The 71795-nt window shown below is 39.1% G+C and overlaps 5 protein-coding genes and 3 long non-coding RNA genes across 13 annotated transcripts in view; 2 read left to right on the forward strand and 6 right to left on the reverse strand.

Moving 5' to 3' along the window:
• The window catches only part of LOC121987858, a 3115-nt gene extending 174 nt beyond the window's left edge, over positions 1-2941 (reverse strand). Inside the window, exons 1-3 of one of the 2 annotated variants that reach the window (XR_006113741.1) lie at positions 1999-2941; positions 1706-1917; positions 1309-1329 (exon numbers count right to left, since the gene is read on the reverse strand). This is a non-coding gene — a long non-coding RNA (uncharacterized LOC121987858). Of the gene's footprint in view, positions 1-1308; positions 1330-1705; positions 1918-1998 lie in introns of those variants that run through there. The other variant, XR_006113742.1, reaches the window with a different exon arrangement.
• Positions 2942-7265: 4324 nt separating this feature from the next.
• Positions 7266-9821, reverse strand: LOC121987859. 2 transcript variants are annotated; one of them, XR_006113744.1, is made up of 3 exons: positions 9255-9821; positions 8962-9173; positions 7266-7327 (listed from the first exon to the last, which is right to left on the reverse strand). It is a non-coding gene; the product is annotated as an uncharacterized LOC121987859 (long non-coding RNA). The 2 variants fall into 2 exon arrangements; XR_006113743.1 differs by lacking the exon at positions 7266-7327 and adding an exon at positions 8520-8585 and having other exon boundaries at positions 9255-9819.
• Positions 9822-27224: 17403 nt separating this feature from the next.
• LOC121987041 (LOB domain-containing protein 7-like) lies at positions 27225-28493 on the forward strand. The gene is made up of 2 exons (XM_042540951.1): positions 27225-28162; positions 28388-28493. Exons 1-2 carry the CDS (start codon positions 27225-27227, stop codon positions 28491-28493), a joined length of 1044 nt encoding a protein of 347 aa, XP_042396885.1.
• Positions 28494-29224: 731 nt separating this feature from the next.
• LOC121985951 lies at positions 29225-29680 on the reverse strand. Its single transcript, XM_042539693.1, has one exon. It carries the CDS (start codon positions 29677-29679, stop codon positions 29488-29490), a length of 192 nt encoding a protein of 63 aa, XP_042395627.1. The 5' UTR covers position 29680; the 3' UTR covers positions 29225-29487.
• A 7235-nt stretch (positions 29681-36915) lies between these two features.
• On the reverse strand, positions 36916-41500 carry LOC121985949 (heterogeneous nuclear ribonucleoprotein Q-like). Of its 4 annotated transcripts, none has more exons than XM_042539689.1 (10): positions 41371-41500; positions 40088-40235; positions 39389-39781; positions 39193-39309; positions 38556-38696; positions 38214-38387; positions 37925-38129; positions 37620-37780; positions 37397-37482; positions 36916-37223 (listed from the first exon to the last, which is right to left on the reverse strand). In XM_042539689.1, the coding sequence occupies exons 2-10, from the start codon at positions 40097-40099 to the stop codon at positions 37109-37111; spliced, it is 1404 nt and encodes a 467-aa protein (XP_042395623.1). In that variant the 5' UTR covers positions 40100-40235; positions 41371-41500; the 3' UTR covers positions 36916-37108. The 4 variants fall into 4 exon arrangements, with proteins under 4 accessions (XP_042395623.1, XP_042395625.1, XP_042395626.1 ...); XM_042539691.1 differs by having other exon boundaries at positions 39389-39803; XM_042539692.1 differs by lacking the exon at positions 40088-40235.
• A 273-nt stretch (positions 41501-41773) lies between these two features.
• Positions 41774-43580, reverse strand: LOC121985948 (cytokinin dehydrogenase 7-like). Its single transcript, XM_042539688.1, has 2 exons — positions 42825-43580; positions 41774-42724 (listed from the first exon to the last, which is right to left on the reverse strand). Exons 1-2 carry the CDS (start codon positions 43578-43580, stop codon positions 41867-41869), a joined length of 1614 nt encoding a protein of 537 aa, XP_042395622.1. The 3' UTR covers positions 41774-41866.
• Positions 43581-60412: 16832 nt separating this feature from the next.
• LOC121985952 (transcription factor MTB1-like) lies at positions 60413-62732 on the reverse strand. Its single transcript, XM_042539694.1, has one exon. It carries the CDS (start codon positions 62413-62415, stop codon positions 60616-60618), a length of 1800 nt encoding a protein of 599 aa, XP_042395628.1. The 5' UTR covers positions 62416-62732; the 3' UTR covers positions 60413-60615.
• A 5612-nt stretch (positions 62733-68344) lies between these two features.
• LOC121987860 lies at positions 68345-68919 on the forward strand. The gene is made up of 3 exons (XR_006113745.1): positions 68345-68491; positions 68590-68708; positions 68798-68919. It is a non-coding gene; the product is annotated as an uncharacterized LOC121987860 (long non-coding RNA).
• Positions 68920-71795: the final 2876 nt, after the last annotated feature.

A 71795-nucleotide genomic window follows, 5' to 3' on the forward strand; every position in this document is an offset into this window, starting at 1 on the left:
GTACAGTTCTCTAACCATACAACCTACGGTATAGTCTCCTAACAGAATAACAGATATGCATAGCCGAAATAAACTGTAGTAACCAGCAATAGGCATAAAGTATAGTCTATAGCAAGAATAACAAGAAAATGCATAACTGTAATAAACTGTACTCACCTGCGAGGCTTGTGCAACTGACTGTAAACATACACAGATAAAGATAGTCAGAGCAAAAGCATATAACCTGTATGCATGTCAATCATATGCAATCACCAAAATGCATCAATCATAAATAATGCAATCTGTGCATATGATGCAAATGACATGTCCTGGTCACCCCTACTGCCAGTCAGCCGCCTCACACACAATGGTGAGACCGAGTGGGTAGGGTGATGACAACTCTGCACTCACTACCCCGATGAGTGACCGAGTGGACGGGATCGGAGTACACCTATCCTCCCGCCTCAAACATAGTGAGGGAGCGAACGCCTCATCTCCCAGACGCAATGACGGGAGGGACCCCTGTGCTACCACGCCCCGCCACGCTACCCATGAGCGTCCTAGCGGAGCACCACCGGGCAATCTACCCTACACACCACGAGTCGTGCCACTACCCATGCAGGAACACGTTGTGTGTGGGTCCATGTAGCCGACGAGCTCAATAATAATGGAGTCGTCAATCGCCAAGCATGCAATCATGCAATATGGTGCATGCGGTTATGTCATACCTGAACATAGCCTCCTCCATATATATGTGTGCCCAAAAGGTAAACGCATATATATAACCATGGTATAAAACAACATAAATCCAAAGACATCACGTATAACAATGATATGAGTATCATGAATCCAAGAGCATGTATCACACATGTACCGCATCTAATCAGTAGAGTAGAGCACTATAGATATACATCTCTATGAACATATACACATGGCAAGCGGTAAAGGTATCCAATCCTAAAGTAAAGCAACTAGCAAATGAAGCATGGTTCTGTGGCTGAAAGGTCCAGGGGTCGATCCCCGGGGTGTCACTGCCTGGGGTTAACGTCTCCGCTATGCACTTTCCACCTGTGTACCTGCATTTACCTCCCTCCATATCCGTGGGACCGGCTCTAGGGGGGCCGCTGATGTGGCGGTTCCACATTTTTTTTTTTTTTTTTTATGTGATAGGTATCAACTAGCTAAGACCAAGAGGGAGAATAATCTACTATCTACCACTAGTAAATATATATAAGCTACACATATCATAAGACATTATCAAAAGATAAGTCAGAGGGTACCCGCCTCAAATAGAAGGTACAAATCACGCAATCCAAAGTCGACGTCGAAACGCCGTCTCGAATCAGAGTCCTGTGTCAAACCAACAATATATATAGATTTTATTTAGCTAAATCAAATGAATAGCTAAATAAAACCCCTAGAACTAAATTAGGGCAAAAACCCTAATCCATACAATCTCAACCTACGTAATTAAATCTAATGGTTAATTAGGATTAGTTACCTAATCTCTAATCACCAATTAGATTAGGAATCCAATGGTTGACTAGGGTTAATTACCCTAACCCTAACCATTCCATTAGATTAATTCTACACACAATCAACAACTAATTACAACATGTATCACCATCTAGATTAATCAAATCTAACCATGATCTACATCTAAAATCAAAAACCTACATACACTAATCAATCACTCTAATCATGTATCAACATCACTACACCTTACCTCAATCCCAGCTATTGTTGATGTTGGAACTAGGAGGCTGCTGGTTGGTGTGCTGCCGGAACCAAGAAAGGATTAAAGAACACCACAACACAACAAAACTTCACAGCTACGCTTGTTGATCCACAACACTCAATTCCCGATCATAGAATACAACACCTGTTGGAATTCTCTTCCCACTTCAACCGATATCTCAAACACAGCAAGAAGCTGATCTGGAAATTATAGCAAGTAATTAGATCAAGCCATGGGGATCACGGATCCAAACACCAACCTAATTAACAACCTAAACTTACCTCAAAAGGTTGTCTCCAGAAGAAATCACCCAATCGGAAGATCATCACTGATCAATTACAAACATAGACTCTGCCCGACAACTCAAGAACAAACTCACTGATCCCCTCCGATCCGTGACCTAATTCAGCCGCCAAGAAGAGAAGGTGCGTCGGTGACCTAGGGCTGTGATAAGCTCGTAGGTGATCGGGATCGGTGGCGTCGCCGGCAACATCGGGAGGAGAAAGAGATCGATGCTCTCACCTAAGACTGGAGAAGGTCATCCACGATCGGATCTGTACCAGCGTCTGCTCCCCTAGGTCGACGGCAAAGTCGGGATGGTGAAGCTTCGGCAGCGATCGAAGGCGAGCGGAAAGAAAGGATCGGGCGGGAGAAGGGACTTTGGCTGGATCTGAGCGTACTGGTCGATGCCGGCAGAAGGAGATCACCGGAGCTCTGGCTTGCTTCGTCCGCGAGAGAGAGGAGGAAGAGAGGGGAGATCGGGATCGCATCGGGGCAGAGAGGGAGAAGGGTCGGGATCGGCAGTGGTTTGGAGGAAACGGCGATTTGGGGCGGAAATAAAAGAAAAAGAATTATATAATAAAAACATTTCCTCCCTTAAACGGGTATCCCAAACTGGGTTTATCCGAACCCGTCGATCGATCTCCTCAAAACCGTCCATACGAGCTCCGAAAAATTCCCAGAAAATTTCTAAAAATTCCGGAAAAATTTTATAAGGCTATTTCTGAAATAACCCTATTTATTTAAATTTTCCGAGATCTCACATCCTCCCCTACTAATAAAAATTTGGTCCCCAAATTTCGCTATAACCAACAGCCAACACTATAACATAACCAAACAATATAAATGCTGAAAGAAACTCTAACCCACATACCTCAAGTAAAGAGATGAGGGTATCGAGCTCAGATCGTATCCTCCAACTCCCAAGTAGCCTCCTCGTCAGAATGATACTATCATCCGACTTTAACCAGCCGGACAGTCTTGTTCCGTAGCTGACGCTCTCTGTGGTCCAGAATCCGTACCGGAACCTCCTCGTAAGTGACATCAGGCTGAATAGGAACAGATATATCTGACAGAACATGTGGCGGATCGGATACGTATCTCCTCAGCATAGATACATGGAATACATCGTGAATGCCAGCTAGAGATGGTGGTATCGCCAGACGGTAAGCTACTGCTCCAATCCTCTCCAAGATCTGGAATGGTCCAATATATCGGGGAGCTAGCTTACCTCGGAGACTAAATCTCTTCACCCCTTTCGTGGGTGAAACTCTAAGAAATACATGATCACCAATGGAGAACTCCAGGGGTCTCCGTCTCTGATCAGCATAACTCTTCTGACGGTCCTGAGCCTCTGACATCCTCTGTCTGATAGTACGAACTAACTCTGCATCCTGCTGGGCCCTCTGAGGTCTTAGCAGATGTGCCTCCCCAACCTCCTCCCATAGGGTGGGTGTCCGACAAGGTCTACCATACAACGTCTCAAATGGTGCCATCTGGATAGCCGAATGATAGCTGTTGTTGTACGCGAACTCTACCAATGGCAGATGGTCCTCCCAACTGCCTCCGAAATCCATAACGCAAGACCTCAGCAAGTCCTACAAAGTCTGAATGGTCCGCTCTAACTGTCCATCTGTCTGCGGATGGAATGCCGTACTGAAACGAAGCTGTGTGCCCAAGGCCTGCTGCAGACTCTGTCAGAATCGGGACGTGAACCGTGGGTCTCTATCTGATATGATGCTCAAAGGAACACCATGTAATCTAATAATCTCACGACAGTATAACTCTGCTAATCGATCCAGAGAATCAGTCTTCCGGATCGCTAAAAAGTGTACGGATTTGGTTAATCGATCAACGATTAACCAAATCGAATCATGGCCTCGTCGAGTCCTAGGCAGTCCTACCACAAAATCCATAGTAATATGCTCCCACTTCCACTCTGGAATAGGGATCCTCTGAAGTAAACCAACAGGTCTCTGGTGCTCAGCCTTCACCTGCTGACAGACAAGACATCTAGCTACAAAATCTACGATGTCTTTCTTCATGTCATTCCACCAATAGGAACGTCTCAAATCGCGATACATACGAGTCCCACCTGGGTGGATAGCAAATCTAGAACGATGAGCCTCCTGAAGTAACTCCTCCATGACCGGGTGAGACAGAGGCACACACAATCTGCCTCGGAAATAAACAATCCCCTCATCATCTCGTGTAAACTCGGTCTGCTGTCCGGAAGCTATCTGGCTCAGAATGCCATCTCCGGCCTGGGCCTCTCGAATCCTCATCCCGATCGACGATCGAGCAACCATGGTAACAAGAATACCTGCTCTGTCCATCCCTGCTCCTAAATCGGAGAATCCTCGAATCAAGTCCGTGACTAAAACTCGACAAGCTAAAGTCCCTCTCGACTTCCTGCTAAGCATCAAGAACCACATTAGCTTTACCCGATGGTAGCTAATAGTACAATCATAATCCTTTAGAACTCCATCCATCTCCTCCGTCGGAGATTGAGTTCCTTCGTAGAAAATATATTTGAGACTCTTATGATCGGTAAGAATCTCAAAAGTAATACCATAAAGATGATGTCGCCAAATCTTCAAAGCAAAGATAATAGCGGCTAGCTCTAATCATGCTCGGTAGTTCTTCTCATGCTCCTTCAACCGACGAGAAGCATAGGAGACTACCCTACCGTGCTCAAAACAAAGCCCAAGCCCTGAAGAGATGCGTCAGTATAAAGTATGAATCCGTCACCAGAAGGTAAAACCAAGACCGGTGCTGATACTAATCTCCGCTTCGAAAGCTGGTCTCGCAAGCCTCGACCACGTGAACTTCACGCCTTTCCGGTCGACGTGTCAACCAGATAGCAATCGAGAAACCCTCAACGAATCGGTAATATCCAACAAGCCCAAGAAACTGCGAATCTCTTGGGTCGACTTGGTGCTCCCACCGGTGATAACCTCGATCTTCCGAGGATCTATGAAATACCTCTGCTAGAAACCACATGTCCTAGAAAACCAACCGAGGGAAGCCAAAATGCACACTTGCTGCATACAGATGATGTCGTCGAAGAGTCTCCAAGACTATGCGAAGGTGCTGCGCATGTTCCTCCTCGGAACGCGAATAGATCAATATGTTATCGATAAACACAATAACAAACTGATCTAGGTACTCTAGAAAGATACGGTTCATCAGATCCCTAAATACTGCAGGAGCATTGGTAAGCCCAAATGGCATTACCAAAAACTCATAATGTCCGTATCTGGTGCGAAATGCTGTCTTCTGAATATCAGAATCTCTAACTCTCAGCTGATGATGTCCAGACCGCAGATCAATCTTAGAATACACTGATGTATCTCTGAGCTGATCAAATAAATCCTCAATCCGTGGCAAGGGGTACTTATTTCTGATAGTCACTGCATTCAGCTGCCTGTAATCGATGCACAACCTCAGAGTACCATCCTTCTTCTTGACGAATAGTACTGGAGAACACTAAGGCAGAATACCGTGGGGTTCTCCACAAGGACACCAGAATGCTCCTGACCGTGCATGCCATATGCAGCTGCTGCAAGAGGAGCTGTCCTCTGCTGACAATGCAAAGATTGGGCTCTCGGCCCTCCTCGCTGAGTCCCGGACTGGCCAAACTTTCCTCCCGGAACAGAAATCCCAGAAGCTACATGCTAAGCCTGCAGCGAACAGTCTCGGCCCACGTGCCTAGGCAGTTTACAATAATAGCAAACTGACTGTCCCAGGGTGAATGCAGAGATGATGTGATCTCAGGACCCACATCGGGTGCAGTGAGAATCATCGGTGGACAGTTTCCGGTTCTGCTGAGAAGACCGGGAACGTCCTGATGAAGATCATCCTGACTTCTGGGGTCGGCCAGATGACCCAGAAATACCCTGACCCGTCTGAGTACTACTCTGCTGCTATCTCGTAAGTAGTAAGTAACCAGCTCAGCCTTCTCCCACTCGGAGCAGCCATGTAAAAGAATGTCCGCTCCATAGACTCTATCCAAGATTGAGCCACGCTCGGATCAGTCTCCACGCGAAATAGCGTAAATCGATCTTTTCACCGACGTCGCTAAGGCTGGGATCCATGCTCGTGCAACAACCATATTCGTAGATATCGCTGCGGTACTGGGCAGAATCACTGGAGTTGATCTTATGGGTGGTACTGATGGATAGGTTGGAAGAGGTACCACTAGTGCTGCCACATAAACAGGGTAGGAACCACTAGTGGAACTATAGAGTAGGCATAAGTAGGGACGACTAAAGGTACGATGGGCGATACCGGGTACGATGTAACCGGTACTGCTGGTGCAGGTACCGAGTATGTAGTAACCAACACAGATGTCTGTGGTGGTACCGAGTACGCAGTAGGCACGGCTAGAGAAGGTGCCGAGTACCCTGTAGGTACTACTGGCGGTACAGAGCCAGTTAGGTACCTCTGAAGTCGGAACCGTCAGGATCTGACAGTCTAACGTGGTCACAATACCCTGATGAGTCTATCCCTGACGGACAGGCTCAACCCTAACAGAACTCTCTGGAGACTCTGTCTCTAGAGAATCGATCGCCCTCATACATGTGCGACCACGTTTAAGTACTGAAACACGTATCATATATGTAAAAAAAAAATGTTATCCAGATATCACTACAGGTATAAAAACTATAAAATTACCTGATTTACCTATTGCCGTCTTGAAATGTCCTGTCGCTGCATAGCCCCCAAATAGATCCAATAAAACCTCGTCAAAATGCCTCGGAATTCCGAAACGAGAAAATCGACGGAAATCCTTACAATCCGAAAATATACAGATACACTCACAAACTCCGGAACGCAAAATCCGAATCGGAGCCTAGCTCTGATACCAAATAAATTGTCACGCCCCAGGTAGTCCCTGTCCGAAGAAATTTCGACAACATCTCCCCTGTACGGCGGACAATATGAATCTCAGTATACATATATCAATACCTCGGCCACACTCGGCCGGAACAATACAATGCAAATAAGAAACAAACCACGCAGTTTATATCAATATTCCACACCGCTCAACATATAATCAATCCACGCAGTTTAATAAGGAAGAACGATATAAAACCAACAAAGATATACGTACACATCCTACTCCACTACAACGAAGAAAACAATCCACGAAGTAGTGTGAAAATCTGCAGCGGAAAACAAAAGCAGCAAACCCAAAGGTTCGACATAAAGTCCACAATACAAACCCACAATACAAGTATATAAGATGTAAAAGCAAAATATAATCCGACAAAGAAAATCCTCGCGATAATGGGGCTAGTGACTGGAATATCTCCCGACGGCCTCAACCTGAAAAATAGTAACAACGGGGTGAGTTCAAGAACCAGGTAAACCAATAGACACGTACAGAATATATATCCACCAGTAATAGCCTAAGGTACGGTCTCCTAAACCATGGGATCAAGAGTACAGTTCTCTAACCATACAACCTACGGTATAGTCTCCTAACGGAATAACAGATATGCATAGCCGAAATAAACAGTAGTAACCAAGAATAATAAAGTACAGTCTATAGCAAGAATAACAAGAAATGCATAATCGTAATAAATCAGACTCACTGCGAGGCTTGGTAATCGATCAGAAACATACATGATAAAGATAGTCGAGCAAAAGATATAACTAGCGAGACAATCATATGCAATCACCAAATGCATCAATCATAAATAATGCAACCTGTGCATATGATGCAAATGACACCCCTACTGCCATGCTCAGCCGCCTCACACACAATGGTGAGACCGAGGGGGTAGGGCTGTGACAACCGGCACTCTGCATCACTACCCCGATGAGTGACCGAGTGGACGGATCTTTCGTCGGAGTACACCTATCCTCCCGCCTCAAACATAGTGAGGAGCGAACGCCTCATCTCCGACGCAATGACGGGAGGGACCCCTGTGCTACCACGCCCCGTCACGCTACCCACGAGCGCCCCAATGAGCACCACGGCACCCACCCTACACACCCCGAGTGCCGTGCCACTACCCATGCAGTGAACACGCTGTGTGTAGGTCTAGTAGCCGACGAGCTCAACAATAATGGAGTCGTCAATCGCCCAGCATGCAATCATGCAATATGGTGCATGCGGCTACAGTATGTCATACCTGAACATAGCCTCCTCCATATATATGTGTGCCCAAAAGGTAAACGCATATATATAACCATGGTATAAAACAACATAAATCCAAAGACATCACGTATAACAATGATATGAGTATCATGAATCCAAGAGCATGTATCACACATGTACCGCATCTAATCAGTAGAGTAGAGCACTATAGATATACATCTCTATGAACATATACACATGGCAAGCGGTAAAGGTATCCAATCCTAAAGTAAAGCAACTAGCAGATGAAGCATGTGATAGGTATCAACTAGCTAAGACCAAGAGGGAGAATAATCTACTATCTACCACTAGTAAATATATATAAGCTACACATATCATAAGACATTATCAAAAGATAAGTCAGAGGGTACCCGCCTCAAATAGAAGGTACAAATCACGCAATCCAAAGTCGACGTCGAGACGCCGTCTCGAATCAGAGTCCTGTGTCAAACCAACAATATATATAGATTTTATTTAGCTAAATCAAATGAATAGCTAAATAAAACCCCTAGAACTAAATTAGGGCAAAAACCCTAATCCATACAATCTCAACCTACGTAATTAAATCTAATGGTTAATTAGGATTAGTTACCTAATCTCTAATCACCAATTAGATTAGGAATCCAATGGTTGACTAGGGTTAATTACCCTAACCCTAACCATTCCATTAGATTAATTCTACACACAATCAACAACTAATTACAACATGTATCACCATCTAGATTAATCAAATCTAACCATGATCTACATCTAAAATCAAAAACCTACATACACTAATCAATCACTCTAATCATGTATCAACATCACTACACCTTACCTCAATCCCAGCTATTGTTGATGTTGGAACTAGGAGGCTGCTGGTTGGTGTGCTGCCGGAACCAAGAAAGGATTAAAGAACACCACAACACAACAAAACTTCACAGCTACGCTTGTTGATCCACAACACTCAATTCCCGATCATAGAATACAACACCTGTTGGAATTCTCTTCCCACTTCAACCGATATCTCAAACACAGCAAGAAGCTGATCTGGAAATTATAGCAAGTAATTAGATCAAGCCATGGGGATCACGGATCCAAACACCAACCTAATTAACAACCTAAACTTACCTCAAAAGGTTGTCTCCAGAAGAAATCACCCAATCGGAAGATCATCACTGATCAATTACAAACATAGACTCTGCCCGACAACTCAAGAACAAACTCACTGATCCCCTCCGATCCGTGACCTAATTCAGCCGCCAAGAAGAGAAGGTGCGTCGGTGACCTAGGGCTGTGATAAGCTCGTAGGTGATCGGGATCGGTGGCGTCGCCGGCAACATCGGGAGGAGAAAGAGATCGATGCTCTCACCTAAGACTGGAGAAGGTCATCCACGATCGGATCTGTACCAGCGTCTGCTCCCCTAGGTCGACGGCAAAGTCGGGATGGTGAAGCTTCGGCAGCGATCGAAGGCGAGCGGAAAGAAAGGATCGGGCGGGAGAAGGGACTTTGGCTGAATCTGAGCGTACTGGTCGATGCCGGCAGAAGGAGATCACCGGAGCTCTGGCTTGCTTCGTCCGCGAGAGAGAGGAGGAAGAGAGGGGAGATCGGGATCGCATCGGGGCAGAGAGGGAGAAGGGTCGGGATCGGCAGTGGTTTGGAGGAAACGGCGATTTGGGGCGGAAATAAAAGAAAAAGAATTATATAATAAAAACATTTCCTCCCTTAAACAGGTATCCCAAACAGGCTTTATCCGAACCCGTCGATTGATCTCCTCAAAACCGTCCATACGAGCTCCGAAAAATTCCCAGAAAATTTCTAAAAATTCCGGAAAAATTTTATAAGGCTATTTCTGAAATAACCCTATTTATTTAAATTTTCCGAGATCTCACAATTAGGACTACCTGCATAGATAGATCGTTCTTTCTAAGGTCATGTCCCTCCGCTTTAGAGGTTATAGGCCACTATAACTTAAGGAACCTTGTCGAATGTACCAGTCCAATAAACATAAGTCTGTGTGCCGAATTTTGCAATAACCTAGTGAAAGTAGACGATCTCACCTATACCACTAGGGCAGCAGGCACTGATATCACATTTTCCCCTACGACTATTAGAGTTGCGTCCATCTACTTGTTCTTTTTTGTGCTATCCTCCGAGGGATCTACCATTCGGAGATCCCTACACACATATTACTCTCGATACGATTTATTCGTATTTTTTTGGAGGAGAGAGAGATCCCACTGTGACACAGTTTAGGTCAGTAGAACTTCGGGTCCAGGACTACGCTCTTTATAGGGTTGTAGTCCTTTGCATTTTACCACTGACTACTCGGGACATCGCTGTGATGCATCCATTCCATTCGTTCTTACTCTATGCCCTGATTCATAGGTTAGACATTGACATCAGCTTACATATCTTCTCCACCATTATCTACTCAGCTGGATTCGTGACTGATAGACGAGTCCATATGCCATTTGGTCACATTCTGACAGCCTATATGTCCTCGTTGCGCATTGATGTCACTAGAGGAGACATTGCCCATATGACCGAGTTCGATGTTATAGCAGCTCGGAACTTCTCCCAAGCCGGTATCCAGATAGATAGAGATGACGGGACTATGTCTTGGCGGAGGGGGGCACAACACCAGCCCGATCCAGCTGTGGACGAGTTCATGCTCGCACTATTTCCGGAGGAAGCCGCACCGGCTCCACCACCTCCCCCACCGAGCACCACGACAGCTGCCTATCCGACCGTTTGACCGGACTAGAGAGCTATGGCGAGTCTCCAGCAGGAGAACTCGATTTTCATCGAGACATTCGACGAGAGGTAGCCGAGTTACGAGCTGCCGAAGACATTGAGCTGATGGCGCTTCTCCGATCCGTCTGGACCACCCCTTCATCATCTCAGTAGATCTAGTTATGACTCACTTCTATAGCTACACTACCTGTAAAATATTTTGGATCTATCTAGTGATATTTCAGACTTACATTGATTATGTTCTATCTTGATAGACTAGGATCTTTCAAAAATACTTTCAAAATGGTTTTATCAAATTATAGGTTAAACTTGTTTGTTTTCAAAACTTTTCATTTTTAGATTTTCAAAAACAGTTTTGGCCTTAGACTAGTTTTGAATCCCTTGAAAGCATGTACACATAGGACTAGTTTTTGAGCATCTCACCAACACCTTAGGTTTACCTTGCTTGTGTTTGACAAACATAGAAAGGGGTGAGATGCATAGGCCAACTGTCTAGACTTAAGATGCTTATTTCAATGCATCAGCATAAGTCTGGACGTTAAATACAACTCAGACATTAATCAGATTAAGTTCATCAGTCAAGTCAAACACTGACTGCTTATAATCAACTTAATCTGACTAACCAAGTGAAAGCTACTATCTTCTGATAGTTAGTTAGTACATAATTGGTTAGACAGCTGTTTAATTTTAAATGTCAAGTTCAGGGGGAGAAATTATTCAAAATTTTATGTGTTTGACAAATGTTTTAAAAAAAAAAAAACTATCTTATGTTTGAACATCAATCTAAATTTAAATTTAACTAAGTGTTTGAAAAACTTGAAAGTTTAATCCCACCTAATTTTCAAACCTGATTTAAAAAGTTGACGATTGAAAATTAAACTTACCAAATCTAATTACCAAATTTCAGATTAACTTAAAAATTATTTTGGCAAATTTAATCTTACTCGTTTAACTTTTGCTTTGTTTTGAAAGATTGAAGTTAAAAAAATTTCCTTTTAAAAGTAAATGTTACTCAAACCTGAAAAGAAAAATTTACCTTTTGAAAAGTTGGAAAACCTAATTTAAAAATTTGTCACGCTTGAGAAGTTAAAACTTTAAATTTATACTTTTCAAAATTCAACTTGTCTCCCCCAAGTCAACTTGATTTTTTCCTTGGATTTAAAAATTGTTTTCTTAAACCAAACTCAGATTTTTTTCAAGATTAGCTGTGATTATTTTTTACAGAAACTTTACACTATGATTGTTTACCCTTGTTTTTTGATGAATGCCAAAGGGGGAGGGTTAGGTGGTTAAGTTAGATAAACCAAATTGAAAACACTGAAACTAACTGTAAAACCAATGTACCTGGCTTTTTCGTTCTTTCACTAACTTAACCAAGTTGTCATTCTATCAAAAAGGGGGAGATTGTTGGTGCGGGTAGCACTAACGGTCTAACCTAGGTTTTGATGAATGACAAAATAGGTTAAGTTAGTTTTGTTGTTATCTGACACTTTGATCAAGTGTGCAGGAGAAGTCCAGACAGGTCGACGGGCTGACCGGATGTCTGGCACGAAGTTCAGCTAGGTCAACGGGCTGACCGGATAGCTGGCGAGAAGTCCAAGCGGGTCGACGGGCTGACCAGACGCTTGGCGAGAAGTCCAGCTAGGTCGATGGGCTGACCGGATAGCTGGCGAGAAGTCCAAGCGGGTCGACGGGCTGACCGGACGCTTGGCGAGAAGTCCAGACGGGTCGACGGGCTGACCAGACGTCTGGCAGGTAAGTGAGGTAAGTCACTGGAGGGGAGTGACTGCGAGGACGCGTTCCCGGGAAGGGAACATTAGGCGTTGATCCGGCTTAGATCCATTTCGGATGTCTAAGTCGAGATCGTGACTAGATTCCGGTCTCGGAAAGACGGAATCTAAGTCATACTCTTTGCTATTACTTTGTTGAACTTTAATTGTGCTAACAATCTGTTTTACAGGATATATATTTGCCTCCGGACTAACGTTTCTCGTGCAGGACGGACTCTGCGGGAAAACAGGGTCCGGGCGCCCGGGAGGCAAACTTTATCCTGATTGCGCATCGCCACGTGGAGCATCTCGGTTTGAGCAGCTACGTCACATTCCAGGCGCCCGGAAGGAATCCAGGCGCCCGGAGCAACATATAAAAGAAGTCCCAGGCAGGAGCTTCAGAATCAATCAATCTGAGAACTCTTCTACTGCTGGTCTTGCTGCTCGACGTTCAGTGCGACGCCAACTAAGCTCCGACAAAGCGCTCCTTCGGTTATTTAATTTCCTTGTCGGTATTGCTTTATTTTCACTAGCAGTTCCTGTGTTCATTTTTGTAACTATATTCGAATTGTTAGTGATTGCCCAACTGTAATACCCCGGTTCTAAGATTATGGTTAAGTATGGCCTAAAAGGTTAGATGGTACTATCCATATCACCAAGGTGCACCTTCCTTTTCGGAAGCCCAAAGTCAAAGAACTCCAAAGTTAAGCGTGCTTGGCTTGGAGAAATCTGAGGATGGGTGACCTCCTGGGAAGTTTTCCAGGGTGCGTGCGAGTGAGGACAAAACACGCTGAAAGGACCTCCGGTGGTCTGTGGAGCTAGTCGTCAACTCGATGGGCAATTCAGGTAGCGTTCCCGGTTCGGTTCGGGTGGGGTCCGCCCGAGCCGGGGCGTTACAGATGGTATCAGAGCCGCCTTGCGACCGTGAGTGCGCCTGTGGCAGGAGCACCCAGGGCATCACCTAGCAAGGGAAATTCTGGGATTTGTCTGTGGTGTGATTTGTGGTTACACAACGAGGACGTTGTATCTTTAAGTGGGGGTGATTGTAATACCCCGGTTCTAAGATTATGGTTAAGTATGGCCTAAAAGGTTAGATGGTACTATCCATATCACCAAGGTGCACCTTCCTTTTCGGAAGCCCAAAGTCAAAGAACTCCAAAGTTAAGCGTGCTTGGCTTGGAGAAATCTGAGGATGGGTGACCTCTTGGGAAGTTTTCCAGGGTGCGTGCGAGTGAGGACAAAACACGCTGAAAAGACCTCCGGTGGTCTGTGGAGCTAGTCGTCAACTCGATGGGCAATTCAGGTAGCGTTCCCGGTTCGGTTCGGGTGGGGCCCGCCCGAGCCGGGGCGTTACACCAACGAAAGTGGTCAAGGACCACGGGCCTTCGAGTAGGAGTCGTCACAGGCTTCGAACGAAGTAAAAAACATCTGTGTCTATTTTACTTTTCCGCTGCGTTTATACTCTAAATTTTCGAATCGATATTCACCCCACCCCCCTCTATCGACTCTAACGGTCCTACACTTTAGACTAAGCAAGATTTAGGAACCCAATATAGGTTCCAACCTACTGGATTAACTAAATATTTCTTAGGTACATATTTTCTTGAAATATTCCTAATTTGTCCCTGGTGATATCTATATTACCAATTTAAATTTTCTAAAATTAGATGAGCATGCATGGTTTTTCAAATTATCTACTTGAATTTTCAGATCTTTATTTTCTAATTTCAATTTCTCATTTTCTAATTTTTATTTGTCTAATTCTTCTAAGAGACAGGACTTAGCTAAAATTACTTTTAAATTTTTATTTTCATTTTCTAATTTGCAGCAATCTTTTGTTAAAAGTTTAATGAACTTAAACATTTTGTCGGGAGGAAGAGATAGTACCTGACTTACTTTGTTGATCTTGTTGTCCGTTTCTCCCCCTGAACTGCTGCTTGCTTCCAACGTGGCTTCCCCTTCATTAATGCTCTCAATGCTCATTTCGGAAGAGCTTGACTCGCAGTCGTCGTCTTGATGACTTGCCATTAGAGCAAGTCCGAAGAATGCCTCGACTTCCGACTCCGACGACGTATCGTCCCACGTTGCCTTTAGGGTCTTTCGCTTTTGGATAGACTTCTTACCCTTCTCCTTGTCTTTGTTCTTCAGCTTGGGGCAGTTGTCCTTGACGTGCCCTTCTTCGTCGCAGTAGTAGCAGCGGATCGTCCTTTTTTTCTTCCCCTGCAGATGGTTAGTAGATCTAGATTTACAAAGTTTCTTGAATCTTCTTACCATCATTACCATTTCCTCGTCGTCGAGAGAAGATTCCGACTCTAGTTCGTCTCTCGAAGCTTTGAGGGTGATGTTGTTCTTGGGCTCCTTCATTCATGCACATCTTGACTCATGCACTTCAAAAGTTAAGAAAAATTATTCTAACGAAATCTTTTCTAAATCTTTAGAAATGTAAAAGGCATCTATTAATGATACCCATTTGGTATTTCTAGGAAAGGAATTCAAAGCGTACCTTAGCGAATCTCGGTTACTTACCTTTTCTTCGAGATTCGAGAGTCCGTTGATGATTGCCTTGATTCTCGAGTGCAGGTGCGCAACCGTCTCATCTTCCCCAAGTCGCAGGCTGGTGAGCTGATTGCGAAGTAGATCTCTTCTGGCGAGCTTGGCTTCGGACATCCCTTCGTGCAGCTCGAGGAACTTCTCCCAAAGTTCCTTTGCCGAGTCGTAGCTCCCGATCCTGTTGACTTCTTGAGGCGGAAGAACACTTAGCAGATGGTATTCTGCTTTGCCGTTCGCCACGAAGTCGGCCTGCTCCTTTTTCGTCCAATTATTTTTCTCCTTACCTTTCGGTGCTGTAAAACCAAATTCCATTGTAAGCATTAATTCAAAATCGGTGGTAAAGAATACATGCATCATCTTTTTCCAAGTGGCGAAATCCCCTTCGAATTTCGGTGGGTGGATGCTTGGTCTGGCCATCTCGTTGCTTCGTTCGGTGGTTAGTCCTCCTAAAGCGCCTCGGCTCTTATACCACTTGTAGGACCGTTGGGTCGGCTAGAAGAGGGGGGGGTTGAATAGCCCTGTAAAAATAAAACACAACCCTTCCTGACTTTTCAAACTAACACTTGCATATAAAATAGAAAAGCAATAAATTAAAATAGAAAAAGACAAGGCACCAGATGTTTACTTGGTTACAACCGAGGAGGTTGTTAATCCAAGGAAAATGATCGCACTACTATCTCCTTCAGACGGAGAAGCCTCTTTTACAGCAATGTAGGCATAAAAAGAAAGAAGCTAATCTAAACAGTGGAAGCGCACAAGCGTTGTTACAATTTCTGAACTGATTGAAAAGCTTCTGAACCAAGGCTATATTTATAGCCTTGGTCGGGGCGCCTGGAAGGGTTCCGGATGCCTTGGGGGGATAAAATTTTATCCCTCAACGTTCAAATCGCGTTTGATGTGATTTGGTCAACAAACCAGGTTTGGGCGCCTGAAAGGGTTCCGGGCGCCCTGGGCTGCTTCGGGCGCCTGGAATGGTTCCGGGCGCCCTGGAGCCTAAAGTCAACCGATGTTGACTTTTCATCCGGGGGCCACTTCTCCGGTTCAGTTCGCCTCGGTCCGGGTCTTCAACTCCGGATTCGCTTGCTTGGGTGATCTCTCCGGTCTTCTCGACAGGCTTCCCTCCGGCTTCTCGTCCCTCGGAATCGCCGCGTGTTTCCTTCTCATCCACCGACGTACTCATCCGCAGTCTTCATCCCTCGGACGCACCGCGTGTCGTCCTTTTCGCTAGCTGCGTCTCTTACTCCTCGAGCAATCTTCCGCTCCGGCTTTCGTCCCTCGGAACCACCGCACGCTTCCTTCTCGTCCGCCGGTGTACTCTTCCGCAGCACCTCGTCCCTTGGACGCACCGCGTGTCGTCCTTCTCGCTAGCTACGTCTTCCACTCGAGTACCTGTGCTCCTAAGCTCCTACACACTTAGACACAAGGTTAGAAACACACAGGATCTAACTTAACTTGTTGATCACACCAAAACAACCTTGGGGTTCCAACAATATCTCCACAATTGTATGATATTGTCCATTTTGGGCCTAAGCCCTCATTGTTTTGCTCTTGGGCTATACCCAAAAGGCCTCAAGCTAATGGAGATATCTTTCTCTTTATAAACTCATGATCTTTCCCATGTGTTTTCAATGTGGGACTATGTTTGCAACCTTGCAACACCAACAATGCCCCCCCTCAAACAAAGGACCACAGGCTTCCCATGTCCGATCATCGACCCACCAGGTCTTCCTGTCCCTCGGTCCACCCGACCTACTAGGACTTCCTTGCCTAGCCGCAACTAGGACTTCCTGCCTGGTGTCTGGTCCTCTTAATCTGAACATAGGAGTCCTCACTTTCTTTGTTCGAGATCAATATTATACCCACATGGCTCAATCAGACCATAGCTCTTGTGCACAGTCGGCGGTTAAACCTTCTGGCAGTCCGGGCTCTAATACCAATTGTTGGATCAAAAAGAATTTAGATATCTCCACAATTGCATGATATTATCCACTTTGGGCCTAAGCCCTCATGGTTTTACTTTTGAGCTCTACCCAAAAGGCCTCAAGCCAATGGAGATATCTTTCTCTTTATAAACCCATGATTTTTCCCATGTGTTTTCAATGTGGGACTATGTTTGCAACCTTGCAACGCCTACACATGCAAATCTTTGCTATTATGGCTGAGCACACGGGCATACCTTTTAATTAAACTTCATTAATGTCATCCGGTGACTGAGCACCACGTGTCCCACTTTCTGTTGCCACATGTTTGACGTGACAGGCGGATATCCGCTGGTGATGTGATAGGCGCCTTTTCGAATTCAACGGTCGAATCTCCTCCTAGTTTTTTGCAACCCTGGATCGGAAGGCTCAGGTTGATCGACCACGAGGTTTATAAACCAGCGTGCGTCGCCATCTTCTTCACTTCACGTGCCTTCGTCTTCAAGCTTCCCGATGACACTTCGCTGTTGCTTCTTCTCCGATGATCCTTTCTATAAGTCTCTTCATCTTTTCGCTCGAATCTTTTCGTTGTTTTTCGTCGTCCCGCTCGTTTTCGATGGCAAGCTCCTCATAACCCCCTGCCTCCGTCCCTGGGCTCTGGTACACTTCCATCGAGTCCAAGTTCGATGGGGGCAACGCCAAGATTTCGATGGTACACTTCCATAGCTAAAAAGAATCTTTTTGAAAAAATATTTAGCTCCTTTTACTAAAAAAAATTTTTACTCAAGAGATTTCTTTAAAAGGTATTTTAGTTATACTTTTAAAAAGATACTTAGTTTTATAAAAAAAATACTTGACTTATCCCAAAAAAAACACTTTTTGAAGCTACCTAATTTTATTAAAAAAACTTAAGTTTTTACCAAACTTAGCCTTTAAAAATTTGACTTGAGATTTAAAAAAATACTTAGCTTTTGTAAATACTAAAAATATTCAACCCCCTTTTTCTCTCCCCCTTGATTAATGCTTAAAAAATTTTAAGTAAATTATTTAAGTCTGAGGGTCCTAGAGTCCAAGCATAAAAAATAAGATTAAAAATATATTTAAAATAATCATTTTTTTTATTTTTCATCTTATCCTTTCTAAGTTTTCAAAAATGTTAAGCTTATGACTTTGAGTGAGATGGAGTTAAGTTAAATTTGAAGTTGAGAATATTATATCTAAATTTGAAAATATTTAATTTTAAGGAAAAATATTTAGGTTTGAATTTTAAAATATTCAAATTTGAATAATTAAATTTAAATAAAAAAAAATTAATGAAGCTTTAAAAATACTTAAGTTTTGAAATTAATTAAGGTTTGAAAATAATTAAGTTTTAAAATTAATTAAGATTTTGAGAATTTGTTAAAATTTTAAAATTAATCAAGATTTTTAAATTAAGTAAGTTTTTAAAATTAATTAAAAATTAATTGAGATTTTTGGAAATAATTAAGTTTCTAAATTTAATTAAGTTTTAAAAATAATTTTATTTTTGAAATTAATTAATAATTTTTTTTTTTGAATTTTAATTAAGTTTTTGAAAATAATTATGTTTTTGAATTTAATTAAGTTTTGAAAAATAATTAATAATTATGTTTTTGAATTTAATCAAGTTTTTGAAAATAATTAAATTTAATTTGAATTTGATTTAGATTTAATTAAGTTTTGTTTGACTTTTGACTAATTTTTATTTTTAATCTAAATTCATCTCATTTTTTTTTTTATAGAGGGACAATTAGGGAACTTTATATGATTTATGAGATGGTTAATTTATTTTTGATTTAAAGTGAAATCTAAGGATTGATTTACATTTGAGTTAAACGTAGGTTTAACAGTTAGTCGATTAAATATCTATTTCGATGATTGGCTTTCAAGCTGTGACGAGGCCTTCTTGGGTATTGGAGCAACAACCACTTCTAGACAAAATATTTTAAGGAAATTAGATATTTAATTTTGTTTATGAAAATTCTATGTCTAACTAGTCAAGTGTCAATCAAACGTAAGTCCTTATTTACTCTAATCTAAGCATAAATAAAGAAAGCGATAAATCAAGTATTGCGTAATTCTATTTAATAATAAAAATAGTTTTTTTATTGGTTCCCCCTGGATCATAGTCTCAATAAGATCTATCAAGGTAGCGAATTTGATTCTTGGGGATCCAATATTGATTAAGTCCAACTTGATTAGTCAAGTTAAACTTTGAGACTCATGCTTGGACTATTTTTTTATTTGATCGATTCACTAAGGATAAGTACGTTCTGAATCTTTGTTCAGCCTTATATCCAAGTCTAGATCGATTATATACAACCCTTTACTTTCCAAGAATCATATTAAGGTTCTTGGAACCTAAAGTGATCCGTTCCAATGAGTCATTGAATTCTTTGACTTGAATTTTTAAATTAGAATTCTCTTCCTCAAGTTGTTGGACTTGAGTTGAGGTTCCATCTTGAACTTGTTTAGTCAAAGAACTCAAGTTAGTCTCCTCCTTAAGGACTGTTATCTTATTTTGGAGCGACTTGACTCAGATATTGGATTTGTCCAACTTTCTTAATAAGTATGAAATTAAATTTTGTAATATATCTACTTGAGGAGAACTTACAGTATTGTTTGGCTCTTTGGAAATGGATATGGATCCATGGCTTCGTTCAGACTCGACTTCTGATTCAACTCTGATTCTGGACTTAGACTCGGTTTCGACAACGTAAGCTTGTACTAGTAGAGCAAGGAAGCCCGCTTGCTTGTGCTCTTTGTTGGAGTCTTCCGAGGATTCAAATCACGTTACTTTCAAAGTCTTCCTTCTTCTTTGCTTCTGATTTAGACATTCCGGCTTGTAGTGACCCTTCTGGTTACACCCATAGTAGGTTACTTTTGACTTAGGCTTCGTTGTATGATTTGGACCTGGCTGCTTACTCTTGCATTGGATCATGTTTCTCTTCTTAAGCATTCTCTGAACTTGATTGACTAACTCGATGGTGATCTTGTCTTCGTCTTCAGAATTTGATCCATCTTTAGATTCAGATTCAGGTTGCATTTGGACTTCACCTTCTTGTTTGGGAGTTTTCCTGCAAGTAATGCAATACCTTTCTTGATTGGAGTAACATTAGTTTGTTCATGCAATTCAAACTCAAAAAATAATTCATCTAGCCTAATAATCGAAAGATCCTTGGATACTTTATAAACATCTACCATGGATACCCACAAAGTATTCCTCGAGAAAGCATTTAATGCGTACCTTATAACGTCGCGATTCTCCACCTTTTGTCCGATCACGTAGAGTCCTTTGAGCAAGTCTTGGATCCGAGTGTGTAATTAGCTCACCGATTCACCATCTTATATTTTAATATTATATAACTTATTTAAAATAAGGTTGCATTTACTTATTTTTGTATCGGCCTCGTTCAATTCTATCAATTTCTCCCATAAATCCTTTACACTTGAGAATGGACGACCAACTTGGTTCAGTTTTTTTTTTTAGTTAGGCCGCATTGGATAGTATATGTCACTTTTGCATCCGCCTCAATTTTCCTCTTTGTTGGTGTGCCCCACTTGTCACAAGGGATAAATACTCCATTTTTTATAAGAAATGTGAATCCGGTTAGGATTATGATCCACATTTCCACTTGCGTCTTCAAGTGGTATTCCATATGGCCTTCCAGTAATTGAAGTCCTCATTGGAGAAAAGGGGCGAGCGTACGGTACTATAGCTTTCTTAATTGGTCATTTAATAATCTCTCACAACAAAAATGAAAAGCAAAGAGTACAAAGACTTGGTCTTGGATTAGTAGTGTGGAAGTAGAAAAGGTGAAAAAAGCGGCTCGAGTGATGTTGCACCAATTTCGAGAAAATTCAACGAATCAACAAATTTGTCAGGAGAGGTTATTAGACCAATTCTGACTTATAGTAAAAATTTTAAAATAAAAAAAGTCCCTGCTCTGATACAAATTGTAGGATCGTTGTGCTAGAGGGGGGTGAATAGCGTTCGTGGCTTTTCACTTTTTTGGAAAATAGTCAAAGTAAAACACAGCGAAAAGAAATAAAGAAAAACAATCGCTAATACTGTTTGTTTTTCAACTCCTACTCTAAGGCCTATACTCGTTGAGTATTTACTTTAGGCAATCTACTAATTGTTCGTAAATTACAAGTACACAAGACAATTACAAGAGAATTATAATCTAAGTGCTCTATTAAGAAAGATTATACCGACAACTTAGAATTCAGAGAATAGCGCTTTCGGTCGTCGGAGTTCTGTTACGGAGTAATAGGATTGTGATCTTTAAAGCAGCACACAAGTGAAGGATCGTAAAATTGAGTTGTTGTCTTCAAAGCTTCTCGAACTCGTCTTCTATAGACTGTTGAAGGCGCCTTCAACAGCATGGAAGGCTCCTCTAACTGTAAAATTTATCCGCAAACTCTCGGACTCGATAACTCTGCATTTCGTGAAGTTCATCCACCTGAAGGAACCTTCAACTAGGGTATTCGAGGTGCCTTCAGAACCATAGAAGACGCCTCGGGCACTGTTAACCTAAAGCTCTTTTGTGCATTTCACTTCTTACAAGACATGTTAGTCTAAATATCAAATATACCCTGTAAAACAAAGTTACCATAATAAAATAATATGGAAATAAATTGATAGTCTCCGAACTGTCCAGTTCTGACTTTTAGATTTTTCAGAAATCTTAGGTTGAATCGATGTCTATTGTTCTCCCTCAATGGGGAATACGTTCTCGCCTACTCCTCTCAGGAGAAATTACTTTTTTACCAAATTGGTCCTCCAGACCGTTTAGACTTTTGCTCAGCGCTCAAGATTTCAGGACTTTCCGCTGGATGTCCGAACCCTGACCCATCCAGTCTTCTACCTGGTGTTCGTGACTCTCAGGATTTTCACCTACCGTTCTCGACCCTAGGATTTCGCTCGACGTCCTCAACCTGCTAAGACTTTGCCCAATCTCCCAAATCAAGACTTTGTTGCCTAACCGCAGCTAGAACTTTCCACCTATCTAGTATTCACTAGGACTTTCACTTTACCTAAGATCACTTAGGATTGTCCTACACACTCAGTTTAACTTGTTAGAACAACAAAAACCTTAACTTTGAACCCTTTGTCATAATCAAAACTTAAATTCGATTATCCGATGCTTCCTGCACTAACAAACTACTCACCCCTTGTCAGCCATCTGGTTAATCTTAACCTAACTAGACTTCTCACTTAACTCGGTCAACCTTGACAAAACTCTCCATTAAATATATTTGTCGAACATTAAAACACTAGAGGTCGATTGCACCAATAAAACTTATATCAAAACTATGGTTCAACAATTTAGGGTACTTACAATCCTTTGTTTTTAGTGTGAATCAACATAGAATAAGTTAGAAACAAAATAAATAAAGTACAATAAATGTTTAAAAATAAAAAGTAACAAATATTAAAAACAGCCCCTAGAGTTATGCATTCATGTATTCTTTCCCTCGAACTTAATATATCTCTCATTCTGAACACATCAACAATATGGGGTTAATTTTTTTTTTCTTTTAAAAGTTGTTTCAATATCAGAAAAAAAATATGACTAATTTACCTGATATTTACTGCACTGTTTTCTAACATAAAAAATTTCAGTAAAAATTCATTCAAAATAATTTTCTATGTATCATATACTGAATCAAACTTAAAAAAAGTATAGAAAATTTTCTATTTGTCCAAACAATTTGGAATTTTTTCTAACTAGGAGAAATCAGTAATACATTTTTTAGAAAAATAAATTTGTCAAAAATTCATTTTCAAAAAAAAATCATAAATATAATTTTGATTAGAAAATATTTAAAATTTTAAAATTTTACTTAACCACAGAATATATGTTATTGTTTCACATAAAAATTTTGAACAGAAGATATACTAATCAATTTTTTATCTTTGTTTTTTATTTTACCACAAGCAATTTTAATAATTGACATTTAAAAAAAAACAATAGATAAAAAAAAATTCTAACATTTCAAAATTGATTTTAGTATCCAAACTAAATTTTTACCTACTAGATTTACCATGTATTTGGAAGGAATAAAAAATCTTGGTATTCTTTTAATTTGGCCCCTATGATTTTTTAAATTTCAATTTAGTCCTCCATAATCTAAATTTTGTTGGCAAAATGTATTGGTAATAAATTCAAATATGAACTCAGAGACTTTTTTCTAAGACTAATTTATGTGTTTTTACCCGTTCCCTTTGTTTTGTATTTTCATCCTTGAGTTTTTCAAATTCTTCTTTAGGACAAGAATTTTCTAAAGTATTTTCTAGTTCAAAATTTTCTTTCTTTAAGTCAATATATTTGTTCCTAAGTTTACATAAGTATCTAGAAAATATTATAATAGTTTCATCCATTTTATCGGTGGATAGATTTCGTACGTCACTCACCATGTTTGATTCATCACTTGAGGCTTTCCCTACAATGTTGCTTTCTCTAGATGAGTTGTACCCTTCATCTTCATGGATTGCCATGAAAGCAAGTCTAGCCCTTTGCTCCGTTTCTTACTCTTCGGAGGAAGATGTGTCGCTCCATGTTACCTTTAGGTTCTTATGTTTAGAATCTTTAGGTCTTCTGTCCTTCTCTTTTTTCTTGTTCTTCAGCTTAGGATAGTTATCCTTGATATGTCATTTCTCATCACGGTTATAGCTATCTTATCTTCCACTTTTGCTTCTTCCTTAATAGCTTTAATGTTGGTCCTTTGTCAAAATGGTTAGCCTTATTTTTTTTTCCATTTTTCTTACCAAATATGCTTCTTTGTTTTCATCGATTGATGTATCCGAGTCCAATTTGCTTTTCTTGGCTTGTAAAGCTATGTTTTGATTTGACTTTTCTAGTTCATTTAGGCTTGCACATCTCGATTCGTGTAATTCCATAGTTGAGAAAAATTCTTCTAAGTTACTTGAAGATTCATTGAAATATAGGAGTCTATTATAGACATCCACTCATGAATTCTTGGAATTGCATTAAGTGCATATTTGAGCATGTCTCAGTTTGTTATTATTTCTATGAGATTGCTAAGGCGGGTGAGGATCTCTTTCAACTTGGAATGTAATTGCACAACCTTTTCACTCTTTTTCAGTCAAAGGTTGCTGAGTTGATTTCTGAGTAGATCTCGTCTCGCCAGTTTTACCTTCGAGGTGCCTTCATGGAGTTCCAAAAACTTTTTTCAAAGATCTTTGGCATAGTTGTAGGAGCCAATTCGGTTGAGTTCCTGCGCTACTAGTAACTTAGCAAGTGAAAATGAGCCTTTCTGTTGACCATGAACTCCTCTCGCTGCTTTTTGGTCCATTATGGTTCCTCTATTTCTTCTCCGTCTTTGTTCTTGGGCACTTCGAAATCAAATTTAATACATAACATAATATCAAAATATGTTTTGAAGAATACCTCCATTTTTCTTTTCCGTGCAATGAATTCCCCCTCAAATTTTGGTGGGTGTCATTGCTTGATCTCCTTTTGTTGTTGCATAGTCAGTGGTTAGTACTTCTGGCGGTCCAAACTCTGATATCAATTGAAGGTGAAACAACATCGATTTTGATTAATAGAGGGGAGAGGTGAATAATAACCTGCAAATAAAATGATCTATTTCTCTTGCTAACGAACTAGCAAAGATACACACTTAGTTAATATAAATATAACATAAACTTAAAAAGAAGAGACCGAATTTACTTGATTTGCAACCAGGAGATTTCTAGTCCATGACTATGACAAGCTCTACTAAAATCTCCTTCTTCAAACACAAGTTGGGGGTGAAGAAACCCCTTACAACAATTAAGTACAAAATTAATTAAATTAAAAAACTGAAAGCAAGTAAATAAATGAGTGTGTTATCCAATCCTCTATTTATAGCCTTCGTCTTCGATCTAACCATTTGTTGACGCGATACTTTATGAGTGTCTGGATTCATTGACCTCTATCCACTCTTGCAACGATCTGCTGACGGCTCTGGATGACTCCTATATATCTTTCCAGGCGACTGAATATGCTAATGTGGATGCTGTCTTGATCCATTTCGGTGATATCTCCTGCTGACATGACTATGCCATATAGACACCTGAAAATGTTCCAGATGCCTGGACTTGATCATTTTCTTCTCAGTTGCCTGAGGATTGTCTGGTTGCTTGGAATTAAGCTCATTCCAACTCAATTTCGTTCTTTTTCACGAGCAATCTTCCTTTCAGTTTCTCGTCCCTCTGATGTGTCTTGTGTGTCATTCTCACTCCACTAGCGTGCTATTCCACAACTTCTCATCTATTGGATGCACTAAATCCATTGACTCCTTCCAGTGCCATTCTTCAAGACCACTTGCGTCTTTTGCCGTCTTGAATGCTTGTGTGTTTCCTTAAGTCTTTGCATATTTAGGCACACAAGTTAAATCAACAAAATCTAACTTAATCTTATTGAACTCACGTCAAAACTCTGGCTCAACCACTTGGGGCATTTATAGTTTCCAACTAAATTTCGAAACATAGTTGGATTAATTGGTTTCCCTTCACTAGCTTTCTCAACTTTGATCCTATAACACGGGTTGAAACAAGATTTGCATTCTCTATTTTTTTTTCTTTTTTTTTGCATAACTCTCTTGAGTGATAAATTTTTTTATATTTGGATCTTGGAACTTTAATTCCAAGAAAATGGTGTAAATCTCTAAAATCAGTTATCTTAAATTCATTCTTCATTAAAAGCTTAAAATCATCTAGCATCTTCAAATTATCTAGTATCTTCAAATCATTAGATCATCAATATAAAGGGTTACAAATATGAAGCCTCCTTATGGATTGGACTTGGAGTAGAGTGTGCTCCAATGAGTATTTTAGAAAATCATTCTTTTCAAAGTAAGAACTGATGCAGTTGTACCAAGCTCTTGACGATTGCTTTAGCTTATACAAAGTTTTTTTTTTCAACTGGTAGGTTTTATCTTCTTCTTTCTTTTTAATAAAATCAGAAGGTCGAGATAAACTTCTTCTTGAAGCACACTATTTAAGATTGTTGATTTGGCATTTATTTGAAAAATCTTCTAATTGTTTTGAGTTGCAAGACATCATTAATTGAGCAATATCAAGTCTTGACATGGGAGTAAATACCTTTGTAAAATCTCTTCTTTTTTGCTTGTATCCTTTTTCTACAAACCTTGCTTTATACTTGTTAATGGAGCAATAAGCATTCATTTTTATCTTGTATATCTATTTAACACCCATGAGTTTTTTTATGTACAGGAAAATTAGCGAGCACCCAAGTTCCATTTTTTTCAATGCCTATTGTATCATATTTTATGGCTCTTTTTCATACTCATTCCTTATTTGCATGAAATTGGTTCTTTAATTTTCCTAAAAGAAAGCAAATTAAGAATGCAAAATCATCATTCAATAGACTCAGTTGAATTTAAAAGCTCTTGCACATTTCACATTTTATTTGGAGGATGACTTGGTGAAGAACTTAATGAATTTTTCTTCTTCTTATTCTTATTCACTAAGAGAAAAGGAATGTGTATCTCTACTGCTTTTCCTTTTGGATCTTTGAAGAAACTTGCATCTTCATCAAAATGAACCTCACAATTTATCATAATCTTTTAGCCCAGATTCAAACTTTAATCTATGATTGACCACTTGAAAGTAGTTGAAGAGAGTGTTTATAAAACATGATAAATTGGATAATATTTAATCTGGGATGACTAATACAAGTAAATTTAAAGGCGTGAGGGAAGAGTATTTATATTTATAGCGTTGAAAGAGGGAGGGAGAGAGAAATGGCGTTTGTTAGTAGTTAGTTTTGTGATCCGTCCACGTTAGTTTCGCCGGGCTGAAGAATCGCTCGTCGGAGCTCCCCTGAGCTGTCTCGTCCTCCTCCATCCATCCAGTGAATTAATTAGGCCTTTGTTCCTTCCCCCACCTTCTTAGCCTACACCCCTGCCGCCCGGCCCGATCGCTGCATGCCGAGAATAACATCCAACTACGACAACCTCCACCTCCTCCTCCTCCTCCTCCTCCGCCTCCGGTCGATCTCCCTGCCAATTGCTCCATCATCGACGCCCCACCCTTAATTATATGACCATTATGAGCCCTTCCATTTCCACGTCCAACACCAGCAGCACCAAGTCCTCCTCCACCACCATCCCCACCATCAATCCCTCTGCCTCCTCTTCCTCCTCCTCCTCTGGCCAGAGCGGTACGGCCAACTCTGCCTGCGCCGCTTGCCGCCACCAGCGCCGCCGCTGCAAGCCCGACTGCACCCTCGCCCCCTACTTCCCCGCCAACGACCAGCACAAGTTCCTCAACGCCCACCGCCTCTTCGGCGTCAGCAACATCATCAAGATCATCGCCAACCTCGACCCCCTCCAGCGCAACGAGGCCATGCGCACCATCATCTTCCAGTCCGACATGCGCGCCCAGGACCCCGTCGGCGGCTGCTACCAACTCATCCAGGACCTCGATAACCAGATCAAGCACCACGTCGCCGAGCTCCAACTCGTCCACCGCCATCTCTCCATCTGCCGCGCTCAGGCCGCCGCCGCCGCAGCAGCAGCAGCGGCCCAGGCTTCCGATCTCGACGTCGTCGGGCCCGGCTCGTTGCTCCCAGTCTCCGGCGCCGCCCAAGACGTCGTCCTCGACCCCGACACGGCCGTCAACATCTACGAAGCCAATCTCTACTCTGCTTCCATGAACAACAACCTGAGCCAACAGCAGCACGAGCAGCAACAATTCTACAACAATAACTACTTCTGTTTCGACAACATCAACGGCAACAATCACAATAACGGCAATTGCATCGACGTCCACAGTGACGCCTGTGATCATAATCTGCTGAGCACTCTTCAACAGCAGCAACAACATCACCAATGCGTGGTCGGAGATGACGAAGAAGTGAAGCCATTGGTGGACATGTTCGAGGTCAGAACGTTGATTTCGGCGGACGACGACAGAGATTCATCTGGGAACAATGTTGCTTCCACTTCCAGTGATCAGGTCAATGGCTCTGATCTCCATGGACTCAGGCACGTACACAATCTAGCTTTTAGTCATATATATATAATATTGCCTTTAACAAAAATTGTTAGATGGATGACAATTTCAATTTATCAAATAAGTTTTTTTTTTTTTTTGAGATTGTGGTATGAATAATAGCCATAAAAGATTGCAAGTAGATTTTTGTTTTCATTATATTTGTGATCATATTGGTACTGACTGAAAACATCTATATTTGGTGCTCACTTTTCAAGCTTGGAGCTAAAAGAGGAGGTGTTAAATCAAGTGGCACAGGAGCATGATCTGAAGGGTGCTGCATCTTTGTTTACCCTAACGAACTTTAGTTCTTCGGTCCTATGATCAGTTCTCTTTATTCGTCTCAAGTTTTTCATAACAAAGAAGACAAGAGAGCTTGAAGGTGCCATATGCAAGTCTTTGCAAGTTATTTACAAGATTGGATCGATCTTGAATTTGAATTCCTTCTTCACATATGGCAATTCAGTCCAATATATATATCAAAAATGAGAATGTGTTTTTATGTTCTCGAGGGAGATCTAGAAATAATTAATTAAACTTGTTCAAATGAGAGGACATGGAAGGGTTCTTTTTGTATGCAATAATTAGTCAAGTGGGTTATTTATGTCGTCTCACTTCATGGTTAATTAGAGATATCTTTTTATTAGCATTTTATGTTGACGTAGTCATTGTTAATTATCAATTAATTGGTGCGGAAATCCATTTTATTTTGATGGCATGAGAGATTGATAATACATATGTATATCATAAATGAGTCAAATTTATACTATATAAAATTTTCTTCAATATAACCATAAATCTAAAAAATTGACCACTTGGATAAACTTTTCTATGACCCTTTCTTCCTTCCTTCATATCTGTGAGACCGATTTAGGAGGATGATGTGATGATTCCATATTTTTTTCTATGACCATTTCTTGATTTACCTCGACACCGGTAGAAAATGCTTTTGTACTTAAAATAGGATGAATTATTAGAAAAACAATAACATAAATTCAATCAACTAAAAGGAAAAAAAACTATATAATTGACTGAAAATATAATCAATGAAAGGCTGACAGAAAAATTCCATGCAGAACTTGATTCTACACAACATTTTTGATGGTACATATCAGAATGCAGCCACAAAACGGTGATTCTTTTAAATGGTTGGATCGTGATCTAATAATCAAAATTTTCATGTGCAAACCCAAAACAAGTTGGAAAGCAACACAGGGCCAGTAATGACCATCCACTTTGCTAGTAGGTTTCTTGGCATGAGTACATTACTCTTAAGTCATATTCTCTTTATTCTGAAAGGCAAGGAATGGGGAAGTTGCTACTTTGGTTTGGGTGCTTCACTTTCTTGTTTGGCTCCTGAGACTGCTGCTGTTGCGGCAGCGGATACAGCAGCTGCAGCGGCACCTACTTTTAAGCCACCAGCGGCCTTCATGGCGGTTCCAACTTTTGCAAAAACAGCAATTCCACCTGCTAGGAGTGCTCTCAAAGCAACTGTTGGTTTCAGTTCCATACCTACGATGATTGTCACCAAAAAAAAAAAAATGAAACTAACAGGAAAGGAAAACCATTTGTGCAAGTTTTTTTCCGATAGTTGAAACAATTCTATAGGATAAAGTTACAACTATTGGATACAAGTATTACAACAACAACCAAATCTTATCCCACTAAATGGGATCGACTATATGGATCCTTCTACGTCATTAAATTATACCCCCTAATATATCATTATTTATATTTAAATAAATTTTATCTTATTTTATCAATGCTAAGTTGTTAACCAAGTCTTTTTTTTATCTTCCTCTTCCTCATTGATATGGACATTTATCATAGTTTCACATCGCAAGTATTTATTAGTCGTTTAAGTACATGTCCATACCATCTTAAAAAAAGTAAAACAACTATTGGATACAACACAAAGAAAATGTTTCACAAAGAATAGACATAAAATAGCTTAGCCAAACAAAACGAAAGGAAGTATCAATATGTTCACAACATTTTGCCCCAGCCCAATGTTAGGTGAAAATCTGTATCACCAAGCGACAATGATCATGTCGATATATAGTAGCATTAAGCAGAATATCAAGATCCTTCTTTTCTCATGGAGAAACTGTCGGCCACCGTGCTTATAATATTTGAACAGTTAGATCCTCTCATGTGGGATTGTCTACGTGATACTTAATTGTTTATGTACTTATTTTTACATTGGAAATCTAGCAAACACTTGTAGCTCTACTGTTATCACCAACTATAAGTATCTTCAGAGACATGGCCACATTTTGTTGCTTTCTTATGTTATACTATCATACAAAAAAATAAAATAAAATAAAATAAAAAACAGATGATCTGCAACTAGACCTAATAATTGTCGAGAAAAAAATTTGGTAGAATATCTACTGAGAAAAACAAAAGTTAGAGAGCAGGAGAAAATTTTCAGATGTCAATCAAGAAGAAACAGGTTTTCACAAACAAAAAAGAGAACCAAGCAGGGAACTACCAAAAAATGCAATATTGAATAAGAGCAGCGAAAATTAGAGTATAAGATTAAGAGGAAGATTACTTTGATCAAAAACTAAGATGGGGAAGGAGAGAGGCAGGGAAAGTAACAGACTATTGCACATGGATCTTGGACCATTACATACAATATCGTGTTATTTTCCCTCCTCTTCTCCTTCCCTTCCCAGCTTTCCATCCTAGTATACTCACCCTAAGATTTTCTAAATTTTTAAAATATCTGAGTCTTATAAATTTATACATACTATTTAGCAAGCTTTCTGAGATTATATCAAAAGTGCTTACCAAGTGATAACAGCTTAAAAAATTCTTCAATGTCCAACATTGCCCATCACCAAAAGTCAGGTGGCAATGACAAATACTAAAATATAATTTCGCAATAATTATTTAAAAATTTGCTAATAATTAAATATGATTTTAAAAAACAATGACTTTGAAGCATATGCATACCACAAATGAATTGTGCTACCTATAATACTAAAACTCTTCATCTATATTCATACTTGTGTCTGGACCTCACACTCTACCGCTAACCCTTGAGTCAACACAAAACACTTTATATCGATGTGTGCTAGCACCTAATCCTTAAGTTCTTAAGTCGTACTTCCACGACAATTTGATTAAATCAGTCTTAACTACACAAAAAACTATTCTATGAATTACCTAGGTTAGTTAATATATGCATTCTTATCTGTTATATAATTTATGTGATAGAGAATGCTTAAATTTCTTAGGATGATTGACTTAATAAATGGATTTTTTAGATTAATCACTTTATTTGATATATTATATGGTAGCGAGAGGTTGAAGGTAGGAAGTGAAAGAATGACTGTAGGTTTTTGGGATAAGTTCTTCCAAGGCATTTGACTGCTCAGGATAGGAGAGGTGATGAAAAAAATGCTAACATGAAGCACTGAGGGTTGATCTAGGAATTTTAGTGCGAGTTAAGACAAGCAGCAAGAAGAAGTTGAAGAGATTCTAAATCCAAACCTTTATCTTTATTCCGATGCCTGAAGAACTAGCAATAGCCGATGGTTCGGGGAACATTATGGTTTCCAGGTTCGAACCAATGTTCATAGTGTTGGTGCAGGGAGCAACAGATGATCGAACCTAAGTTTTGATTATGTCAAAAGGTCCAAAGTTAAGTTATCTTATGATCTAACAAGTGTAATTGAGATTGCAGGAAAAGTCCCAAGTGTTCTTAGGCAAAAGTCCTAGCTGCAGTTAGGCAGGTGGAAAACCCTAGGGGGTGGTAACCCTAGGTCCTAGGAGACGGTAACCCTAGGTGATGAAAAATCCTAAGCTGCGGTTAGGCAGGTGGAAAACCCTAGGGGGTGGTAACCCTAAGTGGAAAGTCATGGCGGGGTCATGGCGGGTCGAGCGCTTTGGGCGAAATCCTAGAGTCGGGGACTCTAGGTGAAAATCCTGGTGGTCGCAGACCAGGTGAAAGTCTAGACTGTTCGTGGAGCGGACATTCAACATGAAGACCTGAAGTCTCGGGCGCTGAGCAAAAGTCCAATTGGTCTGGAAGACTGGGTAACTTCTCCTAAGAGGAGTAGGTCAAGACGCGTTCCCCATTGAGAGAACAATAGGCGTCAGTTCGACCTAGGGTTTCCGAAGGAAATCTGAAAGTCAAAACCGGACAGTCGGAAGGCTGTCAAAAGTTATATATTGCTTTACTTGCTACGTGTCTAACTCTGTTTTGCAGGGAAACTAACATTTTGCAGGTTGGAGTTTCGGCCTTGATCAGTCGACCGAACCAGGGATCGGTCGACCGAACCTCCAATCGGCAAGATCAGATTTCCAACGGATGGATCGGGTTAGACTAGGGGATCAGTCGAACGAACCTAGGGTTCAGTCGACCGAACCAAGATAAGAAGCGACTTGATCGAGCCGGGTCAATCGGGTCAAAGATCATCGACGGATCAGTCGACCAAACGACAGGATCGATCGACCGAACGAGGACTTATCCGAGCAGCAGAACCAGGACAAGAAGCCGGGCCGATTCAGGCAGGATCGGTCAACCGATCCGGGGATCAGTCCACCGATCAGAGTCCAGTCAAACCTTATCCCGAGATTAGTAGATCTGGATCAGGTCTAAGGTAGCTATAAAAGGGGGGTCGACCAGTAGTTACGAGCAACACTTTTCTGAGATAAAAAACGAACAACTGCGTGCACTCTGGAAACGTCTAAACGTTGCTCCAACGACAATCAAGCCAGAAGATTGATTTCACCAAGTCATCGGTAACAAGTTGTATTTCAGATTTGTAAAGCTTTATACTTGTATTGTTCTTTTGTAAAGCTTTTCGAACTGATAGTGAATTGTCCAACGAAAACGATCAACGATCATGGGTCTTGGAGTAGGAGTCGCCAAAAGCTCCGAACCAAGTAATCAAAAGTGTTAGCGATTGTTCTTGTGTTTCTCTCTATCTTCCATTGCGTTATTATGTGTTTTCCAAAACAAGTGAAAAAACCACAAACACGTTATCAATTCTACACATAGCTCCTTAAGAATAAAAAATAGAAATCTCCTACAATTGGTTTATGAATCAGCTGATATATCGGGCGTCAATGCCTAGAAGAATAGAGAACATGATTAAAGGAAGGAGGTGAAGCTATAGAAAAGGGGAGGAGAGGCTACTCCAGCACATCAAACATGCAGCCTCTAGACTCTAGAGAACTTGAAAGAGAAAAACTCTAACCCTAAGATTTGATCTACTCTAATCAAGTGCAGAGCTATATATATATATATATATATAAAGTCCTCTAATACCCAATGACTATATCTATGAACCATAACTATAAATCTTAATAGCTTAAAGGGATGTAAACTTACATATTTGCCACATGATCGCATACATTATGTCAATATAACTAATTCCACCTTTTTAAATATATACAATATGCATCATGCAGCAGTCCAACTACACAAAGTACTTTTCTTGATATCTTGATAATAGTTTGCTTGTGCAATATAAGTGCCCATCTTGAGCCTATACCAATCAAGAGCGACTAGGTATTCCATTTGGAATCTCAATAACCTCCAGCATCCACTATATAGCAAGTATGCTCCCAACATAAACAGCTAGAATACATGAATTGCTGGAAATATCATAAAAAGATGCATGTTAAACTAAATAATATCAGACGCTACAAGAAGGTTCAGAACCAAGAAATGACATCTTCCTTCTAGGGTACTCCGTTCTGTATCAATCAGAATAAGGTTTTAACTTGGAAACTAATAGAAATTTCAACGCGTTAAGACTTAACATGCCTCCATATTATCGAAAAATCTAAGATCCCCCGTTCTCAAGTTCTCAAGATCATTAGTTCCAAATCTCAAAAAGAAATACGTAAAACCCTAGCCACGGAGCCCAAATCGAAGCGAAACGATAGGAAAAAGGAATACAATACCCAAGATCTGGTCTGGTAAAACAAGCCGAACCATACCTAGAAACACGCGATCGATTCAGTAGCCGGCGACGATCGAGACGAAGAAGGTGATCGGCGATGGGAGGAAATGAGAAATTCGGTGGATTAATTTATTTACTACGGCATTTCAGCTATTTTTCACATCCAAGGTTCGTGTAGTCACACGTGTGCGTAAGGAATATTATTTAAATTTTATTTTGTCATCAAGAAATATATTTTTGTATTTACTTATTCATATAAACTCCTCTCATTCTCTCAATAGGAATTGGGCGGTAAATGAATCGAATGCTCATTAATATTGGTAAAAATTATTTATATTTATTTAACATATAAAATCAATTAATTTGAATAAATTTAAATAATTCATTAAATTAAATCAATAAATTTAAAAATATATGTATTTAGTTAATTAATATTTTAAATAATATTCATGAATATTATTCATGAACAATATCTATAAATAATATTAATCAATAAAAATTTTATTAATATGTTAAATAAAAAAAATAAAAAAAATTGTATTAACAAATTCAATAACTAGGTAAACAAGTTTAAAATATAAAAATTTCAAACAATTAAATAAACTTAAGAACTCATAATATTTAAACGAATTAAATTCAAGTCAAACTTGAACCAAGCTCAAATTTATAAAAAAATAAATTAGATCACATTTGAACTATTATTTTAATAGTTTAATTTATTTAGACTCAACTTATTTTAACTCGATTAATATATTTAAACATCATAAAACTTAGCTAATATCTAAATATAAAATTTTGAAGATGAGTTAAATTGTATTAAATTTATTTCCCACAGTTAAAAGATTATTTCCCCAACTCAAATTTATAATCACAAGATCATATCATATTGCACCTTACTTTCTTCTCCAATAATATTTTTTTATATTAAAAATATTATTATTTTAGTGTTTCCTACCTATTTTAACATATAACTGTTATAATATATATAGCTATTATAACCTATTAAAATAATAGAAATTACTACTCTAGCTGTCATATAGATTCCATATAGGTTGAATTAATTTATTTTAACATATGTTAGTAATAATTTCGTACATGCTGCAATAAGAGTATTTTTAAAATGAGATATGTTGGCACATTATTATTTTAAAAAAAAAAACTCTTTTACAATTATGATAATTCAGAAGATCTATTCAAATTTTGCCTAATAAAAAACTGGAAAAAATAAAAAGAGCATCTATCATTTGACAAATTATAATCCCTTTTTCAATTAAAGTCAAATAGACATTTTATTTAAAGTAAACTATTCAAAATACCCCTTGATTTATCATTTGATAAATTATCATCCTTTTTCAATTAAGGTCAAATAGACATTATATTTAAAGTAAATTATTCAAAAAAAAGCTTCTATAACATATAACAGTTAATTATTAACTTCTACAATAATATTATTATTTTATGTTATTTTACTTATTGAAGAGTGATAATCGAGTTAAAATAATATTTTAATGAGTAAAATAAATTAAAAGAATTTAATGTAAAGCAACTAATTGTTAACTTTTACAACATATCATATTATGTTGGATTTTTTTTTTTACTTATTGGAGTAATAATCTAATTAAAATAATATTTAAATGAATAAATTAAACTAAAATGACTCTATGATCCTATTACATTTCAAATGAAAATCATTTGATCATGATCGATGATTAGAAATTAATAGGTAACTACATTGTATATAATGTGTAGTAGTTGGTTGTTACTTGTACAATAATATCATTATCTTATATTAATTTTATTTATTGAAGCGAATAGTTAAAATAACATTTCGATAAGTAAAACAAATTAAAAAAATTTCATGACACCATTACATTTTAAATGAACATCTGATAGTGATTAACGGTGTAAAAATTAATATATAATTGCTACAGGTAACAACTGGTTGTTAACTTCTATATCTTATAGTAATTACTCGATAATTTCTACATGAGATCCTCTGGTCCATTTTTAGCGGACCGAATCTTGGTCCATTATAGTGATTGGAGGAATTCATCCCCACCAATTAAACAAGTGGAGATCATTGAATCCCTCCAATCACTGTCCCTAGTCCAGAGATGTACCAAGATAGACAGGACTAGAGAATCCCATCTGAACTGCTACAACAACATTAGATCAAGATTATTTTCAGGATAAAATTAAACTGAATCAAGTCTCGGGGGGTGATTACCATCAAATTATACTGTATTTTCAAGACAAGCTCGACTGAATTTGATCTTCTTATACTCATCTAAGCAAAAGTTCCAAATTAAAATCGAAAAAAAAAATCAGATTTAATTGACAAAATAACAATCTCAAAGAGAGTGCAAGAGTGAACTAATTAAAATGACGGAGGTGATGGCCTAGGAGAGGATGGATGTCCCAAGTAAAAACTCCTCGTTCAACACTGCGAGACACGGCAAACTATGGACTATATGGATCCAAAGAAATAATTTTACCTTTAAAGATCAAGGTTGGCAAAATCCAAAAAAACTCAAACATGGCTGAACATGTGCACCAGCTGATCTAGCAGATTGAAGGGTAGGAGACAAGCAGCTCTTGAGCAACGAATTCATTACACAAGGGCGACAGAAGGCCTTCAACATCATAGGCAGAGGGCTAAAGTCTGAAGCCCCAGCATGCTGTGTAAAGTAGTGCACATTGGCCAATCTTATCTGCCTCGGATCAGAAGGTAAAGCCTTCTTTCTCTCTACTATCCAATTATATCCATATGATCAGAGTAGAAGGTTCTCCTACCTCATACTTTAGTTTTCAACAAAAGAAAGGAAAGGAAAAAACCAAACTCACTTTTAAAAGTAGATCGGATCAGGACTCACAGCAATAATTTTTCATCATACATGTGTTCTACAATATTTTTCTTAATTGAAGAGTGATTAAAGATGAAAGTAGCACTCACCACCCAGTGGTACAATCAATACATCTTGAGATTCTGGAATTGGAAGAAATCTACCAAATGACTTAGTATGGTCTAAATCTACGCCCACGTCCACTCTCATTGTTCTTAGCTCCACTTGAGGTGCCACCATATTTCCCCCCATGCTGCTGTCTAGGCACAGACGCTCCAGGCTGTTGCCTGAGAGATATTTGAAGAATGCATTTGGGATTTAACAATCTTATTGACTAAACAAAACAAAAATAATAATAATAAAATAAATTCTTTGTTAGCAATGCAGTGGGCAAATGAATGATAGGCGAAGCCATTTCAGGAGAACATTTATCTGCTAAAAGAATCATTTGCTCACTTACAATACATATCCAAGTCGTCCATCGGGTAAGAACATTGGCACCATTGCCATGCCAGCAGGAACCTGTCCCCTTCCATATGCCATAGGCTGAAATATAATTGAAAAGAGATGTGCATAATCCAATGAACAGAAATATGAGGATCAAAAGACAAGGCACATGATGTGGTAATACAATGGGTCTTTCCACATTTTCCTTAGAAATAGAAGCATGTTGTATTCTTTACCTGCCCAAACCCTGAAGCTAGAGAACCATAAGCACCTCCCAGCACACCATACCCCATCTGAGATGGATAATTTGACAATAAAGCAGCTTGTTGAGCACTTGATCCTGCTTCAACTTTTTTATCTGCTGGAGGCTTTGCTAATGAACAGTTAAGAACATCACCTATCGCCGATACAAGAACGGTTATTTTGATTGGATAGGAAGCTATAGACTAGATAAACAAAAAATGGCATTGTTCTAATTCAAAGTCACACAAAATATAGATTCAAATGTGCACAATATAAAGAAAATGGCATAAAGAATCACCATCAATTTCATATTTCTCTGTGCTCTTGAGTGCCTTCATAGCCATGGAGCGCTCTTTAAAATGCACAAAACCATACCTCTTCTCATGTCCAGATTTTGCTGGAGGCAGAACGACCTTTGTTATTTCACCATGCTGTTCGAATAACTTTTTCAACTGCTCTTCTGTCACATCTTTGGGTAAGTTTTTCACATAAATAGACTTTACCTGAAAAAGTTACATGCAAAAAAAACAAAGAATGTAACAGAGAATATAAATGGGGAAGAAAATCTAAGCAGAAACAGTTATAACCTGAGTACTAGAAGGGGAATCCCCATTCCTAGGATCAGCCCAGCTTACTGTTGGGATATTTGAATCAAATTTGAAATTTTCTGATGACATAATTTTTCTGGAATACTCAGCACATGCATGATTATAATACTCAATGAATGCATAACCTCGGTTACGGGGAATATTTTGTGGATCCTGAGAAAATGTAGAAAATAATGAAAAACTAAGTGCATTAATCCAAAAAAGCAGAAGATAACAAATGTAATACAAAACATTGAAATTTAAAGATTTATCACCAAGCAATACGTGGGAATCTCAAACAGTAGCATAAAATATATAGAAATAAAGTTCTTATGCATAGACCTTGATCAAATTCACTTTATTAACTCCAGGACCAATTGTGGTCACAACTCTTTTCAGATCATCCTCCATCCAGTTTCGAGGAATATTACCAACATACAACCGATGCTTAGCTTGAGACATTGAACATTTCACCTTTTTCCCCTGAAATAGGTTACAACAAATTGAGTAAAAGATGGGAAATAATGTGTCAAAGTAACTGTGAGAATAAGCTAGGCAAACAAAATCCTGGTATGGATTTTAAACTGCACTCTTTATCTTTGTTCCTTTTGATCAGATTCAACAAGCAAAGGTACCAACACACATTATGTTATGGACAGCACAAAAGAATTTTCTTTTTTTTTACAATAGAAAATATTTTCAGCAAATTTCAACACGTTCTGCAAGTTCCAGCTAACAAGAAAGCTGTTGTATGATTTGAATATTTACAGAAAGGTATGAAAAAAATTAAACAAAAAAGAAGAAGAAGAGAACAGTATGAAATTGTATATAGGACAAGGACCAAATCTTGAATGAGATATTTATACTGAATCCAGCAGTAATCAACATGAGTATGACAACAGATGATATTTCCTTTTTGCAAACTTCTTATCCACAGAAATTCAGTGGGATAAAAGTAATAATATAAAAAGGCATTTACCTTAAAATCAGTGTTATTTAGTTCTTCAATAGCTTTAGTAGCCAACTCTTTTGTTTTATAAGTAACAAAAGCATAGCCTTTATTCTCCAATGAATCCCTGCCTTTCATCATCCTAACCTGCAATTTTCCATATATTATATAAAAGGGAATTGTAGAAACAACAGAATGGGACATGAACGGGAAAAAAACAACTTACCTCAGTCACCTCTCCAACAGACTCACAAAAGCTTCTCAATTCAACTTCTGAAGCATCATACGGTATAGATCCAACATAAATTTCTGATCCATGTGGAGGAAGTGCAAGGAGCTCTGCTTGCTCCTTGCTTTGATGGTTTTCAGTGCTGCTGTATTTATCACCGGTGTTGCTTCCATTGACAGGTACAGTCTCTTCTTCTTCCTCTTCGAGCTCCTCGACCTCCTCTATGACTTCCTCTTCCTCTTCTACCTCCTCTTCTACTTCTTCATACTCGATCTCATATTCCATCTCATTGGGATCATCAGGGACAAGTTCTTCAGGTTCAACTGCCTTTTCTGTCTTAGTTGATTTAGCAGCTGCAGTTGTTGATCTTGTCCTTGGCATCTTAGATATCTAGAAGAAGCTTGCAAGGTAACTGTGGATGAAAGACAGAAGCCAAATGCATTTGCACGGGGAATCAAAGAGAGAATGTAGTAAGGAAAACAGAAAGGCCAACAGGAGAGGCAGACTGAGAATCTCAATTCAGTAAGAGCCATGGTACTCAAGGAATTTCAAAGTGAAAGTACACACACGTGGATGATTATAATATTAGTAGATAGAAAGAGAAAGTGTCTCAAATGATAGCCAAGAAGGTAATGTTCAGAAGGTACAACATAAACAAATGTGCATATAAGATATATAGCAGAAGTTCAATATAACCTTTCTGGTCATGTCATAATTCTCGTTCCCAATTCATAGGATTTAGAAGGGCAGAGAAAGGGAGCGAAAAAGTAGCAAATAATCATGCAAGACTAGTTAGAGAATAGGTGCTGCAACCATGTTTCCTCATAGCTTATAAGCACAACACCTGATATGAATCCAACAATAGTACTTTAACTTGGTTTATATTGCAGGATTACTAAAGAGAAACTTAGAAAAAGTGATAAAAATCAGACGTATTAACTTCTATAAAGTTTTTAAACCTTCTAATATTGAGTTCAAATTGCATACAAGTAATCCATGAATATAAATCAAAGCTTAAAATCATTACAAACAAAAAATGTCCCCAGAATTACAAGCATTAAACAAGACTAGAGGATCAAGAGAGGAAGAATGATTGTCAGATGTTGTTAATATACAAAACTTGACAAGCTTACCACAACCATTAGTTCATTAGCGCAGTGAGTCAATTTTCTCAATGAACCAAGTTATTATGACTAGTATCATAGTGAATTTAGTGCAAAAGGTGAGTATCCCATGAAGAGCATATATAAAATAGAACTATGAGATTAACAAAGCTCATTGTACTGAGACACCAATCGTTTAGGCCTCTCATACTAATATACAAGTAGAAACGAACCTAGGTTATCAGCTTTGAGAATTGATCATGGGAAGAGTAAGTTAATTGATTGAATTTGATTGTCTTACAAGTTGCTACTACTGAAGTGAACTTAAGCACTCCTTGTTATGAGATCCAAGCATACACTTACAAGGAGTGTCCCAGTAATAGAAAGGTACGCGAGCAAACACTAAAATCGACTGCTTTCTCCACCCAACCCTGGAATAGCAAACCTGACATTAGCTGCTCTCTTGATCTCAACCTTGCCTAAACGCGCCCATGGCCCATAAAACTCTATATTTTCAAACCCAAAGCATCGAAAATAACAAACATGGGGGCCAAGACAGAGACACTACATATGCTAACAAAAATCTCAAGAAAATGTAAAGATCAACATTGTCCCTGCCCTAATCTAAAACAGAAACCCTAAAAACATAAGATCCGAGCTCTTTCTTCGCGACAAGCATGACGACAAGAATCACGATCCACAAGAGCATACGACTTCGCAAGGACAGATTTTTTATGTGTTGGAAGGCAAAAACACCCAAGTTACCAGGAACTGAGGTCAACAAAGGGGGAAAAAACCGACATGTTTGAAGAAAGAGAAGCCGAGACGACATGAACAAAGATCCGAAAGGCCACAGGAACGAAACCAATAGCTCACCAGAGAAGCAATCCGTCGCGGGGATCCGCCGAATCAGAGGAAACAAGGCGCTGTGGGAGATTGGAAACTCTCGCGGAAGGTAAACAAAAAAAGGGGGAAATTTTTCTCCTCTAAAGCTACGATTTGCCACGTATATCGCCGTTTATGCGGACGCTACATATCGGAGGAACATGCGGTCGCAAGTTCCCTGTACCTACCTTTCCGCCAAAAGCCAAAAAGGTGCCTTATTTTTTATTTTTTATTTTTTTTTCAAACAACCCCTTCTTCAAATCTATTATTATATGTCACCGACCCAGACCTTGTCCACAACCACTGAAATCAATCGTATCCCATTAAAGTGATCTTCAATTAAATTCAATAAATATAATTCAACTAAGAAATTTTCATCATAATCAGTTCTTCCTTCTAAAAACACCTTCCCTATCATACTACCTATCTCTAGACATAAACTTGCACAATTCTGAACAGCCTTCGTCTTCTTCTATTCATAGGTATATTACAGGGATGAATTCTGCGAATAACTGGAGGTAAATATTTGCTGGCCAGGAGAGAGCAGTGCCCTCGGATCGTACCTCATTTTTCTCTCCACAAACAGACTCCATTTTGCTCCGAAATGCTTCATCCAATCTGATGTGCCTGTGTAATGAGGCAAGTACTGCTTGTAGTTTATGCCGGCTTGGTCGCAGAAGTCTAATATCTCCTTGTTTTGCTGCTCCAAGTCCTTCCGATCATCATCGCCGGAGCCCGATCGTAAAATCCCGACCGAGTAGAACACTTGTTCATCAGGAATCACAGCTGAAGTCCTCTGGTTCCACTTGTCTCTGTTCGTGGCATAAATTAGGATCCGGCCAACAGAGTTGTTGTTGCTGCTGCTGTGCTTGAGGATGCTCTTGAAAACCCCTTGATCAAAGTCTACAATCCTCGACCTGGGCACCAAAATGTTGAGCCATGGATGGGGGACATCCCACAAACCCCTTGACTGGAGCTTCACCTCTCCTTCTCTCACTCTGTTAAGGAAGCTCGCGTAGGCGACGTCAGTCTTGAAATGGAATCCTGGTTCAAACCTCAAGTCTCCAAGCAACAGTTGAATTGCCTCGTCGATGGAGTTTGCTGTTGCGTGGTCATAATATTTGGCTACTTCTAAGCAGTAAACTGCACCATGCTCTTCCGATAGCTCTTTGATCCTCTTAATGTCTTCTTCCAGATAAAAGGAAGATCTCCAGTTGTTTGTAAGACTGTTTGCCATTATAACAGAGCCTTCCACATAATTAAGCCCCTCAATTACTGATATTAATCTCTCCTGATCATGACTGAAGGCTTTGAAATCTGTGTAAATGAGTCGAACCCACCTCACCTGCACAAAACTCGTATTTGTTTAAATTAATGATTAGTGATGATCTCGGACAGCAATCATTTGTTCTTTAAAAAAAGAAAAGATTAATTAATTGGGTTACCATTTGTGGGGCGGGCTCGAGGGCAATGCGAGCTCTAGTGATGATGCCGAACTGGCCAAGACCGCCGAGAACTGCAAAGAACAGGTCTGCCTCCTGCTGCTCCGAGCACGTCACTATCTCTCCCTTTCCGGTGACGACGTCGAGCTCATGCACGTTGGAGATCTGCGGGCCGTGGAGGAAGGACTGGCCGCTAATGCCGGCGTTCGACATCGTGCCGCCGACGGTGAGGTACAAGTAGTCGGTCCACGACCGCGGCGCCAGCCCATGCTTCAGCGTCTCCGCGAGCACGTCCGCCCACAGCTGCTCTCCTCCCGCGTCCACGTAGCACTCGACCGGACACGTTACCTTTATCCGGTCCCTTCCCTTCCTCAGCGCCGCCATCTCCACGACCACGCCGCCGCCCGCGAGGGCCTGGCCGCGGACGGAGTGGCCGCGACCGCGCGCGGCGATGTGGAACGGCCGGGCCGCGGCGTGCGAGAACTTGACCAACTCGGCGACGTCGCGCTCCGACGCGGGGTGCATGACGGCGGCTGGTGCTGCTCGAACTATCATGCCGAAGTCACCCGACGCCCGGTCTAGCTCCGCCGGGTCAAAACTAATCACGGAACTGTCGGCGAAGCGGAGGGAATCGAGCCGCTCCGGGAGCGACGGAACCGGCTTGTGGTGGCCGACGATCGAGAGCAGGCTCCCGACCAAGAACACGACCACTACGAGCAGAGAGTAGGAGGAGGAAGAAACAGAGCACAGCATTGCCATGTCGCTGCCTGAAGACGACTACTGCAGAGACGAGGAGGAGGATATTTAAAGGGAGAGAAAACGTGGGGAGAGATCTCCAAGAATCTCAGCCACTGGAATAAATAAACCATGGCAGCCGACCAGGGATTTGATTGGAGTAGGAAGAAATTAGGAAGCATGCAGTGAAGGAGAAGCAATTTTCTGGAAAAAGATAAATCACAGAAGGCAATTGCTCTAACATTGCAATCCTTCATAGCCCGGGGAGTAGGAGGAGAATCAAAGTAGAAAACATGTAGCAGCGAAATTAGATCGAGCGGATCAATTTGTTGCAAAATTGATGCGTTTGGTGGACTGATGAAGAACTGCAATCTAAGATCGTTAAGTTTGGTGTATCCAGATATGCATATAGAAAGATCATTATTAAGCCTCGGGCTAGAAAATATTTTGGCCGGAAATATTATAAGCTGGAGATCACGAGTTACGTACCTTTGTATTGATTTTCTAGCGAGGGCTCAATTTTAAAAAGATTGACCCACCTCAATTACGAGTTTGGACCTCCATCTGATTTAATTATTTTTAAAAGAGGGCTAACATAATTAATGAGCCTACATGAAAAGATGGTCAAACCGGAATTATTTTCTCAGGCATTTCTCCGAATTGATTAATCATTTTACAACTTCATTATTCATATCGGAAACAAACCGATGGTGCACGGCACGTTGGTGTTGTCTATGTCACTTATATAGTTCCCTATCACAGTTTTGATATTAGGATGGTTATTTAAATAAGTATTGAGGTTAATTTTCAGTTGATGTAAAATATTTTATTGAGTGTTGGACGTCTTTCATATAAAAGAGCTATATTTCTATAATTTATTCGATCGTCTTGAAACGATCGTTAAGGTTAAGGTACGTTAATGATGATTGGTTGCACAGAACATGTGCGAGTGTATTACACGCACAGTTTGGACTTTGGGGGAGATAAATTGTCAGCCAAGGTGGCATTCAGGTTTCTAATTGGAGTGTAGTTGAATGGAACTCATCGTGTTGACGATTTAAATTTTTGAAGAAAAATAATGGTTGACTTGCGGTGGCCGGTCAAATATAAAATAGGATTTGTGATAATTTAATTTGCCACCCTAAGTTTGTCAAAGGCTCCAGCTTGGTGTTGATCATCACGTTGCTGCGGGGAGTTGGCGTTGCTCCATGTGGAGAGCAACTCAGATTTCATGGACAAAATCCTCGAAGGATTTGGACATGTGCCACTGCCGCTAAGTCAAACTCTAGTAAATTTAGATTCACAGTATCTTTCAGCGCAAAGTATCTTGTCGGCAGAGCCGTCCCATGAGTAAACCCCAATTTTCAAAAATAAAAAATAATTTTAACTTACAAATTATTTTTGATATTTTAATATATCAGTAAAGGCTGTTGTTGCCCTATTGCTTATACTACTCAGATTAAGATTTTTTTAAGGGAAAATTTACATGTAGTCCCATTTGTAAACATAATTTTGCATGTACTCTTTATTGGAAAAATTGTTTGTTTTCACTCCCTAATCTAATATACTTATCTAATTGTCCTTGATATTTTAAGTATAAAAAATCTAAAAATGAATATAAGTCATCTTAAATTTAGTACATTAAACTAGAATCTAGTATATTTTCTATCAAATTGAGTACGATTCTTTTTCCATCTCAATTGGATGGAAAATATACTAGATTTTCTTTAAATGGTATTCAATTGGATGGAAAATATACTAGATTTTCTTTAAATGATACTCAATTGGATGAAAAATATACTAGATTTTTTTCAAATGATACTGAATTTAAGAGAAATTATATTAAATAGGAAAAAGTCATACTCAATTTAATAGAAAATATACTCGATTTAATTTAAAATGCTAAATTTAATAGGAATTATACTCATTTTTAGACTATTTATACCTAAAAAAATATGAAGGACGATTTTAATAGAAAATATACTCGAATATACTAGATTTTCTTTAAATGATACTCAATTGGATAGAAAATATACTAGATTTTCTTTAAATGATACTTAATGGATAGAAAATATACTAGATTTTCTTTTTACATGGTGCTGAATTTAGGAGGAATTATATTAAAACAGGAAAAAAAATATGCTCAATTTAATAGAAAATATACTCGATTCTAATGTAAAGTGCTGAATTTAAGAGGAATTATACTCATTTTTGGACCTTTTGTACCTAAAAAATTTGAGGGGTAATTAGGTCATAATATTTGCATGAGGGAGTTGAAGCAAATAAAACTTTATATGTAGGAAGTGGAAATAAAATTTTTTATGAGTAGGGATTGCATGCAAAATTCAAATTATGATTAGAAATTTTTCTCTACTTTACCCTTTTTTTTAACATATTTTTTATCTAAAGAATTATCTATGTACTCATTTGTACTCAGCATTTGATGGTTTTGATTTCTTTTTAAAAAAAATAAATTAAGTCGAGTACTTTGTTTCTTAAACAACAGATCTACTTAGAAGATCAAAATTGTAATTCTACGTTGTGCGAATTAACAATTCACTCATTAAATTTTGGTTGACCACGTCAGATTGCAATAGACTATTTTCTCTCTTTTTTTTTTTCTTTTTTTTTTTGTCAGAGCTCAAAACCTTGAATTTAGTTGACCAAATTAGCACAATTTCGTATGTCATTAATCATTTTAGTTGACTTTAGTTGCATATTGTATATTGGAGATGTTTTCTATGGCATTGAAAAATTTAATGGTAGTACCTCAAAGACAATTGACTTGTAACGAGAATTATTATAAAAAAAAATTATATGATATATTTATTGATGCAATCGGTCTGCCGATTTTGATATTTGTTTAGTCATTTTGATAAAGGATTGATTTAAATAAGACATAATGGTAGGATGGGAATGAAATCTAATGAAATTAAAATTAACTAGATGACTGATAAGAAGAAATCTAGTTAAAAATAGATAATTAACAAAGGAAGTTCTAATTAGAGATGATAATAGAGTGGGACAGGGTAGACTTATGATCCTCATCCTCGCCCTTAAATTTTATCTTTGTACCTATTCTTGTTTCCATCTAATCAGAGAATCTCTATCCCTCTCCCATCCTCGAGAACAAATATAAAAAAGATAAAGGAAAATTCCCTTCCCCTATAATAAATATAAAAGGATATCGGGAAATCCTCTTCCCCATCCCCGTCCTCATTCCCATCTCCATCCTCATCACCATCTCCGTACCTCCATCATGTCGTATCATGGCGGGTTCGGGGATGGGGATAGAATCCCCATACCTACCTCAACTTGAATTTGAATTAGAAAAAATTCCCCGAACCCAAAAAAAATTATTGAACCTGCCCCCGTTTCGGATTTTCCTCCACGGAGCCCTGAATTTGTGGGAAAACTTGTCATCCTTAGTTCTAACTGAAAGTTAGATAAGGGAAAGTCCTAACTGGAGATTAGGCATGTGAGAAGTGTGCTGAGTGACTAGTCCTGACTAGAGATTAGGTAAGGATAAGCCCAAGCAAATTAAGGGTGATCAAATGTTTGACAAAGAAAATCTTTGAAAGTGAGCCCTAGGTGGGTGAAGACAAGCCTAGTAGGCTAGACCTATAGGTTAAGGCTTAGGTAAACTTACTACGTCAAACATACTATAGTTAATGCTTAGGTTGCTTTTTTATTGTTGTATACTTGTCTTGTAGGAATCTGGAGCTGGAAGCAAGACTGAGGAAGAAGACAAATGCAAACTAGACACAGTTAAACTAAGTCCAGATTGAATTAGACTTGACTCGGGTCAGACCAGAGTCGATTTGGTAGACCGATCCCAAGGAATGGTAGACCACTAGGGGTTCGCCTGATCAGGTTTGGACCTGACCTGGATCGATGAGGTGCCACCGAGATCAGTAAATCGATCCCAAGGATCGGTAGACCAATAAACTTGACAATAATTAGATCGCGGATCACGATAAACTCGATCGTTTAGATCAAGTTCTATCCAAGATCGATGTACCAATAGGGCTTATCGATAGATCGAACAAGGCTTATAAAATAAGGCCTCCGGAACATAACCAAAGATTAACTCTTGCATTCTACTCTCTACCCTTAGAAGAATGTGTTGTGAAGCTCTATGACCGTAGAAGCTCTAGGAAGGGTGCACTACACTCAGGACTTCCGAATCAACTTGTTCAGTATTGTTTATATTTCTTTTACAAGTTGTGTTAAGTTTAATATCCTTTGTGTTTGTATTCAAAATTTGTAAAATGGGTTTCTCCGTTTTCAAAAAGGGGACCACTAGTGGATAGACCCAACCCCGGGCCGGGTTTGGCCCGGACCCGGCCCGGGCCCGTAACCGGGTCAACGGGCCGGTTGCCCGTTGACCCGGTTCGCCGGGTCGAACCGGAACCGGCCCGGCAAGTTGCCGGGCCGGTTCCGGTTCATTGGATGTAAAACCGGCGAACCGCCGGTTAACCGGCGGGTTGAACCGGCGGTTCAGCCGCAAATTTTTTTTTTTTAAACGGCTTGAACCGCCGGTTCATAGCCGTTGGAACCGCCGGTTAACCGGCGGTTCGTAGCCGTTGGGAGGGTTTTTTAGGTATTTTTTTTCAACGGTTAGGATCATTTGACCGTTTTTTGATCAATGGCTATGATTTAGTGTCCGTTACTATCAAAACTCTATAAATAGAGAGCTTATTTTATCATTTTTCACACACATCTTCTCTACTCTTAATCTCATTTTCGTATTCTCTAATCTCTACACGCTTTCGTTTTCAATTACAATGGAAGGAGGCCGCGGAGGTGCATCATCTCGAGCTCGAAAAGCAACATAAAATGACAATGGAGGAGGACCCCAACATTCAATCCACCGATGATGAGATCGAGCATCTTCCGAATCCGACACCCGATACACAAGGAAGTACCGATGCAATTACTTCTAAGGTTCGGGAACTTCCTCCTCTAAAATCTTCTATTTTTACTAAACATTTTGAGAAGGTCACTCTTCCGTCGGGAGAAATGCGTGCAAAATGTAAGCACTGCAATGCTTCCTACAAATTCCAAGCCGGCGGCGGCTATGGGTCGTTGAAACGACATGTAGAAACGAAGCACCCGACGGAATATGGACTCGACCGTTCTCAAACACAATTATCAAGATTTTCTTCAACTAGCGGTAGTACCGATTCCGGTTTATTTTTATATTCAGATAATAAATTAAGAGAATCATTAGCTAAATTTGTTTCCGTAGAACATCTTTCTTTTATTTTTGGATCTAAATGCACATTTGAAGATTTTTGTAAAGAATCTCTTAATCCATGTGCTAAACGTATTCCTAGGACTACACTTACTCGTACAATTAAAAAATTAGTAAAACAAGGAAAAAAGAATTTAATTGATGAATTTAGTAAATTAGATAATAAAGTTTCTTTATGTTCCGATATTTGGAGTGATCATTGGCAAACACATTCGTATATGGGTGTGACTTGCCATTGGATCGATAACTCTTGGAATCTCCAAAAGATTATTAGCTTATAGAGTTTTGATGAATCACATAATGCTCATAATATCGCACAATTATTATGTTTAATTTTAGAAGAATATGGTTTAACTCATAAAATATTTTCAATATCATTAGATAATGCTAGTTCTAATACCGCTTGTATAGATGATCTAAAATTTGTTTGTCAACCTATTATTGGAGGTTTATTTTTTCATATTCGTTGTGTATGCCATGTTTTAAATTTATGTGTTCAAGATGGTTTAAAAATTTTAGAAAGTTATATTAAACCAATTAGAATTGCAATTTCTTATTTATGGTCTCATCCATCTATAATGAAACAATGGGGTAGGTTTTGTAAAATTAATGGAATGAGACCTAAAAAATTTCCACGTGATGTACCAACACGTTGGAATTCAACATACCAATTATTACAAGATTCATTTCAATATAAAGAATTATTATGTTCATTTTTTGCACAAAACACTAATGCTAATATATATTTATTTTCACAACAATGGAATATTTGTAGTAGTATTTGTGAAATTTTAAAAGTATTTAATGATGCAACCGAACAACTTTCCGGTGTTTATTATCCCACTGCTCAATTAGTTTTAGAAATTTTTTCTAATATAATATTAGTTTTAAATGAACATATTAATAATGAATCTTTATCTCCTTGCATCTTAGCTATGAAAACTAAATGGGAAAAATATTTTTATTTAATTCCTGAAATTTATTTAATTGCATTTGCTTTAGATCCTAGATTTAAATTAGAAGTTTTACAAGAAATGTTAACTTTATATTATGACGCTTTAATTCCAATTAAAGATTCTTCTTCCCCTGATCCAGTTAATATTATATATAATGTTAGAATTTATTTATATGATAGTTATAATCAATATTATTCAAAATATGGAACACAAATTAATATTTCTGAAATTCAACAAACTACTAGTAGTAATTTAAAACTTACAAAAGCACAACTCTTATTAAAAGAACGGACAAAACGTCCACGGGGATCCTCAAGTTCCACACAGGAACTTGAGAATTATTTTACGACTTCTTTTGATTTTAATGAAGCAGATAGCGAAAACTTCGATATCTTAAAGTGGTGGTCATAGAAGGCTCAAAGCTTTCCCGTTCTCTCCGTGATCGCAAAAGAAATTTTAGCTTGTCCAGTGTCAACTATTGCTGTGGAGCAGACGTTCAACATATTAGATGAACGACGATCAACTTTGTCTCCCGACTCATTGGAAGCCCAAGCATTACTGGATGATTGGACCAGAGCGGAGAAAAGAATCCAAGGAATGCAACTTTCAGATGACGAAGTTGAAGATTTTGATACTGAAGGAACAAATACGACAGGAACAGGAAATGGAAGTGAATGAAAATGTAAAAGGATAAAAATGTAAAAGAACTACGTGGGCTTTGATTCCCCTAAAGGGATACGTAGGCAACTTAAATAAGTGCAAGCCCTTTTTTTAATAAATTTTAATTTCTAATTTTTAATTTTTAATGTTTAATTTTTAATTTTTAATTTTTATTAACATATTAATCTTGAACCGTGACGAACCGTGAACCGAACCGTGAACCGGCGGTTCTGAACCGTGAACCGTAACCGTCTTGGGCGGTTAAGGTTAAGGGTCGACCTGCCTGGAACCGTCGAACCGGCGGTTCCGAACCGTCGAACCGGCGGTTCCGAACCGTCGAACCGGCGGTTCCGAACCGTGGTCAGGTCTACTAGTGGACTCATGCTTAAGTGTGTATGCCTTGGATGTACAAAACCTGGGGTTGGGAACCAAGTAAAAGTCTTCGTGTTTTATGTCGTATTTCGTTTGTTATTATTTATGCTACGTATTGACTTTAAAAGATTGAATGAACAACGAAACAAGAAAAAAAAATGGTCGATATTAACCCCTCTATCAACATGCATCGGTTCTACAATTGATATTAGAGATGATAAGCTCTTGATTGGACTAACCACTAAGGGAGCAAGGAGGTTACAGATTGAGGGGGGAGCAAGGTAAAATTTTAAATATGTAATTTAAATTTCATATAATATATGTTAAGTGCAGGGAGAGAGTGTACTATAAAAATAAGTATTTACTCGTAAGATTCAGACGGCACCATCAGCGGTAAAGGAGTAACCGATGCTAGGAGTTTGGAGGAACAAAGAGCACATCACATCCTTCAAGGGCCAAAGAAAGCAAGGTAAAATTTTAAATATGTAATTTAAAGTTCATATAATATGTTTTAAGTGGAGGGAGAAAGGGTATTACAAAAATAAATACCCTACTCATAAGATTCAGATAACATCACCAATGGCAAAGGAGCAACTGATGCTAGAAGCCTGGAGGAACTAAGAGCACACCACATGTTTCAAGGGCCAGAGATCCGGACACTACAAGAATTGATGTATGAAAAAAAGACAAAAAGACCGAACTAGCGGTTCTGGTTAGTAACTTTAATTATGAAAATACCGCTATATATGATAATTAATATTTTCTTACAATAAATAAGATAGAAATTTGCATGTTAAGTGAGATTAAAAAAATCAATTAATTATGAAAATTTACATAAAACTTAAGTAATAAAAATCAAACATAATTATTTAGAAAAATCAAATAAAATATCAGGTTATTTTTAATAATAAAGATAATCAAGAAATAGGTACTAGATAGGAATTATAATATGGATAAAATCTTTTCTGTATTCAATGAAGATAAATTAAATTGGGATAAATCAAATATAATAAATTCAAATTAAATTAATAATTAAAAATTTTAAAATAATTATAAAAATACAAATTCAATTACTTCAAAATTAATTAAATTTCAAAATAATTCCAAATTAAATCATTCAAATTAGAAAATTCAATTAATTATTAATCAAGATAATCTTAAAAATAATTTGAATAATTCAAATCTAATTAAATTAAATAATTCATAATTAAATTATAATCAAGTTAAATCTAACAACTCACTTTGATGTAAAAAATTTTAATAACTTGAAATTAAATAATGAATTAATTATTCAAGAGGAATAATTTGAAAATTTTAAATACTAAAAATTTAAAATTAAATTTTAAAAATTTAGAATGCAAAATTTTAAGTTTTAATAAAATAATTTTTTATCTTAATAATAATTTTAAGAATTCAAAAAATAATTATCCGAATAAAACAAATTGAAAAGATAAAATTTCAAATAAGATAAATTTTATTCTTAATAATACAAATCTTAAAAAATCAAAATTAAATCCAAAAAATAGAAAATATATCATAAAAATTAAGAAAATAAAAGTTCAAATATTAAAAATACCAACTCAAATTTAAATACAAAAATAATTTGAATTTAAACTTTAAAAATCATCTTACTATTTTATTAAAAATCTCCCCCCTTTACTAACTAACTTTGGTGAAGCCTAAAATACATTTAAGTTAATATCTTTTTTTCTATTTACACTAAAAATAATTTCAAGGTTTATTAGTAATTCCACAGGCGAAACAATCAGTGTTCTAGAGTTCGAGACTCAGCTACAGCATATTATTAGAGGCCGACGATGTTAAAAAATATACTTTTCTATTTTTACTAAGACAAGTATAATATTAAATTAAAATAATTTTTTGCATAGGATTGTTGCTAGGATTCTCTAGCGTCACTATTGCATGAGTCTGATGAATCTTACCCAAATAATTAATTCTTGGTTTATAAGGGTGACACTAAAAAATCAATTCAGATTTTCAAAGACCCAAATAATTTATATATTATTATATTATACACGCAACGCTGCACGATCACACTAGTTATAATAAAGTATCTTTTAATTATGACACAATGGATTTAAAATTAAATCCAAAAAAATTAAATTCAAAACATTCAAAATTAATTACCATAATTCAAGAAAATAAATCTACAAATTTTAATAAGTCAAATTTAAATCCTAAATTAAATTATATAACTAATTATGATTATGTAACTTATAATTATGGAACTAATTATTAAAATTCCACCTAATAAAATAATTAAATTAATAAAAATTAAAATATGTCAAAGTATGTTGAAACATTTGCGAATTTAGTTAAAATGTATCAAATCAAGAATTTAATGTATTATTAGAAATCAATTGATAATTATTTAACTTGATTGACATATATATAATTATCAAGCTCATGCATATTTTAATTAAATATTTTATTTATCTCATGTCATGACATCATATTAATCTAAAATGGCTAGATAGGAAAAGATAGTTTGATTCTTACCAACATAGTCCTAAGGTGAGTGGGATAAGAAAGTTTAGTCTAGGCAGTCAAGTGAGATAAGAAATACCCTACTTGATTTATTTAGCTAAGTCGCCTCACCATATCCTAAACTAGTTAGATAAATTTTTTTAAATAAGTAAGTTAAATATATAATTTGTTAAAATGACTTTGTCTAAAAAAAGTAGTCGTTGCTCTAATATCCAAGAAGGTCTCTATATCTTACCACGACCTAGAAGTTAATGTAAATACCCCGGGTGAGTTTTGATGTGATAAACTGGATTAAGTTAGACTCTGCATTTTTTATGTCTTGTGTCTAAGTATGTAGGGACTTAAGAACACAAGAGGTCGAGCGAAAGACACAGCGGACAAGAAGGATAACATGGGATGAGAGTCAACGAGCTTGTACTACAACAAAACTGCACAAAGATAACGGTTTTAAGAAAAACTGTTACAAATTTGGCAAAAGACAATGATTTTTGATAAAATCGTTGTTTTTGATGCAACAGTTACCCTAAAAAATAATCTTAACAACAGGACAACGGTGTAATGAACCATTATCAATGAGAATATTTTTACAATGCTTGGAACAACGGTGCATAAATCATTATTACTGTACTAATAAGACAACGATTATAAACTATTGTTAATTAAATTAAAATCTGTTGTATTTTTTCTGCCTTAAACTCACGCTAGAAATTTTAGTAATGTGCATTTTGTGCACTGTTAATAAATTTTTTTACTGAGGTTGTGCTCAAATTTCCTCACCCCCGTGACTTATTTTATTCTGACCATGCCCAAAATTTCCCCATTGCTTGCCTCATCGTTCCTTCGCCTCCTTCGTCAAATAGTTGATCTCTTCGCCTCCTTCACCCCCGTGCTAAGGTGACAGATCGACTGATATGTGGAGGTGGGGATGGTGATGGAGGGTGATCTGATACGCTGCCTCCGCCGCCCTACTTAGACCAGGTGCTGGAGAATGTGCTTTAGTTCCTGGTTTTCCGGAGGGATCGAAACGCGGCGTCACTGGTTTGTCGGTCCTAGTACCACGCCGAGGTGCAGACCCGGCATGAGCTCTTCGTCGGGAACTTCTATGCTATGTCTCCGGCGCACGCACTACGGCAGTTCCGCGGTGCCCGGGTGATCGTGCTCAAGGGGCACCCCCGTTTCGCCGATTTCAACTTGGTTCCACTTGGCTAGGGCATCTGCTTCTCCCCCTGGGTCTCCGCTATGGCCTCTGCCGGCCCTTGGCTTGAGCATGTTTGCCTCAATTGCGGATGACTGTCTCCGACACAGACCTCACCCTCCTCACTCGCTCCTTCCCCTCCTTCCGCGATCTCACACTCATATGCTATGATGGGTTAAGCACCCCTGGTCTCACCATCATCGCTAAGCTCTACAGGTTATCCTCTTTGACACATTCCCTCCTTGAGCAGATCTGAAACTTCAAGATCTAACTTCTCTCATCTACCCCTAAAATTCCTCAATTTGGATCAAAATTCCTTTGATTGATTGTTTCGATCTACTTGCAGGAATATGAGGGTCTTGGATCTAATCAAGAACGATGTGGAGGACGAGGATGAGGAGCTCGTCGACTAGATCTCGAGGTTCCCCGAGACAACCACCTCTTTGGAGTCGCTTTCGTTCGAGTGCGTGAATTGAGTGAATTCACAATGGCCGCTCGAGCATTGTGTGTAACTTTAAATATTGAGACATGAGGGACAGTCTGTCATAAGGAGGGTTGACTAGGACATGAAGGGTTGATCAGGATAATCGAGGCTTATACTACTAACCAGGACATGAAGATGCCTGGGACAAGAAGTCGAACGGGATATGAAGCTGGATGAGGCAAGGGAGCCTGCCTGGAATGTTAGGATAATGTGATGGGCAGGCAGTAAAGCAATTCGACAATAATGTTTACATGATTTGTAAGAATCCAAAACTACGATCAAGAAGTTTACCTCAACTGTAGAGGATAAACTCCTGGTTATCGTGTATGATTTGTAATGCGGTTTGAGAGTTTTTACCTCTCAATCTAGTTTATATATATGTACCTATTTCCGTGAATTGAGTGAATTCCGAACAACAACTACATCCGAACCTCCCTTGCAACCGTCATCATCCATCTCCAATGTGTTGGATCAATCACTTCATTATGGTTATGCTTGTTGACTGTTGTTGATTGTCTTTCTTTGAGTTAACATGTAATTGATTAAATGCTTGTAATGAGATTTGCTCCCCATGTTTAAAATTGCATGTTTTAGGTTTGAATTGGTAGATGCATATTAGGTGTTCGATGAATTTCCCCAATCACTTGTATTTTTTTCATTGGTTGCAATTAGGTTAGTTTAATTCTTGTTTTTCCCTTTCGATTGCTTTAAGTTCTTGTTTTTGTTTGGATCCAATTAGATTAGATTAGTATAGGTTTCATTCATGCTTTACTTTATTTTGCTTTTAATTTTCTTACAATCATAGTTTAGGCTAGCATAGATTCCCTTAACTTGCATTGTCTTTCATGTATTATGATTAGATTTCATGCTTGCTTGCTATTTCATCCTATCATTACATTCCTCCACATTGCTCGCCAAGGGGAGGAAAAATTTATGTAGCTGACTTTAAATAGTTGGAACTAATTTGGCATCTTATTGTTATTTCTGTTATATAAGCAGCAAAGTATACAAATTTGTTTGTTACTATCCATGTTTGTCCTTTATGTTATGGACAAAATACTCATCTTGTCTGTAAATATTCCTTTATTTACAACTGGATTAACCAAATATTTTAAATTAATTGTCTACTTACTTTTGTAATTTAACTCTTATAGTATCTAAAATATCAATTAAGCCTACCATAATTTCTAATGTTATTTTTAATTCTATATTTTCCTTTTTAAATTTTTTTTTAATTTCTAACTGATAAGAATTTTTAGAAAATATTTTTTTTATAAATTTATATAATTTATCAGGAGAAGATAGAGACCATATCTAACTTACCTTATTGATCTCGTTATTCGATGCTCCTCCTGTATTGCTACTTCCTTTTAAATGACTCCCCTTCGTCGATGCTCTCGATGCTCATTTCAGATAAGCTCGGATCATCGTCTTCTTGGTGACTTGCCCTCAGTGTAAGTACATCATAGGCTTCAATTTCCGATTCTGATGACGATGTTTCATCCCACATCGCCTTTAGATTTCTAACTTTGTCTAGGTTAGTTTTTTGCTCTTTTCCTTGTCATTCAGTTTTGAATAGTATTCCTTTATATGTCCTTCTTGGCAGTTATAACATCGCGTCTTTCGTTTGCTTTGTGAATATTTCTTAGTTAGTGACTTGTTAAATTTGTTAGTTTTTAAGGAATTTATCAAATTTTCTTACTATAAATGTAGCCTCATCTTCGTCGAGTGATGTATCTGAATCTGGTTCATGTTTCTGGTTAGCTTTCAGTGCTAGGTTTTGTGCTAACTCTTCTTCTTTGTTTCGTAAAGTTTATACATCTCGATTCGTGAAGTTCAAAAGTAAAAAATAAATTTTCTAATGTACTAATCTCGAGGTCTTTAAAGATATAAAATGAGTCGACTATGAATATCCACTCAAGTTCTCAAAAATACATTGGACAATTAGTAATCGATTAAGCATTATCTTTCAGTTCTCAACTTTAATCAACCCAAGTTGGGTTTGACCAAGTTCAAGAGTAATTCATAAAAATCTTCATTTTGATTTGTTTTACCTACTAACACCTGAAGATCAAAGCAAAAAACTCATCATAAACCAACAAACATCTCATCACTTTAATACACATGCATATTCGATGGTCAAACCTTCACCTAACAATCAACAAAGCTCTTCAATATCCTGACTATGGAAACGGTTATTTTTATCTCCGGATATTTGATTACTTAGAGGGTGATAAATTTATTATAATAAGTAGAAATTAATTCTTAATAGATGTATATTCTTAGAAAAAAAAAATTCTTTTCACTCTTTGGCCATTCGACAATCACCTATAAATTGACTTTATGATTTATCTCCTTTCATATAATTTAGAAACGAACTATAAACGACATTTAAGACGATCATAATCACATTTTTACTACAAATAAAGCTCTTCAATAAGCTTTTATTTATTGCATATGCCTATGTCTGTCTTAAACTTTAATTTGATTATATTATCTAATTATGAAATTTGAATTTTTTTTTAACACATTTAAATTTATTAGAAGTTAATGATGTAAAATATTCAATTTTATTTTTACTACAAAGTTCAAAGTAAAATAAAAATTACATTACTAAACAAGAACTAAACCATTCAATCAATTTGATCAACGATCTAACAATGGTGCAATACACCCAGGAGGTAGCTTCAAAAATATTTTAGTTCATAGTATTAAGAGACGGATCTTGATTACGGTTGTACTAGGCTCTACTCTAGTCCAAAAAAAAAAAAAAAAAAAAGAATAATATCTCACCTCATTTAGTTAAGTTTCCCCCCAACTCTATTCATAACACAATGTTAATAATATTGGACGTAACTTTGACTATAATGAGCTATGAGATACACAACAATTCATGTTAATCAACAAAAGCCCTACAAAAGGAATTTAACATGGCAACACAATTTAATTTTTTTACCTTTTTTTTAAGCTAACATCGAATATCCAACCCTTCAGCCAATAATTCCTACAAACGACCAATATAGCCCCATAAAATTTATTTCATCGATCATCAAAATAAATCTAGAAATACTAACAATGGACGATCCACCAACCCCAACATGACAAGTCAGTAAAATCACTTAATGGGCCTTGTGTTGAAGCTGGAACCCAGCAAGTGATGATTGAACTAGTTCAATGTATGATCATCTTTTATTTGTCAATTTATTCTATTGACATGCAATTTTTCTCAAAATATTTTAATTTATATTTTTGTTAATTTGTTTCAAATTAACCCTATACATTTTGCAATTCATATTGTTCAATTACTGTTAAATTATAAAATTAACCTTCAAATATCACCTAAAATGTTTAAGTTTAAATTAATAATAAGTAATTACCATGTGAGATTAAATTGGGGAGTTATAGTTTACCCATTTAAGGCTGCCAATATTTAAATTTTAATTTATAGCACAGAATTATCTCTAATCGTCAGCATGTCAAATTTGATAGTAATTAACTTATATCAAGCCCAAATACATAATAGTTTTTGCTTGAGAGTTAGAATTAAATTAATTAACACCATTTGACGAGGATATTTTAGATATGTACAAATAAAACATAAGAGGATTTTTTTAATAATGAAATTTAAATGCACCTTTAAAATGAGCAAGCACGTGGAGGAAACACCATCCAAATAAATTTGGATAAAAATTACAAGACTTTTCTTTATCGTAGTTTTAGTAAAAAGAACATCCTAATATTTTTTTATTTTAAAAATATTCTTATTTCTATACTCTCTAGACGGTTAGTTTAGCAGAGATACGTAGAAAAGGTAAATTAAAAAATTAAATAGACCACATATTTTTAATTTCAATGAAAATTTCATTTTTAATACAATTGATCAAAGCAATTTTATTTGATATTGTAGCAATTTAATTATTATAATAGTGATAAAATAAAGATATTTTTAAATAAAAAACATACGAGGGATGCTTTTTTTAGATTAAAAAAAAACTTTTGATGAAAATTATAATAAGGGCGCCGCGCCCTTCTCATTTTTGCCCAGTCAATTTTGCTAAAATTGTCCACAACTTGCAGCAGTTCTAGGAATCATACGTTTCACATGAAGGATTATGGCAGCTTTATTACAGAAATGTTGAATCAGCTAATAGCGAATTCGGGATGGCCGTGGTATTATGAAAAATTTTCATGTCAAAATAAATTTAAAAGTCCTTGTGACGATGACTTAAAACTCAATATCCTATAATTACATGTCCTATTTAAAAAAAAAAATTTATCAATATATTAAAATTGATAATGAATTACGAATACTTATATGACGATTTAATACCCTTACTCTACACTTTAACAGGGTCAGGTAGTTTTATGATGGCAAAAGATGAATACGTTTGCTCCCAGTATCTCCGACAATTTGTCCCAAGATCAACACGAAAGAAGTAAATCACGGACGACTACTAGATTTTGAAATAATGACTAATATATAAGAAAGACATTGTTAAAATTTAAACCTCATATTTTATAATAATAATATTTTTCGCTAATCATTAGATCATCCTAAAGAGACCTGGTCAGGCAGCTTTATAATGCTACTTCTGGCAGCGGTTCAGTCACGCTGCATGCCAACCATCCTAAGCCAGACGAAGGTGGAGTGGAATCAATAATAATAAAAGCGATAGTAGTATTTACTTTTTGTTTTTGTTTTACTTTTATCATTTAGTAGTTATAAAAAGTAAGGCAGGTGGGGAAACAACTCAGTGAATTTCAAAAACCAAAGTACACATATTAACTCTATCGAGAATCTACAGCAGAAGTTACCATCCGAAAGAAGAGGTTACACGCCTGAGCTTGCTTTTCTACGCTGCTTTGTCCTTTTTCCCACAAGGAGCGCAGCAACTCGATTTCTGGAGACACAGAAAAGTCACAGAACGCGATGCGAGTTTTCACTCACCAAAAGCGTCGAGGTGAGAAATTCGTGTGTTCAAATTCTGCAGAGCACCACACGTTTTGCATGAGTTAACACCGTCGTAACTTGCAAAAGGTATTTGGTCAACAATTTGGGAAATTAATACCTTGGACTGTTGACAAGTTCTTTTTCCCTCTTTTCCTCAAAGCTAGTGGCTCCTCTCTGGTTCTTGTTTCGACGTTCAAAAACAAATTGGTCACAAAGCATGTGTTCTACAGTTCGTGCAATAAATCTACATATCTTGGTCAAACAACCACTCAGGATTCAAAGAAGAACTTTGGCCTCTGTCTGTGATTAATGTGTTGAAATGCCAGACTGAAGTCAATGCAGACGAGGGGCAGAGAACTCACATGTGCTAGTTTGAATTTTGAAACAATTTTTCCATAGAAAAGTACTCCCTATGACCTACTTGTCGCAAGATAACTGAAGGTGTCCGAACTAGAAAAGCTGAGCAAAGAATCTATGGAACAAAAATTAATTCACCGAGTACACTGCATTACCGACTCAACGAACTGTAGGCAATGGTGGTGAGTGGTCTTACAGCTAAGTTATAGGCTACGGAATCTTAAATGGTGGTATAACTGTCAATATAAACTAATTCACTTAACAAAGAAAACTAAAATATGTAGCCATCTTGTCATGAGAATGTTAAGTGGCGCTCAACTCAAGAGTTAAGAGCAGCCATTAGCTTCTCGCTCGTAAGCTGCTCGGTCCCTAGTGGCTTCACCACAAACGTGTGCAGGACACAGCCATTAGAAGCGGAAACCTTCGAGTCCACCACATTAATCTGTGAGTCCTTGAGCGCTTGAATGACCCTGGAGACCGGATGCCTGTCCATAGGGCAACTCACTTGAACAATTACTTCATCCCGTGCTTCTTGGACATTGATCTCAGGCCAATGGACCTGATGTTTGTAATCCATGAATGATGGATCACCCCACATCTCCCTCTCCGCCTCCATCTCTTTGAGCTTCTTCTGGAGTTCAGTGATGTAGGTTATGGCATCCCCGAGCAGAGAGGCCTTATCCATTTTGGAGATATTGGGCACCACGGCTCTCAGTGCGTAGAACCTCTGGTTAAGTTTCTCCCTCCTCTGGCGCTCGGCTTCTACGTGGTTGAGGGGCTCTTCCCGGCCATTTGCCGGCTTACGACCCCTCTTTCTTGGTCGGCGATCTTCCATTGTCACCGGGTTTTCTTCTTTGGATGGAATCTCGACGTCTGAGAGCTCCGAGTCAGCCGCACCCGTACGAGTCATCAACATACCAGTGGAAGGAGTATTTGCCAGCGCCTCCGAAATGAAATTAATTTGGCCAGATGCCAGCAGAGGGCGTGAATGCGATTCCAGGTGCTGCTGTTGCCCTGGTGGTTGCTGCTGCTGCTGCTGGTGGAGCTGGTTCATCACAGGATCATTACCAATGACTCCATTAGCTTGTCGAACATATGGTGAGCCATTGCGGAAGTGCTGTTGAAGAGAGTTTATGGCATGGTTTTGATTCCACTGAGGCATCGCAGCACCATTGACGAGTGGGCTTGTCTGATGCCGATCGCTATGCTTTGTGATTATATCCATTTGGATCTGTTCCCGCTTCACGATTGAAGCTCTCTCATTAGCATTACGGCGGCCAGTGCTCAAATCCGTCCCAAAAATAAGCTTTGGAAACTTGTCGACTTGATCTTTGGCACTGTAAGGAAAGGCGGAAACCGGAGACATATTTTTGTCTGTTTTCTCCCCAGCCACGGCAGTCAGCTTGATGTGGCCCTGACCGAATACGGATATGATCATCTGAAGCGTTTCGAACCTTTCAGGCAAGCCATTCACCGAGCCCAACTCAAGCACGCCGGCATCGCATGGAACGAACACGATCGTTCGGAAACCCGCAGATCTTGCGAGATATGCTCGCACGCAGTAATTGGAGCACGCTGGCGACATTAGCTCCCCCTCGGATATCCATATGTGTTTCCCAGAAGCGAAAGCCCTTCCGGGAGCGTCATCCCCTCTGGGAAACGAGAAGTACATGGATACCAGGAAGTACATCTCTGCATCAGTGATGCGGTCAAGCCGAAGTGCGTAGTTCTCGTCGTCCAACCCACCGGAGAGCGCGTGCAGCCGCTCTAGCAGCCGCTTCCGCATCTTCTGGCGCACGCCGTCGAGGGGATGACTCGAAAAGCCGCCGCTCTCTTCCTCGCCATCCCCGAGCTCTTGGCAGTAGCCGTCGCCCCAGCCGAGCACGAGCTCCCCATCCACCGACCGCGAGATCTGCCAGAAGATGGCGCAAGCCCATGCGGATCCGGGGCCTTCCACGAGGTCCTGGAGCTTGTTCTGCAGGTCGCCGTTTCCGCCGCCGACAGCGGTTAGGTGGCCGTCGGGAGAGGCGGCGTGCCGAGCGTCGAGATAGTCAAAGGCCTGGGGGCCGAGAACCGCCACCGCCATCTTCCTGTCATCATCGGTCCAAAAAGCTCCCATCGCCACCGCCGGGACTGAAATTTCGACGGATTCACAGATCCCAATGCTCCGTCTCCACCATTTACCACACAAATTAATAATTGAAACCAAATCGGAGGGGAAGAATAGGTACGGATCAGATCAACAATTTAGGGTTTCGAGAAGGATGAGAGAAGAGGAAGGGGAAGCCAAAGCGTAGGCCTATGGCGCTGTAAAGGCGAACGGCGAGGATAAACGAACAGAACGAAGGGGGGAAAGAGAAGGGAGAACGGGAAGCAACGCAGCTAAACGGTACAGGTGGCGAAACTGGAGGGGGCGCGGGTTTCGTGATATAAACGATCCCATCCCTTGAATATAAACGTGGGAAGACCCGGAGCCGGCTCGAGCCGAAATGAGCCAAGCCGTCCTTGACCATGTGATCAATTCGGCGAAAGCGGCCGCATACATGAGGCACAGGTTATGGGCCCGTGCTTTGTGCTCCTACCGTGAAATCGTGCGGCCGCATCCTCGTTATTGGGATTAACGAGAGTAAAAATACACATTAGAGAATTAAAAACATTACGTTTGGCCACGCCATTTTAACCAAAGAGACCCCAGATATTTTTATTTCTATTTCTTGAAAAATTAAAATTAAAATCTATTTTTTAGTAAAAATTGGTATATAATTATTTTTAATTAAATTTTAAATCTAAATAAATGGGCGATGAATTTTGATAAAATTAAGGGTATTTTTGAGATAATATTTCGGATAAAATATCTTTTTGATATATATTTAAAGAAAACACCCTGTGAGTTTTGAAATAAAAAGTGGCCCTTTATGTTGGGGCAATTTTCCTAGGTCAAGTTTGACCAGTTTGACTAAACTTGAGTTAAGTCAAGCTTGAGTCGGGTTTTAAGCTTTGATGTTTGACAATATATGGAGATTGTTAGGACAATCATCCGGTTGACAATGTACGGAGATTGCTGGAGCAATCGTCCGATTGTGGAGATGGTCAAGGGATTGACCAGGTTGATGAGAAGACAAGTCAAGTGAGTCAGTGTTGACCGGAGACTTGACCGGGTAAGTCCTAACTGGAGTTTAGGCAATGAGAAAGACCTAACTGGAGTTTAGGCATATGGGAAAGTCCTAACTGGAGGTTAGGCAAGAGAGAAGTCAAGTAGATCAAGGTTGACAGGAGACTTGACTGGGAAAATCATAATTGGAGATTAGGCAAAGGTAAGTCCAACAGGAAGGTTGGCAAGAGTGAAAATCCAAGTAGGTCAGTGTTGACCAGACTTTGTGATGAAAGTCCAAGTGTGATCTTAGCAAAAGGAAAGTCCTGGTAAGGAGTCAGGCAATTGGAAAGTCCAAGTGTGATCTTGGCAAAAGGAAAGTCCTGGTGAGGAGCCAGGCAATGGGAAAGTTCAAGTGTGATCTTGGCAAAGGTTGAAAGTCCAAGCATGTGGTCTTGGCAAGGTTAATCCTAGTGTGATTTGGCTAGGAGAACCCGACAACTAGGATGAGGCCGATGAAAGCTCCAGAAGGCAAGGCGTGAAGGATGGGGAGATATCCGAGGACACAAGGCTGATGGAGGAGGCTAGAAGGCTAGTTCGAGGTTGGTCGGGAGTAGCCAAATACTAGGCATGCAAACCCTGTTGGGACCGAAAAGTAACTAGAGGGGGGGTGAATAGCTCTTCGCGTGCTCGGTGCTTGACGTTGCTTGTTTCTTCAAAGATGTGTAGCGGAAATACAAGAAACAACTACAACATTGCTAACAAATGGATTTTACTTGGTATCCACCTCACAAAATGTGACTAGTCCAAGGATCCACGCACACACACACACCTCCACTAATAAACACTCCTTTTCGGTAACTACCGAAGGCGGAGAAGTTCTACAAGTTCACACAACAAGAAGAAAGGGAAAGGGAAACAAAATACAGCCCAAGCTTACAAGGAACCCTAACCCTAGCTTTCTTCTTCGGCTATAGATCCGCCTCTTGACTTGGAAAACCTCCAAGAACCTTCAAGAACTGGCGATCTGAACTTTGTGGAGAAGCTGTGGAGTCGCTGTTAAGTATTAAAAAAAAAAAATCAACAAACCATACCTGTCCACGTGCCCCCTTCCCCCTTCTCTTCCTTTTTTCTTCCCTTCCCCCACCAAAACTTGCAACCACTCCTTCTTCTCTTTTCCTTGCTTCTCGTCAACGGCAGAAAAGGAGAAATCGCAGCAGCTCCTTCTTTCTCTTCTCCGGTGGTAACGAAGGGTAGATCCCTTCCCTTTCTTCTTCTCCAGATTTGCAACCCCCTTCTCTCCTTTTTCTCTTCTCCGACGGCAACAAGCTCCCCCTTCCTTGCTGTCCTGCTTCTTGGCAGCATCGTCGGAGCTCCTCGAAGTGTGACGGAGCTCGTCGGACCACCAGAAAAGAGGGGAAAAGAAAAGCCCTAGTTACTGCCTTCTTTTCCAGCCAAGCACAGCAGCCACTGGAGCTAGCTGTGGCCTTCGCCAGAGCTCGCCGAGGCTACCGGTAAAGAGAGGAAGACCCACCATTTCCATCTTCCTTTGTTTTCAACCTTTCCTAACTGTCATAGCTACCTTTTGTTTCCCCAACAGCAGCCCTAGCTGCTATCCTTTTCTTGGCAGCACTGTCGAAGTTTGCCGGAGCTAGCTTAGGCGGCCAACGACGAAGGGAAAGCAACCCTAGTTGCTGCCCTCTTTTTCCAGCAACCACAGTACCCATAGAAGGTATATTTCGAGTTGTTTTGTGTTAAATTGATGTGTAGTTAGGAGGGCTATCTAGGTTGGAGAAGAGTTTTCATTTAGGAATGTGAAGTGGTACGAGATAGTAAGATCAAAAATAATGATCTAGTGGCTTCGAGTCGTAAATCATGTTTTGATTTTTGTATCATGAGTTTATTATCATTTTAATTATTCGAGTTATTATATTTTGTAGATACGAGCTCGAGTGGAGCGCGGTGACCTGCCGACACCGGTGGATTTTGCTGTACATAAGGTGGATACATCTACTCTTGTATATTTCCTTGTGCATGAATAAATATATAAATTGTATTATGTATATATTGTATCATTGTTTTCAAAAATGGGAATTAAAATGATACTTAAATAGTGAAATGAGTATTAAATAATTAAATCATTTGAGGGTAAATAAGTGATATTATTTCTTGTTCATATGTGGGTTCATATTGGGATTGATATGGGAAGGGTTGTTTTTAAAATTAAAGAAATATTCTGAATTACTCTTCTGTTGATACCTTGTCTCTTTTGACTTGCTTGACCTTTCATACTTCATGCTTTTGATACTCTATATGTTGATCCTTGTAGTTTTTTTTATCTGTGAACCCTATAATAATAAATTAACAGACCTAATAAAAAAATATTACCTTGATTGACCATTAAATATGAAAAGAGAATAATCATGATAAATGGATGAATATAATCATAAAGGTGAAATAATAAAGATAGTAAATGAATAATTAAAAAGTGAAGACTATGAACCTAACTTTATACCAGAGCTCTATATTAGAGTACTGGACCGCCCACATGTTATTGTGGTAGCGCGGCGGCTGCGGTCTAGAGTACCTGACCGTACACCCGAGGCGTGTTGGCGTGATGTAGCCATCGGTCAGTGTTTAGTATGTCTTCCACCGGTGAGGGCTGATAGCCCGTACGTCAGATGACATATGCGATAGTTTTATATTCTTAGGAGGCTTTTAGCCTATCCATATGATATTTCACTCTGATGATATTGGCTCCAGTGATTCACTTTTTAGTTGATTTATCAGATTCAGACTATTGATATACATGTTGATCTTACCATGATAACTTATAATTGAGTGATTAAATAATAAGATTGAAGAATTGATTTTGTTAATGATGACAAGTGATGATAAGGTGAAGATCCTAAACTCTAATCTAAAAATTTTACCTGATTATAGATAATGAGAAGATGATTATACATATATATGTATAAATGTAGAACTTTAATAATAATCTTAAAGTTGTAACAAAAGATGATGATTTATTCTACTTCCTTGACTTCTTCAATAAGATTAAATTCATGCACATATTTCTTGAGTATCCACTTAGCCATTTGGCTAACTTGCTACATTCCTTGATCTCCAGTTTTGCAGACACAGGGATCCTTTTGATATTATAGTTGATTTTGGACTTTCATAGAGTTGCTCAGAGATCTCGACGTGTTGATTTTCTGGTTTGTTTTACTTTTGTTTCGCTGTATTTACATTTTGCAATTTTGTTACAGATGTCGTTTATCTGTATAGTAATTGTAGTTTATGAAAACTATGACATATACATATAGTTGATACATTTCGTGGTTATGTTGTTTCTATTTTATGTATGTTCCAGCCGTGTGGGCTATTGAATATGTTGTTTATGTTTATATAGTGTGATGTATGTATGTACGCCTCATATTATCACCGGTACAGGGGAGATGCTGCCGGATTTTTGTCTGGCAGAGATTCCTCTAGGGGCGTGACAGTCGCTGAGATGAATCGTTTGAAGTCTCGGAAGTTCTGCCGAAGAAGACGCATGCCAACGGCCTTTATCTGCGCCAACGGTGGGATCCCGATCGATTAGATTGATCCCAATCGATCGGGGAGGCTTTGGATCGATCAGTGGATCGATCCAGAGCGCCTCTGTACTCTGGGAATTTGCCTGGATCGATCGGCTGATCGATCCAGGACTTATCGCGACAAAACGCACCTTCCCAATCGATCCATTGATCGATTAGGACCTCTAGATCGATCCACTGATTGATCCAGCAGGCTTCTGTGCGCTCGCGACTTTCTCCCAATCGATCCACTGATCGATTGGGACGAAGGCTTCTCGCGGGGACACCCCAATCGATCGGCCGATCGATTGGGCTCCAACCAATCGATCGGCTGATCGATCCAACTTCTGGTTTTTGCCCAAAACCAAGTCCCAACGCCCCCAATCCAACATCCGGTCAATCCATGACCTGTTGGTTCATCATGCCTAGCATCCGGTCACCCTTGACCAGCTAGGACTCACCAAGTGTCCGGTCAATCCCTTTGACCCACTTGGACTTTTCTTCATCATGCCAAGTATCCGGTCACTTCTTTGACCTACTTGGACTTTCACCAGATGTCTGGTCAACCTTGACCCATCTGAATTTCTCCGTGCCAAGTATCCAGTCAATCCTTTGACCTACTTGGACTTTCACCAAATGTCTGGTCAACCTTGACCCATCTGGATTTCTCCGATGCCTAGCTTCACTCACCAGGACTTTCACCTAGCTTCACTGTAAAATATTGGAAAATAGAGAAATATTAATAAGGAAATTTTCCGAAATTTTTGGAAATTTTTCGGGAATTTTTCGGAACTCGTACGAACGAGTTAACGGGGATGAAAACGGGGCCCGGGAAAAGCCTGTTTAGGCGACCCATTTAAGCGAGGAAATGTTTATTTTATATTCCTTTTTCTTTTTCCTTTATTTCCTCTCATCCTCGCCGATTCCCTCATCTCTCTCGCCGAACTTGCGCACCCGAGCTCTCCTCGCGCCCGACTCTCCTGCCCTAACCGCCGGCGCCGCACGGATTCTCTTCCTTGCGCTGTGCTCTTACCCGATGCCTCCCCGACGCCGCACCCAAAAATCGCTCCGAGGCAGTTCCTTCTTCCCCTTCCTCGCGTGCCCTAGCGACGCCTTTTCCCTCTGCGGCCGAGCCCTCCTCTTTATCTTCTCTTCCTTTTCGCTGAGCGACGGCGCCGAGCGCCACCTTGTCGTCGGGTGCCACCTCCCCTCTGCCTAGCACCGGGGCCCTAGTTGTCTCCACCGCCGCCTGCTCCGGTCGAGACACCGCCGGTCGAGGTAGGGTTGTCGATTTCCTCCCGTGCCCTAGATTTCCTCTTTCTTGTGCATCCTCGCTTTGATCTGCTTGTTGCCATTGTTGGATTTCCACTTTTGGCCGCAGGTACCCATGGGGCTCTCGGCAGCCATGCTTCTGATAGTGCCATAGAGTTGCCGTCGGGTCGCCTCTTTCTGATCTAGCTCTAGATCACTGTGTGTTGGCATCTCCGGTGTCCTAGCATCGGCACAATTCAAGCATGTGAAATTGGGTAAGTCAGTTGGTTGCGTTCTTGATTCGTACGAGCTCCGAACTTATGGATGTGGTATTGACTGAGATGGATGTCCCTGATGGTAGTTTTGTTTGCAGTGTCGGCAACATAGTTCTGGTCGTAACTTCTTGTAGGGCTAGTTACCTTACTCCAACAGTAGATTTGCTCCAACAGGGAGCTATAGGCTGAGGCAACACTTCTCCGGCTAAATCAAAAGGTGAGTTGGGTTGATGTTTGATCCATAAATTCCATTGCTTGATCTTGTTCTTGATTCGTTGATTTCAACAGTAAGGTTCTTTTCTGCAGAGTTGTGTGATGTGGATCAACTATCAAGGTTGTGAGGAAGGAAGTTGGATGTTTGTTTTGGGTTTTTGAGTTGAGACAAGAGCTCTGATTTGAGGGCATACAACACGATCTACATTGGAGGCGGGTACCTCTTGACTTATCTTTTATGATATTGTCATTTAGATTTGCATAGTATTTTATAACTACAAGCAATGAACATGTTTGCCTTGGTATGTCACGGTTTAATAACCATAGCATGATCTGTTGGTCGTTTGTTATGTATCTATGTTTACGTTTTATGATTATTGCCATGAGTACCTTAGTTCCTAGAGTAAGTGGCATACCATATCTTACTGAGGTTAGGATTAGGTTCTAGATTTTATTTTCTGGCATGTGTATCTAGATTATCTGATACCTAGGTTTTTATACCATACCTGGCTTGTGTACCTCTATTTGTACATCATATCTGATTTGTGTACCTAGAACCCTTTTCTTTGATCTGTGCATATTGTTGGTACATATGTTATGGAGGGGGATATGTATAGGATCTAGGTTGTTATACCATAGAGGACCAGTATACCCTAGATCTGTGGATTTGACTTACTGATACTGTGGTATCCAATTATATATATATGGATTTTTCTATGCTGATCAGGATATTGTCATGCTTAGTATCATGCATCATGATTGCATGCTGTGCGATAGTTGACTCCATTATTGTTGAGCACATCGCCAGTTACATGGATCTGCACACACCACCACTCATGGGTTAGTGGTCGATTCAGGCAGTGTGTGTTGCAGCAGGGACTTTGTTTGGCTACGTTGGTCTGCTCATGGGTAGTGTGACACAACGTGTTAGCCGGCAGGGATTCCTCCCCGTCATCGTGTACCGGGAGTTGAGAGCATTGCACTCTCCCATTTATAATTTGGGGTAGGAGGATAGGTGTACTCCGACAGCATCCCGTCCACTCGGTCACTCATCAGGAGCAGTGACGACAGAGTGCACGGTTGTCACAGCCCTACCCACTCGGTCTCGCCATTTGTGTGTGTGATGACTGACTGGCATCAGGGGTGACTAGGACACATCATTGGCATCATATGCATTGATGCATTTATTTCTTGTGATTGTGTTTGCTGCATTTGGTTGAATGCATATGTTTGACATGCATACAGGATTTAGGGCACTTTCGGTTTGACGACCCTTTTGTCTGGATAGGAGTTCCTGGTGAGTACAGCTTCCTCAGTTACTTTTCAGTTTTACATACTCACTATATATGATTAGGAAGCTGTATTCCATGTTTATTGCTGTTAGATATATCTTACTACTCATGTCCATTGGTATTCGCTGAGTTGTTGAACTCACCCCCGTTGACACTATCTTTTTCAGGTACCAGGTTATTTATGGTGTCGCTTGGAGCATCCTGTCTGCCAGTCCCCACAGCACATCAGAAGACATGTCTACGTTTTTGTTATATTTTTTACTTCGGTATTTATAATTCGTGTATTTAGCATTGTATACCGATTTTTGTTCCTGGAGTTGTTATATTGTTGTGTTGTGTAAGCCTAGCCGGCTAGCAGTTTAGTTTTGGGTTGTATGTGTTGTCCTTTTCCGTTGTTTTTTTTTTGGTTTTAGTACAGCTGAGTAGGCTGTTAAATATATATATAACTGCGTGGTTGTTTATTTTATTCCAGCCGAGTTGGTTGATGATATAAACTACGTGGTTGTGTGTATATTCCAGCCGCTTGTGGCTGATGTATATTTTGTATGTAGATTTGCCTCAGATTGTCACCCGTACAGGGGAGATGTTGCCGAAATATCTTCGGACAGAGACTCCTCTGGGGCGTGACATTCACTCACTAGGATTTTTCTTCTGCCTGGCTTCACTCACCAGGACTTTCACCTAACTTCACTCACTAGGATTTCTCTTCTGCCTGGCTTCACTCACCAGGACTTTCACCTAGCTTCACTTACCAGGGTTTTCATTCTGCCTGGCTTCACTCACCAGGACTTTCACAGTCAAGTATCTAGTCAACCTTGACCTACTTGACTCTTCTTCAATCAACCTGATCAGATCCTGATCAGAGGGGAATTGCTCCAAACAATCTCCTCAAATGAACAACTGCACCTGCACTTGTCCATATCATCGAAGTCTTATATTGTCAAACATTGAAACTCAAACCAAGACTCAAGTTGACCTGAGGGATATTGCACCAACAATCTCCCCCTTTTTGATGTTTGACAATACCACATGTAAGTTAGACTAATCACATAGCCTAAACCTCCTTCATGTCACTAGGTAATGAAGGCATAAGTTAAACCCTTCATTCTCCTCCTAAGAGGGCAAACTCCCTCTAGGTAATGAAGTCCTAACATAGCCCTTCATTCTCCCCCTATTGGCACACATCAACAACATGCCCCATCCTTGGGCACACATCAACAAATTCACTTGTTGAAAACTCTCCCCTTTGAGACTCTCCCGCTGAAGAGTTGCTCATCGTTGTTCACAACTTCACTCGTTGATGCATCGGTTTATCAACGTCACTCATTGCTAGGGCAATCATCCGGTTGACAATGTACGGAGATTGCTGGAGCAATCGTCCGATTGTGGAGATGGTCAAGGGATTGACCAGGTTGATGAGAAGACAAGTCAAGTGGGTCAGTGTTGACCGGAGACTTGACCGGGTAAGTCCTAACTGGAATTTAGGCAATGAGAAAGACCTAACTGGAGTTTAGGCATCTGGGAAAGTCCTAACTGTAATGACCCACCTTCTGGGTACTGGCTGTAAGGCCGGTCGCTACAATTATGCTAAACTATACTGTGCGGAAAGCTGGGCTAATTAAAATTTTAGTCTACTAATGACGGATACAACTGCTAAGAAAGGTCTAAAGACCTTCTTTGCTGGTGTACATATGCTAAGGAGGGGAAATTGAACATCCCAACCAACTACAGTCCTGCCGATCGATCCGCAGATCGATCAAAGCTATGGGGCATTCGGTTCCCAACTGGATCGGTCGGGC

Source organism: Zingiber officinale, chromosome 5B, assembly GCF_018446385.1.
Source record: "Zingiber officinale cultivar Zhangliang chromosome 5B, Zo_v1.1, whole genome shotgun sequence".
NCBI classification, from domain to species: domain Eukaryota; kingdom Viridiplantae; phylum Streptophyta; class Magnoliopsida; order Zingiberales; family Zingiberaceae; genus Zingiber; species Zingiber officinale.

Coding starts and splice junctions, on each gene's coding strand:
- LOC121985949 (XM_042539689.1), bottom strand. Junction 38,130..38,213: donor ATTCCCCTTCTAGTACTCAG/GTTATAACTGTT, acceptor TAACTTTTTCAG/GTAAAGTCTATTTATGTGAA. Junction 37,483..37,619: donor TAGCTTCAGGGTTTGGGCAG/GTAAAGAATACA, acceptor ATTATATTTCAG/CCTATGGCATATGGAAGGGG.
- LOC121985952 (XM_042539694.1), bottom strand. CDS start 62,415: ATGGGAGCTTTTTGGACCGATGATGACAGGAAGATGGCGGTGGCGGTT.
- LOC121987041 (XM_042540951.1), top strand. CDS start 27,225: ATGAGCCCTTCCATTTCCACGTCCAACACCAGCAGCACCAAGTCCTCC. Junction 28,163..28,387: donor TCTGATCTCCATGGACTCAG/GCACGTACACAA, acceptor TCACTTTTCAAG/CTTGGAGCTAAAAGAGGAGG.
- LOC121985951 (XM_042539693.1), bottom strand. CDS start 29,679: ATGGAACTGAAACCAACAGTTGCTTTGAGAGCACTCCTAGCAGGTGGA.
- LOC121985948 (XM_042539688.1), bottom strand. CDS start 43,580: ATGGCAATGCTGTGCTCTGTTTCTTCCTCCTCCTACTCTCTGCTCGTA. Junction 42,725..42,824: donor TCGAGCCCGCCCCACAAATG/GTAACCCAATTA, acceptor AGTTTTGTGCAG/GTGAGGTGGGTTCGACTCAT.